Source organism: Bufo bufo, chromosome 3 (assembly GCF_905171765.1).
Source record: "Bufo bufo chromosome 3, aBufBuf1.1, whole genome shotgun sequence".
Classification (NCBI taxonomy): domain Eukaryota; kingdom Metazoa; phylum Chordata; class Amphibia; order Anura; family Bufonidae; genus Bufo; species Bufo bufo.
In genome coordinates, this window is record NC_053391.1 from 455,852,601 (window position 1) to 455,924,689 (window position 72,089).

Below are 72,089 nucleotides of genomic sequence, written 5' to 3' on the forward strand. Positions count from 1 at the left end.
TGATTTTAAAAACGTCGTTAACCCTTTAGGTGTTCCACAAGAGTTATTGGCAAATGGAGATGAAATTTCAGAATTTCTATTTCTGGTAGCCTTGCCTCATAAAAATGTTATATATATAAACCAAAAATCATATGTACCTTAAAAATAGTCCCAACAAAACTTCCACCTTATCCCGTAGTTTCCAAAATGGGGTCACTTTTATGGAATTTATACTCTAGGGGTGCATCAGGGGGGCTTCAAATGGGACATGGTGTAAATAAACCAGTCCAGAAAAATCTGCCTTCGAAAAACCATACGGCGCACCTTTCCCTCTACACCCTACTGTGTGCCCGTACGGTAGTTTACGGCCACATATGGGGTGTTTCTGCAAACTACAGATTTGGGGCAATAAATACAGCATTTTGTTTGGCTGTTAACCCTTGCGTTGTTACTGGAAAAAATAGATTAAAATAAAATTTGAGAATTTTAATTTTTTGCCAAATTTTCCATCTCCATTTTCCAATAACTCTTGTGCAACACCTAAAGGGTTAACAAAGTATGTAAAATCAGTTTTAAAGACCTTGAGGGGTGTAGTTTCTTAGATGGGGTCACTTTTATGGAGTTTCTACTCTAGGGGTGCATCAGGGGGGCTTCAAATGGGACATGGTGTAAATAAACCAGTCCAGCAAAATCTGCCTCCCAAAAGCCACACGGCGCACCTTTCCCTCTACGCCCTACTGTGTGCCCGTACAGTGGTTTACGGCCACATATGGGGTGTTTCTGCAAACTACAGAATCGGGGCATTAAATATTGCATTTTGTTAGGCTGTTAACCCTTGCTTTGTTACTGGAAAAAATGGATTAAAATGGAAAATTTGCCAAAAAATTAAAATTCTCAAATTTTATCCCCATTTGCCAATAACTCTTGTGCAACAACTAAAGGGTTAACAAAGTTCATAAAATCTGTTTTGAATACCTTGAGGGGTGTAGTTTCTTAGATGGGGTCACTTTTATGGAGTTTCTACTCTAGGGGTGCATCAGGGGGGCTTCAAATGGGACATGGTGTAAATAAACCAGTCCAGCAAAATCTGCCTTCCAAAAACCATATGGCGCACCTTTCCCTCTACGCCCTACTGTGTGCTCGTACAGTAGTTTTACGGCCACATATGGGGTGTTTCTGCAAACTACAGAATCGGGGCCATAAATATTGAGTTTTGTTTGGCTGTTAACTCTTGCTTTGTTACTGGAAAAAAAATGGATTAAAATGGAAAATTTGCCAAAAAATCTAAATTCTGAAATTTTATCTCCATTTGCCATTAACTCTTGTGGAAAACCTAAAGGGTTGACGACGTTTGCTAAATCAATTTTGAATAGCTTGAGGGGTGTAGTTTCTAGAATGGGGTCATTTTTGTGTGGTTTCTATTATGTAAGCCTCGCAAAGTGACTTCAGACCTGAACTGGTCCCTAAAAATTGGGTTTGCTTCTAAACTCTTAAAATAATATGATATAAAATATCATTCCCAAAATGATCCAAACATGAATGGCCTGGATAAGTCAAATCTCAAAATGGCCTGGATAAGTCAAATCTCAGAATGGCCTGGATAAGTCAAAGCGTTTTAAAGTTATCACCACTTAAAGTGACACTGGTCAGATTTGCAAAAAATGGCCAAGTCCTTAAAGGGACACTGACAGGCCCAAAAAGCATATTTAGGTATATATATGACTGCGCAGGTCTTATAAAGTCTATTAGAATCATCTAAGTATCCCCCTGTCCACCTTATAAATACAGTAAAATGAAGTTTTATAACCTGCTTGAATCGTGTTCAATCTGCCCAAGGGGCGGCGTTTCATCTCAACTTGCGCCCAGCCAGCCTCGCCCCAACTGTCATTTGAAGCGCCGCCCAGCTCATCAATATTCACTTCGCTGGGCGGCGCACTAATCATATCGCGCCTGCGCACTAATTAACCCCTTTTGAGATGTAACAGAGCAGCGCTCTGAAGCGCTGCTATGAACTGTGCCCGGCGCATGCGCATAAAGCAGAGGCTGCATCGGCCTCTGAGAATCCGACTGTGCGCAGGCGCAATGCGATCCCAGCCAGTGAGGGTGCCGGGCGCATGCGCTGAAGATGAGCCGGAGGCCGATGCCCATAGGATTTTATTGGGCATGCGCCGGATCTTGAGTCGGGGACACTAGTAGCCGCCCAGCGAAGTGAATATTGATGAGCTGGGCGGCGCTTCAAACGGCAGTTGTGGCGAGGCTGGCTGGGCGCATTTTGAGATGAAACGCCGCCCCTTGGGCAGATTGACACGATTCTACCAGGTTATAAAACTTCAGTTTACTGTATGTATAAGGTGGACAGGGGGGATACTTACATGATTCTTATACACTTTATAAGACCTGTACTGTCATATATATACCTAAATATGCTTTTTGGGCCTGTCAGTGTCCCTTTAAGGTGAAATAAGGCTGTGTCCTAAAGGGGTTAAGGACTATGTTTCACATTTACATTAAAACAGATGCAGCAGGCTGTTCCCAGGTTCCGTCTGGCCCCATTCAGTAAATCTGCCAGAACAGCCTGCTGGATCTGTTTTAATGCAAATGTGAAACAAAAAGCTTACAATCTCCTAGTTCGCAATTACTACCACATTTTCTGAGACATAAGGGGATGCTCTACAGTGAGCTCCTATAGCACAAGGGGCCCATACACTGCTATTTGATGTCTGCGTCCCTATAAGCAGCTGAAAAGAAGGATTTCAGCATGGCAGCCACCATACAGTAGTCACTGCAGTTATAATCTGTAACCTAGGAGACACATAGCTTTGTATAGGAGCTGCAGGCACAGGGCAATTGTAAAGTTGCTTCTTGTGCTACTACAGACGTATTGGAGCTAAGAAGCATTACTACTGAAGGGCACGTAGGCCATGTCTGCTCCTGTCCACTGGGGCAGCGCTCTCACCCACCCGACAGCTCATGTGCCTGTGGTTTTGATAAAGTTAGTTGAAAGAGCCTGTCACATGTCCTGTCACATGTCCTCACTAGACTGCTGCAGCAGTGGTGGCGGAAGCAGGAAGCTGGCGGAGTGACGTCAGGCCGGGACTGCGAGCTGCCAGCTGTGGACCCATGGAGAGAGCTGGAAGGCGAGTGACGGGCGGGATAGGAGCGGGGGGCAGGTAACGTGTGTCCTGGTGTCCGTACATAGCACACCTCTGTACACATACATAGTACTGTACCGTATACCGGTATACTCACCTCTGTACACATACATAGTACTGTATCATATACCGGTATACTGACCTCTGTACACATACATAGTACTGTACCGTATACCGGTATACTCACCTCTGTACACATACATAGTACTGTATCATATGCCGGTATACTCACCTCTGTACACATACATAGTACTGTATCATATACCGGTATACTGACCTCTGTACACATACATAGTACTGTACCGTATACCGGTATACTGACCTCTGTACACATACATAGTACTGTACCGTATACCGGTATACTGACCTCTGTACACATACATAGTACTGTACCGTATACCGGTATACTCACCTCTGTACACATACATAGTACTGTACCGTATACCGGTATACTCACCTCTGTACACATACATAGTACTGTACCGTATACCGGTATACTCACCTCTGTACACATACATAGTACTGTACCGTATACCGGTATACTCACCTCTGTACACATACATAGTACTGTACCGTATACCGGTATACTCACCTCTGTACACATACATAGTACTGTACCGTATACCGGTATACTCACCTCTGTACACATACATAGTACTGTACCGTATACCGGTATACTCACCTCTGTACACATACATAGTACTGTACCGTATACCGGTATACTCACCTCTGTACACATGCATAGTACTGTACCGTATACCGGTATACTCACCTCTGTACACATGCATAGTTCTGTATCGTATACCGGTATACTCACCTCTGTACACATACATAGTACTGTACCGTATACCGGTATACTGACCTCTGTACACATACATAGTACTGTACCGTATACCGGTATACTGACCTCTGTACACATACATAGTACTGTACCGTATACCGGTATACTGACCTCTGTACACATACATAGTACTGTACCGTATACCGGTATACTGACCTCTGTACACATACATAGTACTGTACCGTATACCGGTATACTGACCTCTGTACACATACATAGTACTGTACCGTATACCGGTATACTGACCTCTGTACACATACATAGTACTGTACCGTATACCGGTATACTGACCTCTGTACACATACATAGTACTGTACCGTATACCGGTATACTGACCTCTGTACACATACATAGTACTGTACCGTATACCGGTATACTGACCTCTGTACACATACATAGTACTGTACCGTATACCGGTATACTGACCTCTGTACACATACATAGTACTGTACCGTATACCGGTATACTGACCTCTGTACACATACATAGTACTGTACCGTATACCGGTATACTGACCTCTGTACACATACATAGTACTGTACCGTATACCGGTATACTCACCTCTGTACACATACATAATACTGTACTATATACCTGTATACACACACATACATAATACTGTACTATATACCTGTATACTCACATATATATAATACTGTACTATATACCTGTATACTCACATATACATAATACTGTACTATATACCTGTATACACACATATACATAATACTGTACTATATACCTGTATACTCACATATACATAATACTGTACTATATACCTGTATACTCACATATACATAATACTGTACTATTTACCTGTATACTCACATACATAATACTGTACTATATACCTGTATACTCACATATACATAATACTGTACTATATACCTGTATACTCACATATACATAATACTGTACTATTTACCTGTATACTCACATACATAATACTGTACTATATACCTGTATACTCACATATACATAATACTGTACTATATACCTGTATATACATAATACTGTACAATATACCTGTATACACACACATACATAATACTGTACAATATACCTGTATACTCAGATATACATAATACTGTACTATATACCTGTATACACACATATACATAATACTGTACTATATACCTGTATACTCACATGCATAGTACCGCAATATACTTCCGTATACTACACACGTACTTCTCTGTCTTTCACGTCACTGTGTGTATATGTGTATATATATATATATATATATTGTATGATGGGCGAACTTTATTGATGAGTGATCTCCAGCTGTTGGCAGTGGTCATGGCCGGAGGGTGGCAGCCATGTGGCTTATAATGACCCCTTGTAAGATGATCCAAATTACTGTTGGGTTGCACGCTGTTTCCTGGGAAGTGAGGTGCAAAGTGGAATGGACTCTTTCCAAATCTCATTTGCTAAAATACCACTGCGCTCTGCAAGGTATGATACAATTAAAAAGTTCAAGTTTTATTACAAAATAGATTCCAAGCTTAATCCAAAACGGAGTAAGGCCTCTTTCACACGGGCAAGATTTCCACGCGGGTGCAACGCGTGAGGTGAATGCATTGCACCCGCACTGAATCCGGACCCATTCATTTCTATAGGGGCTGTGTACATGAGTGGTGATTTTCACGCATCACTTGTGCGTTGCATGAAAATCGCAGCAAGCTCTATATTGTACGTTTTTCACGCAACGCAGGCCCCATAGAAGTGAATGGGGCTGTGTGTAAATCGCAAGCAAGTGCGGATGCGGTGGGATTTTCATGCACGGTTGCTAGGAGACGATCGGGATGGGGACCCGATCATTATTATTTTCCCTTATATCATGGTTATAAGAGAAAATAATAGCATTCTGAATACAGAATGCTTAGTACAATAGTGATGGAGGGGTTAAAAAATAAATACATTTTTTTTACTCGCCTCATCCACTTGTTCGCGCAGCGCGGCTTCTCTTCTGTCTTCTTCTTTGATGACCTGGGAGGAAAAGGACCTGTAGTGATGTCACTGCGCTCATCACATGGTCCATCACCATGGTGATGGCTCTTGTGATGGACCATGTGATGAGCGCAGTGACGTCACCACAGGTCCTTTTCCTCCCAGGTCATCAAAGAAGAAGACAGAAGAGAATCCGGTCTGCGCAAACAAGTGGATGAGATGAGTTCAATTTTTATTTTATTTTTTTAACCCCTCATCACTATTTTACTATGCATTCTGTATTAATAACCATGTTATAAGGGAAAATAATAAAATCTACACAACACCAAACCCAAACTTCTGTGAAGAAGTTCGGGTTTGGGTACCGAACATGTTGATTTTTCTCACGTGCGTGCAAACCGCAGTACAATGTTTTGCACTCGCGCTGAAAAATCGCTCATTTTCCCGCGACGCACCCGCATCCTATCCCGCCCAAATCCATGACGCCCGTGTGAAAGAGGCCTAATAGGAAACGATAGTAGTAATGTGACTAGATTCTGACGTTTTGGTCCTCTTGTCGGCCTTGGTCATAGAGTCACAGGGAGAAAAGTAGGTAGAGTGTGTGGAGTGCCTATGGGACAGCGGTATGGCGCCTGTAGCACTGGAGTGAGCTCCCTGCAGCTCCATTCTGCTATCGTGGAGATATTGGTGGAGTTTGTCATGGTGGACCCCTTTATTTCATGGATGCTAGCCATGTGAAGAGTCTGAAATAGGGCAAAATACTGATCATCCTCTGCTGGCCTAGATCAGGGCCGTGGAGTCGGAAATCAAAGGTTCTGACTCACTGTATGTTATTTCACTCCGACTCCTGCTCTGACTCCTTAAAAAGGACCTGTCACACCTCTCCTGACACGCCTGTTTTAATAGCTTCTTGCATTCCCCACATAATAACAATTCTGGAACATCTATTCTTATGTCTCTGTGTTGTGCCTTTCCTCTATTATTTCTACTAGAAGTTATGAATGAATTGCTAGCAGTCTGCAGTAAGGGTACAGAGGGGAGGTAACAAGATGGGGGGTGTACCTGCACAGTCTGACAATGGCAGCACTGATTGGATCGAGAGAGTCTGTGCAGGTACCCCCCTCCCCCCAACTGGTTACCTCCCCTCTGTACCCTTATTGCAGACTGCTAGTAAGGCTACTTTCACACCTGCGTTTAGGTCGGATCCGTCTGGTATGTGCCCAGACGGATCCGCACCTATAATGCAAACGCTTAGATCCGTTCAGAACGGATCCGTTTGCATTACCATGATAATGCAAACGGATCCGTTTTGATTTTACATTGAAAGTCAATGGGAGACGGATCCGTTTGAAAATTGAGCCATACTGTGTCAACTTCAAACGGATCCGTCCCCATTGACTTACATTGTAAGTCTGGACGGATCCGTTTGCCTCTGCACGGCCAGGCGGACAGCCGAACGCTGCAAGCTGCGTTCAGGTGTCCGCCTGCTGAGCGGAGCGGAGCGGAGGACAAACGGAGCCAGACTGATGCATTCTGAGCGGATCCGCATCCATTCAGAATGCATTAGGGCTGGACGGATCCGTTCGGGGCCGCTTGTGAGACCCTTCAAACGGAACTCACAAGCGGAGCCCCGAAGGCTACTTTCACACTAGCGTTCGGGGCTCCGCTTGTGAGACCCTTCAAACGGAACTCACAAGCGGAGCCCCGAACGCTAGTGTGAAAGTAGCCTAATTCATTTTTAACTTCTAGTAGAAATAATACAGGAACGGCACAACACAGAGACATAAGAATAGATGTTCCAGAATTGTTAGTACGTGGGGAATGCAAGAAGCTATTAAAACAGACGTGTCCGGAGGGGTGAAAGGTCCTCTTTAAAAAAAAAAAAAAGGCCAATAATTCACTAATAACAAATTCCCTGTAGTAAAGTGGTAACATTGGTAATCAGGATACTGATTAACCATGGTTGTTGGAATACAGTTACTAAAATTCCTGACATTTTCTACATTCCTACAGGTAAATATGTAATGCACTCTGCACTTAATAACTGGAGAACACTGTTGGCACATATTAATAATTGTAAGATATCTATGAAGTTAGAAAAGCTTTATATGTTTGTCCTAAACAATGCAGAGAATCATGTGCAAGTCTAAATGGGAATAAAAGAAACATGTAAGAAGTGAAGCTGCTATATTCAGTGCTCGTCACAAAAGGGTTGTCTGGGTATAAATGAGGCTGGGTTCACGTCACGTTTTTGTCATACGTTTAATGTAGACCAAACGTATACGTTAACGGACACCACAGAAAGATGCCATACTGTGGTCTCCGTCACATAGGGTTCCATTGTTTAAAAAAAATAATAATATATATATATATAGTACAGTTCTGTTTTGTTTTTTGAAGGAGTTTTGTGCATTCCGTATTTTGCGGAACGGAACAGCTGGCCCCTAATAGAAGAGTCCTATCCTTGTCTGTAATGCGGACAATAATAGGACATGTTCTATCATTTTGCGGAACGGACATACGGAATACACACAGAGTAACTTTTTTTGCGGACCCAATGAAATGAATGGTTCCACATACAGTCCGCAAAAAAAACTGAACAAACACGGAAATAAAATACGTTAGTGTGCATAAGCCCTAAGGGAGAGGGGAGAACACAGGAGAGATGAGAACTGATTTTCTATCTCCATTAGAACACCCTGCTTATGGCCCCTTTCAGATGAGCGAGTGTCACGCTCTGGACTCGCAGTGCAGCTCCCTTCCTGACCTCCCAGCGCTGCCGGGGTCGCATAGCATTATATTGATTTATGATGCTATGTAACCCTTAGGCCTCTTTCACACGGGCGTGTCCGGATTAAGTCCGGATGCATCCCGGTGCATTGCGGCAAACCTGCGCGAGTAGGAACGCAATTGCAGTCAGTTTTGACTGCGATTGCATTCCGATGTTCAGTTTTTATCGCGCGGGAGCAATGTGTTTTGCACGCGCGTGATGCAAAACCGACTGTGGTACCCAGACCCGAACTTCTTCACAGAAGTTCAGGTTTGGGTTAGTTGTAGTGTAGATTGTATTATTTCCCCTTATAACATGGTTATAAGGGAAAATAATAGCATTCTGAATACAGGATGCATAGTACAATAGGGCTGGAGGGGTTAAAAAAATAAATAAATAATTTAACTCACCTTAATCCACTTGTTCGCGCAGCCGGCATCTCTTCTGTCTTCATCTGTGAGCAATAGGACCTTTGATGACATCACTGCGTTCATCACATGGTCCATCAAAGATCCTATTGCTCACAGATAAAGACAGAAGAGATGCCGGCTGCGCGAACAAGTGGATTAAGGTGAGTTAAATTATTATTTTATTTTTTTTAACCCCTCCAGCCCTATTGTACTATGCATTCTGTATTCAGAATGCTATTATTTTCCCTTATAACCATGTTATAAGGGGAAATAATAATGATCGGGTCCCCATCCCGATCGTCACCTAGCAACCGTGCGTGAAAATCGCACCGCATCCGCACTTGCTTGCGGATGCTTGCGATTTTCACACAACCCCATTCATTTCTTTTTTTTTTTTTTCTTTATTTCTACTTTGTAAAAGTAACAAAATTATTGCATGTTGAATCACATACATTAGAAAATAATAGTCGGATCCATGCCGACTGACAATCATGGAGCACAATCCAACAATACACAACTTACCTCCTCATAGAAACTGATTAAATTAGTTTGGCATGACCGATCCCTCACGAAGCCATGCTGATATGGCGTTATCTGCTTATTTCCGTTAAGATGCTCTAATATAGCATCTCTCAGAAAACCTTCAAACAGTTTACCCACAACAGATGTTAAACTTACCGGCCTATAGTTTCCAGGCTCTGTTTTTGGACCCTTTTTGAATATTGGCACCACATATGCCATGCGCCAATCCTGTGGGACATTCCCTTTCAGTATAGAGTCTGCAAATATCAGAAATAAGGGTCTGGCTATGACATTACTTAATTCCTTTAGGATACGGGGGTGTATGCCATCCGGTCCTGGCGATATGTCTATTTTGATCTTTTTAAGTCGCTGTTGTACTTCTTCCTGGGTCAGACAGGACACTTTTAATGGCGAATTTATTTCAACATTCAGCATTTCATCTGACAGTTTATTTTCCTCAGTGAATACACTGGAGAAAAAAATATTTAACAGCTTTGCTTTCTCCTCGTCGCTCTCTGTGAATCCCCCCTCATTACTCTTTAAAGGGCCGACACCTTCAGATTTATACTTTTTAACATTTATATAATTGAAGAACATTTTAGGGTTAGTTATACTCTCTTTGGCAATTAATCTCTCGGTCTCTAGTTTGGCCGCTTTTATTTGTTTTTTACATGTTCTGTTTTTTTCCTTATAGTTTTTCAGTGCTTCCGTGCTACTCTCCTGTTTTAGTGATTTATATGCTTTCTTTTTGTCAATTATTGCTTTCTTTACAGTTCTGTTTATCCACATTGGTTTCTTTTTGTTCCTTAACCTTTTATTCCCATACGGTATGTACCTCTCACAATGAGATTTTAGGATGTTTTTAAAGATATTTCATTTTGTGGCTGTATTTTTATTTTTGAGGACTTTGTCCCAGTTAGTTAGGCCTATGGCCTCTCTTAGTTGGCTAAATTTAGCTTTTTTGAAGTTTGGTATTTTTGTTCCTCCGTGTAGAAACGCTCTTTTGAATGATAATTGGAAGGTTACTACTTTATGGTCACTATTTCCCAGGTGTCCCCCAACCTGCACGTCTGTTGTTCTGTCAGGTCTATTGGTTAATACTAAGTCCAGTATGGCCGTCCCTCTAGTCGGGTCCTGAACCAGTTGGGAGAGATAATTGTCTTTGGTCATTGCCAAGAATCTGGAATGTGGAATTATATACATAACAAACAAGTGTGAAACAACTGAAAATATGTCATATTCTAGGTTCTTCAAAGTAGCCACCTTTTGCTTTGATTACTGCTTTGCACACTCTTGGCATTCTCTTGATGAGCTTCAAGAGGTAGTCCCCTGAAATGGTTTTCACTTCACAGGTGTGCCCTGTCAGGTTTAATAAGTGGGATTTCTTGCCTTTATAAATGGGGTTGGGACCATCAGTGGCGTTGAGGAGAAGTCAGGTGGATACACAGCTGATAGTCCTACTGAATAGACTGTTAGAATTTGTATTATGGCAAGAAAAAAGCAGCTAAGTAAAGAAAAACGAGTTGCCATCATTACTTTAAGAAATGAAGGTTAGTCAGTCAGCCGAAAAATTGGGAAAACTTTGAAAGTAAGGGCTATTTGACCATGAAGGAGAGTGATGGGGTGCTGCGCCAGATGACCTGGCCTCCACAGTCACCGGACCTGAACCCAATCGAGATGGTTTGGGGTGAGCTGGACCGCAGAGTGAAGGCAAAAGGGCCAACAAGTGCTAAGCATCTCTGGGAACTCCTTCAAGACTGTTGGAAGACCATTTCAGGGGACTACCTCTTGAAGCTCATCAAGAGAATGCCAAGAGTGTGCAAAGCAGTAATCAAAGCAAAAGGTGGCTACTTTGAAGAACCTAGAATATGACATTTTCAGTTGTTTCACACTTGTTTGTTATGTATATAATTCCACATGTGTTAATTCATAGTTTTGATGCCTTCATAGTCATGAAAATAAAGAAAACTCTTTGAATGAGAAGGTGTGTTCAAACTTTTGGTCTGTACTGTATATAAACTTTTATAACTGCTCATAATGGTGAGGGGAGGTGGACTGTCGTGGGGTTGGTGGTCTGGGGCTGGCAATGGTAGCCTCCTGTCCTGTCGATTATCTGAGATGAAACTACGGGCCACAGGAAAGGATGCAGGGCGTAATTGTGGGGTGTGGAGAAAGGAAGGGTCTGAGGAGGAGGGGACCCAAGCATGTGCAGAGGTGGAGGGAGTTTGGAAAGAAGTTGAAGGAAAATACTGGGCAGGAGAAGAATAAAAGACAGAAGGGAACACATGCTCGGGAAGGGGGGTGTGAAGGGAAAGGTTGGCGGTACTGGTGTGGGGTGGGGGTTGGGGGCGGTGCATAATTTGCCATGACCCGTTCTCTAGCATGATCTTAAAAACGTCATTGAGTCCATCAAACTGATTATGCTTAGCCCATAATGGTAGTTTGGGCTGCGTTGAATCGCCGACTCCGCCCCCTCCCAGCGGCAAATCAAGTCAGCACTAAACTCCTTCTGATGTTCGGCAAAGCCTTCCAGAGCGTCTGAAACGACCTCTACAAGGTTCGCATAATCAGCTCGATTTGGCACACCGTATCTCTGCCCGCTCACCAGGGCTCTCAAATTTTGGCGAAAACCAAAGAGCCTCTGTTGAGCGGAGGGATCCGGTAGGGAACCCGGATTATCCTGAGCAGATGCATGAGGGACAGGAGGGCTGGCGCTGGCGATCTGTTTCGGTTCCGCATCAGGGGGTTGTTCAGGCTCCCGAGTGCTGCTGGCACTTATGTAGGAAAAAAAAAAAAGGAAAGTAAAGAATTGTCATTTAAATAAAACATCCATGTTCTATGCTATGTCTACCGTATACCATAGGGGGCTGGCCAAAACAGGGGAGCCAAACGCTCTGATGTCTCAGACAGCCCCTTACACTCAGACGGAGAGAACTGTTGTCCCTCTGACTGTAGGGGGCTGGCCAAAACAGTGGAGCCAAACGCTCCGCTGTCTCAGACAGCCCCTTACACTCAGATGGAGAGAACAGTTGTCCCTCTGACTGTAGGGGGCTGGCCAAAACAGGGGAGCCAAACGCTACCCTGTCTCAGACAGCCCCTTACACTCAGATGGAGAGAACTGTTGTCCCTCTGACTGTAGGGGGCTGGCCAAAACAAGGGAGCCAAACGCTACCCTGTCTCAGACAGCCCCTTTAAAAAAATTATTTTTACAGTCGTTAAAAATATTTACCTTTTTGGTGCCATTGTCTTTCGTAGGAACCCCAGGGCCACCGTATGAATGTATGTGGTCCCTGAGGTTCCTCCGGAGCCACTCAGGGCCTTGTTAAAATCCCTCCTGAAGCGGTCCCGGATAGATCGCCAACGTGTGGTAACCAGTTTGACTTGAGAAAAGAAAACATAAAAATTTAATTTTGCATGATGTAAGGAAAAGAACAATATTAATGTATTAAAATACATATTGTTGTACTTACCACATTTCTCCTGAGCCGCCGCATTTAGATCCCCCCCCAGGTCTCAAAAATTTGCAAACAGATGTCCCTCCAGAGCCGCTGGGTCAGATGATGATAAGCGTGGTGGTGGTTGGAGTGGTCCCATAATGATGGGCGTGCCTCCACCAGTTGGATGAGGAGCAGGTTATCTATGGTAGGAACCCCGAACTCCTCATCTTCCCTGGTGGACCCTCTGGAACCCTGAAAAAAAGGAAATACAAAATTAACTGTAAATCTTAATACAAAATGCAAATTAAAACTACTTAATCAAGACTTACATGTCTATGACCGCCACGCTCATTCCCGCGGAGACTCTGGAGGCGACTGGGGGATCCTCGCTGGCGGCTCTAGGTGCAGATTGCTGAAACATAAACAAAAAATGTTTTAACCAGATTCATAGAAAATCAATGCAGCACTCTTCTTTACGCAGTGTCTTTATTCACACACTTTACCCAGTGTCTTTACTCACATAGGCAACGTTTCAATCCCCTTCCGGGATCCTTCTCAAGCCAAGTGGGGATTGAAACGTTGCCTATTTTGTGTCACATGTGTGAGTAAAGACACTGGGCCAGATGTATCATTACTCTGACAGCTCACTCCACTTTAACATATGGCTAAAGTCAGTTTTAGCCAAGTCAGATTTATGATCGGCCCTTTAAGACTGTAATAAATGTGGTTTGACGGTAGCAGTTTATCCGTCAGTAAGCAGCTTTACAAAAGTCGCACGTTTTTATGAAAAAGTCGCATGTTCTATTAAAAAGTCTCATAAGATAAGCATGGTCCTCACTGGAGTGAAATTGGGACTTTTTTGCGACTTTTTTAAATAGTCCCAATAGTAAATCTGTCTAGAGATTCATTTACATAAGAAAACACGCCCACTTTCAGAAAACTGGCGAGCATAGTGCAGAGCAGAAAAAAGTCGCAAATTTGTGCGCAGTTTTAGCGTTTGGGACTTTTTTGGGACTTTTTCACTCCATTATTCTGACCTGAGCTAATGATAAATCTGGCCCACTGCGTTTTTTTACAAGAAGAGTGCTGCGTTGATTTTCTATGAATATACAAGCCTGTTGTCAAAGGCGAGACGCTTGCTTGGTCCACCTCCCCTGGACGCCGGCGAGTCCACCACTGGTGAGCGAGCCCAGGCAGGTGAGCCGGCCACATCCAGAGAGCCCTCCGCTGATGAAGATGACGAAATCTATAATAAGAGCACATACTGATTAATGCAACGAATCAACCATTACAAACTCCAAGCGTTGATTTTATACTTACCGGCCACTGAATACGACAGCGCCTTCTGGGTGGGTATCTCCAATCAATGGTTTGTTTCTTTGACATCTATACACGACAGAGTACCAGACAAAATGCAGATAACATTAAAGGAACTGGTTTAGAGCACTATTTCCACATATATCAACAAAATGTTTTTTTTTTTTTTTACTTTTTAAAAGATATATTGGTGCTTGCCCACCTAAGAACTTTCCAGAAGTTTTTTTTTTGAACGACCCTAATAATAAAATGATAAAACAAATTAATCCGACAGGAGCCATAATCCCCCCAAGTGCCATAATCACCCCCAGAGACATCAGCCCCCCACAGTGCCATCAGCCCCCCCAGTTCCAAACAACCTTCTCACAGTGTCCTCAGCCCCCCCAATGCCAGCAGCCCCCACAGTTCTAGCCACACACACCCCCGCAGTGCCAGCAGACCCCCAATTCCAACCACACACACCCCCTAGTGCCAGAAGCCCCCACAGTTCCAGCCACAAACACCCCCCGCAGTGCCAGCAGACCCCACAGTTCCAGCCACAAAAAACCCCTGCAGTTGCCAGAAGACCCCCCACAGTTTCAGCAACAAAAACCCCCGCAGTGCCAGCAGACCCCACAGTTCCAGCCACCCCCCCACCAGTGCCAGCAGACCCCCCAATTCCAGCCACACACACCCCCTAGTGCCAGAAGACCCCACAGTTCCAGCCACAAACACCCCCGCAGTGCCAGCAGACCCCACAGTTCCAGCCACCCCCCACCAGTGCCAGCAGACCCCCCAATTCCAGCCACACACACACCCCCTAGTGCCAGAATCCCCCACAGTTCCAGCCACCCCCCACCAGTGCCAGCAGCCCCCACTGTTCCAGACACACACACACACCCCTTCCCAAGTGCCAGCAGCCCCCCTCCCTCCAGAGAAAGATAGATAGATAGATAGATAGATAGATAGAAAAAAAGAAAGATAGACAAACAGACAAAACTTCATATACAGGAAATTACTGGGCATGCGCAGAGATGTGAACGGTTTCAAACCGATCCGTGTCAAAGCGGAGCCAGGACAAACGGATCCGTCCCCATTGACTTCAATAGTGAGTCCGGACGGATCCGTTTGGCTCTGCATCGTCAGGCGGACACCAAAACGCTGCAAGCAGCGTTTTGGTGTCTTCCTCAAAAGCGGAACGGAGACCAAACGCAGCCAAACTGATGCATTCTGAACGGATCCTTATCCATTCAGAATGCATTGAGGCTGAACTGATCCGTTTTGAACCGTTTGTGAGAGCCCTGAACGGATTTCACAAACTGAATTCAAAACGCAGGTGTGAAAGTAGCCTTAGTGGAAAACCACTGTAAAGGGATTCTGTCACCTCTTTTTACCCTATAGAGATGCGGACATGCACGGTTAGATCGCCGCTAGCATGTCCGCAATATACCTGTCCCATATCTGTGAGTGGTTTTATTGAGTGTAAAAAATGATTTTATATATATATATATATGTAAATCGGCCGGGTATGGAGCCCAAAGGGGCTGTACTAACCATTCTGGAGCCCAGCCCCGCCTGTATCCAGGAATCTCCTCCTTGCTCACAAAGTCAGATCGCCGTAATCGCACGGTGCGCAAGCTCGCGCATGTGCAGTTCCTTCCCTGAGGCTGATGCCAGCACAGGGAAGGAACTCTATGCCGGCACTGCGCATGCACGAGCTTGCGCACCGCGAGATTATGGCGATCTGACTTCGTGAGCAAGGAGGAGATTCCTGGTTACAGGCGGTGCTGGGCTCCTCCACAGTGGCGTGGCTGGGCTCCAGAATGGTTAGTACAGCCCCTTGGGCTCCTTACCGGGCTGATTTACATATATATATATATATATATATATATATATATATAATCATTTTTTACACTCAATAAAACCACTCACAGATATGGGACAGGTATATTGCGGACATGCTAGCGGCGATCTAACCGTGCATGTCCGCATCTCTATAGGGTAAAAAGAGGTGACAGAATCCCTTTAAAACTTGAGAGCGATCTTGGCTTCGGTTCCAACTAGTATCTCACACGCGAATTTGTGAATAATTTACTTCGGCTCATCGGAGCCCATTAATTCTAATACTGTACGGTATTATTCAGAAGCTTTGAAGGAAGCGACTTCAGATTAAGGCCTCCTGCACACGACGTGTGCACCCTGTGGCCATGCTGCGGCCTGAAAATTGCGGGCCGCCATGCACGAACACCGACCGTGGGGCAGTCGCAGCGGATCGTTGACCCATTCACTTTAATGGGTCAGCGATCTGCCCGTTCCGCAAAAAGATAGGACATGTTCTATCTTTTTGCGGAACGGAAGTATGGGACGAAACTCCACGGAAGCACTCCGTAGTGCTTCCGTAGGGTTCCGTTCCGTGCTTTCGTTCCGCATCTCCGGATTTGCAGACCCATTGAAGTGAATGGGTCCGCATCCGTGATGCAAAATGCCCACAGAACGGCGCCCGTGTATTGCGGACCGCATTTATGGCAACGGGCAGCGAGGCATAATAGTCCAAAGCTCGTTTTCACTAAACTCTAATCAATATGATGCTATGTGAAGTTCAGGACGGGAGCTGCGCTGCTAGTATAAGGGACAGGAGAGGCGAGAACTGATTTTATAACTCCACTAGAATATTAAAGGGAACCTGCCACCTGGATTTTGTGCATAGAGCTGGGGACATGAGCTGCTAGATGGCCACTAGCACATCTGCAAATACCCAGCCCCCATAGCTCTGTGTGCTTTTATTGTGTTAAAAAAACGTTTTGAGCATATGCAAATGAACCTGATATGTGTCCTGTATCCGGAGATGAGTCCAGCGGAAAGGAGCCCAGCACCGCCCCGCGTCCTCCGAATCTCCTCCTTGCTGGCAGACGTCACAGAGCTGGAGCGGGGTGGTGCTGGGCTCCTTTCCGCTGGACTCATCTCCGGATACAGGACTCATATCAGGTTCATTTGCATATTGATCAAAACGTTTTTTTAACACAATAAAAGCGCAGAGAGCTATGGGGACTGGGGATTGCGGATGTGCTAGCGGCCATCTAGCAGCCCATGTCCCCAGCTCTATACACTAAATCCTGGGGACAGGTTTCCTTTAATAGCAAATAATATCTTTTTTAACCTGGAGTTGTTACATTTCTACCGACTCCACAGCTTTAGGCCTCTTTCACACTACCGTATGGCTATTTCAGTGTTTTGCGGTCCGTTTTTTCACGGATCCGCTGTTCTGTTTTTTGTTTCCGTTGTGGTTCCGTTTTTCCGTATATACGGCATATACAGTATACAGTAATTACATAGAACAAATTTGGGCTGGGCATAACATTTTCAATAGATGGTTCCTCATGGAACGGATACGGGAGACATACGGATGCATTTCCGTGTGCATTCCATTTTTTTTTGCGGACCCATTGACTTTAATGAAGCCACGGAACGTGATTTGCGGCCAAATATAGGACATGTTCTATCTTTGCACGGAAACGGAATACATACGGAGTACATTCCTTTTTTTTTGCGGACCCATTGAAATGAATGGTTCCGTATACGGAACGCAAAAAAGGCCCGCAAAACGAAAAAAAAAAAAACGGTAGTGTGAAAGAGGCCTTAGTCGAGAGAGATCACGGGGCCAGATCCATTGCTCCTTCCTTGTAAAGATGCCTCAAGTCTTTCCACCTGATTCCTTTTGGTCAATCAATCTAAGATATACCTGGGTCATTATTAAATAGACCCTCCCAAAGAGCTTTGGGGGGCTCTTTAGCGGGTACAGTAGCAGCCCTTGGTTCACATTTATTAGGGGATATGGTAATTTAGAGAGGTTCTGTGCAATGACAAGTCTCTTTAAATCATCGATGCTCTGCTTGTCAGATTGCCAGGGATGAAAATATCTGCGCAGTGGCAACAAAAGCTCTGTATGGAGATCATCCATGGTCAGTCCTCGGTGTGTCCACCAATGTGATCTTCTGAGGCACCTCATGGTGTTGGATCAGACACGGGCTGGATTTCTCCTTTAACTGGACTAAGGTGTGGCTGACGAATGCTGTAGTATTGTTGGGGAGCTCATCCATGAGGTCCTCCATGTACAGAGATCTTAGCGCAGCCTGAAGCCCTTATATTAGAATCATTCGGATTATAAAGTTATTGTGTGATGTATGCCTGTCCACAAAGAGGTGGTAGCAGGGTATGAGTGCCATCCGCCATTAGTGGCGAACTCCATCAGAGTATACTCGCTGCTCTTCAGAGGGTTGTACACAGTGTCGTTCCTCATGTTTCAGAATAAACCGTTTCCATGAGTGTAATTACCGTACTGACTTATAAATGACGGGGAAAACAATTTAGTGGCGTCCACGCTGATTGTTACTTTGCCAGCCTGTGGTAATGGCTGTGCTGCCAGGGAGCGCTGTGTTAATTAGTCACCCGCCTTGTTGTGGCACTACCTAGAGATGAAGCTGCTCCTCCAGGATCTAGTTCCTCATAATTAGCTTGTGTCATAGGAGACATTCCTCCTTGTTTAGTCTTGTAGCACCTGGAGAACATATGGCGGTGGTTGTACTGAGGCGCTGTCTCTTTCCGCTCTGCGTAGGATCCCGATTACCGGACTGTCTACAGGCTTCAGGGTGGCTGTGTTTCTGGACCTCACTCCAGTTTGCCGTTCTACTCTTCGCTTGCCATCCGCCTGTAACAACCTCAACGGGTTTATCATGTTACTGACAGCAGGATCAGGTCATGGCTGCCGTGAGATCAATGGGATAATGTTTCTGTGATTGTACCTGGTTAATTCTATGAGGATTTTCCTGATCCTAATGGATACTAAAATGAGAATATCCATGGATGCTTCATTAAGGGGTTGTCTGAGATGAAAGGTTGTGCGGGCAAGCTGCCTTCTTGAGTCCTCTCTGAGCCAACGCCGCCACTGGCACCTCTCAGCCGGGCTGCAGCCATGGCATGTGGTTTTGCCTGCCGCAGTGATGACCTGCGTACAGCCAATCACTGGCCTCAACAGTGTTGTGCCCTACACCACTAAGGTCAGTGATTGGCTGCAGCGTTATATGGGATATCACAGCTGCAGCCTGCCTGAGAGTGCGTCATGGCAACAGGCCTCCGGAAGGTGAGCTTAAATTTTTCCAGTTTGCCCCCCAAAAACTTTGAGGGGGTGTCTTAGACTTTTACAAAAGAAACTAGTAGACTAAAACTAGAAATATTATAAAAATAATAAAAAATTAAAGACATTTTACTAATCAGCGTCCCTGACCGTCTTTGTCTGTTTTCCTGCATCGATGATGTGCTCTACATCTGTGTGACCACTGCAGAGCCAATCTGTGACCCTAATGACAGGGCACAGTGGTTGGCTGCAAGTGGTCGAGGTGGAGGGCTGTCACATTATTGATCCAGCAAAATAAACAAGGGACTAAATGGGGCTGAGCTGAGAGTACCAAGCACAGCAGCTATCAAGATGTACGGCGCTGTGGTTGGGTGAGCTGCGAGGAGGGCAGCGATGCTCACCGATCTCCAGTGAGTGCCGCGGCTTCCTCAAACGGCTGATCAGCGGAAGTGCCGAGAGTTTGCCCCCCGCTGATTTCATATTGATGACCTGTCCTCTAATTTACTCTAAGCATATTAAACACGCACGTCTGTTAATAATACACAATAGTGGAGGAACATATGGGTCATAAAAGGTAGACCACCTCAATCCTTATACAGCTGCAGAGGTCTTCCTATTTCTGCCAGGGCCAGTGATTTGTGCCAAAGCATGTCACTTGTATGATGGGCCAAACCATTGTAAGGGTCTGTGTCACACAGCCTGCCTAATAGGAAGTGTCTGTAGTCCCATTACTAGGACTGTGTGGAGGTCATTCACTTAAGTCCCTATTGCACAGGGATTATCATTAAAGGGGTTTTGCCATCTCAGACAATGGGGCATATCGCACCTTACAATGAGAACGGAGCGGGGAAATGAACCGCACTGCACATGCGCAGCCACCCTTCATTAGATTTCTATGGGGCTGCCGAAAATTAGCCGAGCGCTGGCTTGGCTATTTCCGGCAGCCCCATAGAAATGAACGGGAGCAGGGGCGGTGCGCTCCCATATACTTCTGTGGGAGCAACGCTTGGTGGTGGACGGACCCCGGGGGTCCTCCAGCCACAGCCTCCCCGCTCTGTTCTGCGCCATTGTATGTGATAGGAATACCCCTTTAAGATCATCGTAATTGGAATCTTTTAACATGTTTAAAAATCATCGTTTGCCAGCAGCAGATTGCGCTGTGTAATCCACGCTCTGCTGCCGACAAAGAATGATTCATTATAGGGATGATCAATGGCCTTAGCGATCTCTCCTCCCGATACTGTGGAGGAGATTGCTGGGAAGGTACGCTTCCCTCCCGACAATCACCTGTAGAATCTGTCTGTGTAATAGGACCTTTATATCTGCTGCTCAGTGTGAAACATGTCCTCTCCTGTAAATCGCCTGTCTTATCAGCTGTGCAGATACTTGAGCATATCTACTATTGATAGCAGACTCTCCATAAATCGAATTTATCATCCCTCCCGGGAGGCGCGTAGCCTAGGTGAGTGCACACAAGAGCCTGTGCTGCCAGGTACCATGGGAAAGTCATTGATTTTCTCTGCCTTAGTGCTTCAATCTTATCTTGTGTAAATGGATGATGTGTAACCCTTTCAAGACCAACGCCTTTGGATACCTGAAAGTCCAGAGCAAAATTTCAACTTTTGGAATGCCATATTCTAAGGTCGGCCAGTTGAATCCTTATCTTCCCTGACATCAGCCATCTGAGAAGCAGGAGGCGCCCTTCTTATTTGATGGTAGGCTGATCCATTTGAAATCAGTAGGTTTGGTCGATGCACATCTAATGAGTATTGCCAGTTTAAGGCCTCATGCACACGACCGTATGTATTTTGCGGTTCGCAAAAAATACGGATGACATTCGTGTGCCTTCCGTATTTTGTGGAACAGAGCAGCTGGCCCCTGATAGAACAGTACTATCCTTGTCCATAATGCGGACAATAATAGGACATGTTCTATTTTTTTTTTTTTGCGATACGGACATACGGAAACAGAATGCGCACGGAGTAACTTCCGTTTTTTTTCCGGACCCTTTGAAAAGAATGGTTCCGTATACGGTCCGCAAATAAACCAGAACGGACACGGAAAGAATATACGTTTGCGTGCATGAGCCCTAAGGCTGAATCTTTTTTGTCTTTGGGCGGCAAATCGTGCTGTGTGAACTGTGGTCTGCTGCCCTGAGTGTCCATCACTCATCCTCTTACAATGGAGGTGATCACTAAACGTAAATGCAGCTCTTTCTTCCACGGATGAGCAGATAATTGTCAGGAAGGAACGCAGGATGAATGCGCCTTAAAGGGGTTGTCCCATAAAATAAAAATATTCTAGTTTTCAAACCAGCTCTGGGATCTGAATACTTTTGTAATTGCTTTGAATTATTCAATGAAATCTATCTGTATAGCACCACCTGCTATTTTTCTAATTTTCTGTCCCGCTCACTGAGACGGAAGCACATGTCCAGTTCCATCCTTCCACTGCCACCAGCTGCAGCTGAAAGGACCCCCCCCCTTCCCCCCCCCCAAAAAAAAAAAATCTGACAGCTTGAAATAAATGGAGGAGGGGTACAGGGCTGGTTCTCGCTTTGTTAGAAAGAGGTTGGCATGTACTAGATTATGTATGAGTTTCATTTTTTACATTATTCATGGGATAACCCCTTTAAGAGCGGATAGAGACAGATGCAGAGGGACAAAAAACTAGTGACAGGTATTATGTGTGGTTAGAATTTTTTTAAATGTATTATTATTCATTTTACTTTTACAAAAAAAAAAAGCTATAAAACTATATCTGGATAGGCCATCAGGATGACTGGTCACTTGGTGGGCAGGCCATTCATGTAGGAATCTCTTATAAATGGCATTGTTCCATTTTTACAATGACTGCTGCAAAATTTCATTTTTATCTTAAGAGAAAGAAGTGGCTAGGATCTTCCACTGCGGTGACATAGTTATCACCCCGGCTTATCTCAGTGGAGGTTAAAGGTGCTGAACAGAGCGGTGTTCTGCCACGGGGGCAGTAGTGTCCTCTGCTCGCAGAGTATACAAGGTCATCAGCGGGATGGGTTACATATTGCTGCAGTCACGGGTTATGTGTATGGCTGCACCTGACGGGTCTCGCAGTTCCTCTGCGATATTGTCTTTTTATCCTTTTGTCCCTGTAAATTCACCTTTGATACTGCTCTCTTTTACAGATCTAATAGAAGATTTCCGACAAAGAGCTAATGCATGCAGAGATCCTTGTGTCCCAGATTGTAGCGCAGACACCGATGTGGGCAGACTAAGAGCGTTTTAAAGATGGGTCAAGACAAAGGAAAATTTGACTTTTATATTGGTCTCAGCCTGGCGATTAGCTCAAGTATATTTATCGGTGGCAGCTTCATCCTGAAGAAGAAAGGGCTGCTGCGGCTGGCAAGAAATGGCTCTATGAGAGCAGGTATATAATGGGTCTCGTACTTGGCACCACGCTGTATTGGGCAGTTTGCTAATTGTTGCCAAACCCTTCACCACATGGGAAGTTGAAGCAAATTGTCAGTTTAAATGGTGCAATAACTGCAGCAATGTTCAGTAAAATTGTGGCCTGATCCACTTATGTGCCTGAGGGTTTCAGATAACTAATGATCATGACAGCATTTTTCCAGAATTCCTCCCAGCAATCAATTAGTAAAACATTACCGTCCACCCCTCCTCATCGTGAAATGGATCAGGATCAATAGCTAGCTCTCCACTGCACAACCAGGGAGATAGCAGAAATATTAGGTGAATTGTCCCTTTAAGATCACAGTTGAGGACACTTGTATATATTGGGAATGCGTCATCAGAAAATGAACTAGTTTTTTATGTTCAATTTTTTTGTGATTTGGGTTATTTTCCATGTCACTATATTCAGGGCCGTCTTTAATATTGATTGGACCCTGGGCAAGAATTTACTTGGGCCCCCTGGATCCCGCCTTCCCACACCTTAAAAAAAAGAAAAAGAAAATCTTCTACTCACCTGTTTCCTTTCACTGGCGCTCACTAGCTGCTGGTACGGCGAGGGATGGTGCAACGCAGACGCGCACACCTCACCGCGTCCTGGCACAGGCGGGCGTGATGACATCATCACGCCTGCCTGCGCTGGGATTTCACTACCAAATAGACCTCAGGCCTGTAGTCTATGACAAGTCTTGTCGCCATCTGCAAATTTTAAGGCACATTGGCGACCATTTTGCTCGCCATCTAGAGCACTGTATTGCATCAGTGACATGAACACTCTCCACATATAATGTTATATTACATCAGTGACATCACCGCTCTCCACATATAAGTGATATATTACATCAGTGACATTACCGCTGTCCACATATAGGCGATATATTACATCAGTGACATCACCGCTCTCCACATATATGTGATGAGCGGTGATGTCACTGATGTAATATATTACTTACCGGTATATGTGGACAGCAGTGATGTCACTGATGTAATATATTACTTATGTGTGGAGAGTGGTGATGTCACTGATGTAATATATCACTTATAAGTAATATATTACATCAGTGACATCACCGCTGTCCATATATAGGTGATATATTACATCTGTGACATCACCGCTCTCCACATATAAGAGGCATATTACATCAGTGACGTCATCCCTTGGCGCTGGGGTGCGCAGCCAGGGCCGGCCTTAGGTGTTCAGGCGCCCTGTGCGAGCTAACCTTGTGGTAGTGTTACCTGCAGTCCTATGTAAAACCACAGATAACACTAGTGCTAAATAATGTAGTAGTGTTACCTGCAGTCCTATGTAAAACCACAGATAACACTAGTGTAGATCATGTGGTAGTGTTACCTGCAGTCCTATGTAAAACCACAGATAACACTAGTGTAGATCATGTGGAAGTGTTACCTTCGTTCTTAGTGTGCCTCCCTGTGTCTATCGCACAGACTCCATGCTGGCGCTGCCTCCTCTTCCATCTTCTTCCTCTTGTCCCGCACAGAACGTTCTGAAGCAGCTGCGTCAAGACATAGGAACACTGTGGGCATGGTGATACACACAGGGAGAGACACACACACACAAGGATGGACACACACACACACAAAGGGGACAGACACACACACAGGGACGGACACACACACACACACAGGGACGGACACCACACACACACAGGGACGGACACACACACTGCACACTCAACATCAGCAGCAAGGAGTTAAAGTCCAACCCTTAATGCCCCCAAGATCCCTGGGGGGGGGGTTGATGTAGTAGCAGGAAAGCACACACTGTCCCCCTGTCCTATATGAGCCCCCCCCCCCTGTCCTATATGAGCCCCCCCTGTCCTATATGAGCCCCCCCCCTGTCCTATATGAGCCCCCCCCCCTGTCCTATATGAGCCCCCCCTGTCCTATATGAGCCCCCCCTGTCCTATATGAGGCCCCCCTGTCCTATATGAGCCCCCCCCCCCCATGTCTACCACATACCTGTAAGTTCTGTTAGGTGCTTGGCTTTGGCTGGGGCTGCTGGCTGGGGCTCCGCCTCCTTCCTCTCTCTGCCTGTGCGGCAGCTGCATCATGCTCCAGCAGCCACTGGTCTGCTCTGTTAAAGAGACAGGCAGGCCAGGCAGCAGAGCAGAGCGGCCCCGGGCCCCGCCCCCTCCTCACTCTCTCTTTCTATAGTCCGGACCATGACTTTCTTATGTTACAGGGCCGGCGGGCGGCGGCGGCAACAAAATATAGGGGGCCCAAGTAAAATCCAAGTAAAATGCTGCTTGGGCCCCCCAGGAGCAACTGGGCCCGGGGCAGCTGCCCCTTTTGCCCTGCAGTAAAGACTGCCCTGACTATATTTTAGAAAATTACCTGAACTAATGCAGTTTCCGTTCTGGCCTCTAGCCCGAATAATATGTTGAGACTTTATGTTCTGCACAGGTAGCTTTTCAGTAGCCATCACATTATTATCGCAGGCAAATTTACGTTGACAAGTAACACCTCTGTGTAGATAACACAGGATCCATCATTTACAATAGCTCATCAGCTCCCTTCTGACCTCTTCACAGAGCATGCCTAGAAAGCTCTCCCCTAGAAGTCAATGTCCCCCCTGTCCATTTTGTCTATGGCCCAGGTGGTTGCTCTCAAAAGACAAGAATTAAGCCTAGTGGCCAGTTTGAAAACGGCATGATTTTAGGATTTTTAACATGTAGATCGGGACATGGAAAATAAATACAAGAAAATCAACAAAAATTGTAAAACAAATGTATAACATAAAAACTACTTAAACAATAGCCCATATTCTGATGACACATTTTCTTAAAAGTGATTACAGTAAAACTATTTCAGAAGGACACTTAAACATGGGGTCCTCTGATCTCTCCTACAATGCACTGTATTGCATTACATTGTATTACCTCTGTCAGTGTACCTGGAAGCCCTGGAGTTATTTTTTGGCCTTTGACTTCCATAGTAACCTATGGCAATGGAGGCTGATGGAGTGAGATGCCTCTCTCTCTAACCACTTAGATGCCAGGGTCAGCACTGACATTGGCATCTAAGGGTTTAAACCACAGGGATTGGAATTAACTCCAATGCTGGCTGTTAGAGCAAGAAGGCCAGCAGTACAATCTAGCTGGCACCTGCACTGCTCCTGTCTTGGTGCCATCACTGTGTCATAATTATATTGTGACTCACACTAACTACCTTAACGCATTTTATAGCTCCGGGTGAGTCGGATGTAGAAAGAACAAACATGTATAAAATATTTACAGTGCAATGCACTAATGCGTGAGCTGCCCGCCTTTAAAAGTCGCTGGTGATAAAGCAAAGTTGAGTTCTGGCTCGTAAAAGCCAAAGTGAATACAATACAGATAGTGGATTTTCCATTTGCTAATAAAATCGCCATTCAATGGAAGGGGGAAAGCCACTTTAATATTAATGTGATTTTTATGATTTTCTCTTTGTTGTAGGTCAAGGTGGTCATGCGTATCTGAAAGAATGGCTGTGGTGGGCAGGGCTCCTCTCAAGTAAGTATCAAAAGAAAAAGCTATGTGTGTACTCACACCTCAACTCCCTGTAGCCACTTATGCCTGTTGTAACCGTCATAGCAGTTTCAAGTGTGTTTTTCTATTCTTCTTTCAGTGGGAGCTGGTGAAGTTGCAAATTTTGCTGCATAGCCTTTGCACCGGCAACACTTGTGACCCCATTAGGAGCCTTAAGTGTATTAGTCAGGTAATCTGTTCATAAAGCGTTATTTTTACATAAATGTCATTGAATTACGATTTTTATATCAAATAGTTAGTTTTGTTTTACAAAAAACATAGTTATAAAGTTAATAAGGTTGAAAAAGACACAGGTTCATGAAGTGTAACCTGATAATACTACCGTATTGATCCTGAGGAAGACGAGAAGAAATCCTGTGAGGTGGTCACCAGTTGCCCCATATTAGGGTGATTGAATCAATTAATGTCCACTTCAATGAAGCGCAATTCAGAAATCAGTATTAAGCTAGGGCTACACGGCGACATCTGTCGCAGAATAGTCTCACAACATTTTTTGTAATAATAGTCAATGGTGTTATACTGTGACTGTTACGAGATTTTTGTGCGACTGTCGCATCACAGTCAGTATGTCGCAGTGCAGCACCATTGACTATCATTATAAAAAATGTTGCGCTACTTTCCTGCGATAAGAACACATGTCGACATGAAGCACTAGCCTTAGCCCAGTGATGGCTAACCTCCAGCACGCCAGCTGTGGTGAAACTACGACTTCCAGCATGCTCCATTCATTTCTGTGGAGTTCTGAGAACAGCCAAGCAAGTATGCATCTTGGGAGTTGTAGTTTTACCACAGCTGGTAGTGCCGGAGGTTAGCCATCACAGCCTTAGACTCACCATTAGGCCTCATTCACATTACTGTTTTGTTCTGCATCCGAGCCGCAAAAGATGCGGACAGCTGTCCGCATCCGTTGCTCCGTTCTGTGGCCCCTCAAAAAAAATATAGCATGTCCTATTCTTGTCCGTTTTGCGGACAAGAATAGGCATTTCTACAATAGGCAGCCTGTTCTGTTCCGCAAATTGCGGAAGGCACACGGGTGGCTTCCGTGTTTTGCGGATCCGCAATTTGCGTACCGCAAAAAAACGGAACGGTGCATGAGGCCTTACAGGCATGGCTAATATCTGACCACACAAACACCACAGGAGCCCAGCATTGAGTCAAGCCGATCTTCAGCAATTTAACCTTCTAGATGCCACTAGATATGATAGATGTGATATCAGTTGGTGTTGAGCAAAGCAAGCTTCGGATGCTTCGTCAGAAGTCGCTTTATTCAAAACTTCGGAATAATACTGTACGGAGATTCGTCTCCATACAGTATTAGAATGTATGGGCTTCAATGAGCTGAAGCAAATTATTTGTGAAGTCGTGCGTGACTTCATTGAATAACTTCGGTAGTTGATTTTTAAAGTAAAAAACATCTTTAAAACTTAAAACCGAACTCTACTTCGGTTCCGACTAGTACCTCGGAACAAAAGCCGAGTTCGGTCTCAAGTTTTAAAGTGGTTTCCACTTTAAAAATCAACTACCGAAGTTATTCAATGAAATCACGCACGACTTTGTGAATAACTAGCTTCGGCTCATCAGAGCCCATACATTCTAATAATGTACGGAGACTAATCTCCGTACAGTATTATTCTGAAGTTTTGAATGAAGCAACTTCGGATGAAGCATCTAAAGCTTGCTTCGCTCAGCACTAATATCAGTGTGTTTGTCACAATAAATGTTAAAAAAAAGATAACGTGACTTTTAAACAATGTATAAAATGCAAAACATAATGGAATTATTTTTCCCTCATTCCCCCTTCCCCCAAAAAAAACAAATGTTAAAAAGGACCTGTCACACCTCTCCTGACACGCCTGTTTTAATAGCTTCTTGCATTTCCCATGTAATAACAATTCTGGAACATCTATTCTTATGTCTCTATGTTGTGCCATTCCTTTATTATTTCTACTAGAAGTTATAAATGAATTACTAGCAGTCTGCAGTAAGGGTACAGAGGGGAGGTAACCAGTTGGGGCGGTGTACCTGCACAGTCTGACAATGGCAGCACTGATTGGATAGAGTCAGTCTGTGCAGGTACACACCCCAGCTGATTCCCACCCCTCTGTACCCTTACTGCAGACTGCTAGCAGTTCATTCATAACTTCTAATAGAAATAATAAAGGAATGGCACAACATAGAGCCTGAAGAATAGATGCTCCAGAATCGTTATTACATGGGGAATGCATGAAGCTATTAAAACAGACATGTCAGGAGGGGTGACAGGTCCTCTTTAAGTCTGATGTACCCCAAAATGAAACCAATGATAACTACATCTCATTCCACAAAAAAAGCAAGCCCCAATAAGGTCCATTATTCAAAAATGGTGTTCCGATGCATCAGTTTTGATCTCCCTACACAGGTGTGAGATGCACCTAATTTATTAAGAAGCAGGTGCCTTTGTACCCTTTCGTGTACCAGATACTGAAGTCTATGCCAGCTACAAGCTAGCGCAGACTTCAGCTATCATGTACGCCACTTTCTGCACTAAGGGGCAGAGCTGCTCTAATCCCCCTCCTTTCCAAGAAGCACCACTCCTTTATCTGCACTTCAGAAAATTGGCAAAAAAAATTCTTAACCACTAATGTACTACTTTGGCATTAAGTCATCCACAGGGGGAATACTGGGGATCCAATCCTAATGGAGTATCAGGTCGCGCATACGCCTTGCCTTTCCATTCATTCTCTATGAGACTAAAAATTTTAAAAAATTAAATTGACAATTGTCCTTAAGTACTCCGGGTGTGACAAGTTATCCCCGATTCACAGGATAAAGAGAAAACTCCCTATCGCTGGGACCCCCACTGATCACAAGAACGGAGACCCTGTACCCCTCAGGGACCCCTAAAAAGAATGGAGCGGCAGGTCGGACATGCGCAGTGCTGCTCTATTTATTTCTATGGAAGTTCTTTCTCCAGAACTCTGTAATTTATTATCACATGTGACCACCTATTAAAAAGGTTGATTTAAAATAAGATGTCTGAATTTTAGTGTTTTTTTTTTTAATAAGAAAGATCTATACATTTTAGCAGGCTTCAGACTAATTGACCAGATGAAAATCACAGAGATAAGATAATAATGCACTTAGTAAAGTAGATGCAAGCATTATATATGGACAAAGTCCTCACTCTGATATGATAATATCTGAGACACTTAGCCAATATATTTTGATCAAAACACATCTGAGCCCGTCTACCAAGCGCCAAGGTGGTCTCAGGTCAGGCGGGTCCTACACTAAACCTACCTAAGCCATTGGTCTTCTATGTTCAGGAGCGCAGACGCCGCACATATGGTGTGCTGCTCCTAGTCACCTCCATGTGCATCAAGCAACCGATGGGAGGATCATCAAGCAACCAATTGACCAGATGAACTATATAGAAAAACATATTCTAAAATGTGATGAGATGCCTTTAATTCCTCAGATTTAGGCCTCATGCACACGACCGTTCCGCAAAATGGGGTTCCGTGATCCATTTCCGTTTTTGTTTCCGTGTGTCTTCCTTTATTTTTGGAGGACCACCAGACATAAAGGAACGTAAAAAAAGGTCTAAGTCAAGTTTGCCATGCAAATGATAGGGAAAATACAGACGCGGATGACAATCTTGTGTGCCTCCACGTTTTTTAGCGCTCCCATTGACTTAAATGGGTCCGCGAACCGTTTTCCGTGAAAATAATAGGACAGGTTATATTTTTTTGACGGACTGGAACCACAGATCACGGACGCGGATGGCAAACGGTGCATTAGCTGAGTTTTCAACGGACCCATTGAAAGTCAATGGGTCCACAGAAAATCGCGAAAAACGGCACAACGGACACGGAATAAAACAACGGTCGTGTGCATGAGGCCATACCCAAGTTCACTCTCCTAGTAATTTTTCTTCCCTTTTACTAACGGAGGAAGGCCTTTTTTTCTTACTTGATACATTAGGAATGTGTTTTTACTTCATTTTCTTGTATGCCAAATATGTATGCAAAGATATTTACCTTAACGTTTCTCTTGCCTGAAATTCCTTAGCGTATGTGTCATGAATTGTAATCTGGACAAGCCAAGAACATGTCCCCCTGCCTGAGTCTAAATTTGCCAGTCATGGCTGTAAGGAGTGGAAGGATACTACAGTGCGGTCATATAATCCTGAGCCTGGAGACAAGGTTCCCTTATTGTGTAACTCTCCAGTCACTGCTGTTTATTGGTGCACATGGTACCTGTAGCTACCAGATTCTTGGGTATTACATGCAAAGTGCCGTCGAGCATTTTGTCTCCCCAGGGTTTAGAAAAATGTCGTCATTGCCAGTTTTTGTGTATGAGCTTTTAATAAGGTTGTCATCTCATCTTTTATATTTCAGCGCCATCCTGTCTTCATATTTCCTAAGTGAGAAACTAAACCTTCATGGAAAAATTGGATGTTTGCTGAGTATATTGGGATCAACAGTTATGGTCATCCATGCCCCTCAAGAAGAGGAGATTGAAAATTTAAATGAAATGTCCATCAAGTTAGCTGATCCAGGTAGTGTATTAGTGTGAGATGTCTGGGTAGTGTTATACGGTATATTCCATACATGTGTACCCTGTGTATCTACTACTGTACGTCAGCAGGTCACATTGAGTTGGTCTTCATTTGTGGCCGTGCGGTGGAATTTTCTGTTCATTGTAATAGAAGCTGCACAGAGTATCTCCTGTATTCGATATCAGACCCTTAAAGCTGCTGATAATATACAATGTCCACCATAATGAATGTTGGCAGGTGAAATTTAACAACGGACACCATCAGAAAGTGGGCCACGTTTGAATTGTTTGTCTCATAGTTGAACTAATGATGTTTCCTTGCAAAAATCTTCCCATGTAGATTGTTCGTTGCCTGGTTTCGTTTAATACATTTGGCCAATATGATCCATCAGCCTACTTCTGTATCATGGATTTGGCCACCTTAAGAGACAGAGCAAAGAATCTTGTCCATTTTTTCACTTCATGTAAAGCAGAGAACACAGACCATCCTATATTAGCAGGGGAAGGAAATTGCTTTAATATTATAGTGATATTATGAAATGACTGTTCAAAGTTAGCCCAACTCAGTGTGGCCACTACTTACTGCACATGGGCTGGAAACAGCACATAAAGGCAGGTACTGATCCACTGTTCGCCAATGTCCAATCCTTGCATATTATATTTTTTCTTACCTCCAGCCTGGCACTTCGGTCCCAAAATGGCCACACTGCAGGCCGATGGGGGGGATCAGGGCATGCACAGTCTGTCCACTGTTTTAGGGATCATGCACATGAGTGTGCCAGGCTTCCCCGTGCTGTGGACTGCAATTTGCACGGGCACAGACCGTCTGGCCACCGTCTGCTGCGGACACGCGGACCCATTCACTTGTATGGGGTCCTCAAGCCACATCTGGCGGTCTACTCTACACCACAAAAAAGTAGTGTGGAGGCACGGACAGAAAACCCGCAGAAGCAGTGTAGTGTATCTGTTCCTCACCGTATCTCGCGGATTGCGGACCCATTCAAGTGAATGAGTCCACATTTGTGATATGATGTGCATACGGCCGGTGCCCGTATATTGCAGGTTCGCTCTTTGCGGGCCTCAATACGGGCATGGCTGGGCAACGCCTGTGTGAATGAGGCTTAAGGGCTCATGCACACGTCAGTGTTTTGGTCAGTGATTTCCATCAGTGATTGGGAGCCAAAACCAGGATTGAAGCCTCCACAGACATAAGGTATAAGGGAAAGATCTGCACCTGTTCTGTGTATAGAGCCGAACCTGGTTTTGGCCCCAAATCACTGATGGAAATCATTGACCAAAACACTGACCTGTGCATGAGCCCTTAGTCAGTGGAAGCCACTGATGGATGGGATTGGTCACCCTCCATCAGCAGACATTTTGGGACTGCAGTGCCAGGCTGCAGGTAAGAGAGTGTGCCAACAAACAAGGATCAGCGCCAATGGTTTTACAGCCGTGAATCACCAGCTGCCTTTATGTGCTGTTCCCAGCCCATGTGCAGCAATAAACATGGCCAACCCCTGTAACTACTGATACGAGTACAGGAAGGACACTTAAGATACATCATGTTTGGTTCCCCTTTACCTGACCTCCTAACTACTGCACTAATGTAATTCTTGTGTTTGCCATGACCGTGCTAGCTGATTTCAGCTATGTTCACACTAGTGCCATGGCTTCCATTTGTTACACACCCATGACAGCAATGCTTGATACTTTTTCAGTCATATAGTGACAAATCGTGGTGAACTCCGTTGACAATGGGGTGCTTCTGGTATTTGTAATTGCTACATACTGCTTTATTCTTGCTGATGTAATGTCAAAGTGCACAGAGCCTAAAGGTGGCCATACACATTATATTAACATCTGCATTTCCTGGGTTTATGTGTGTTATTACTTTTGTTCACATGTAAAAAGAAAAAACTGATCTTAAAAAGATTTGATCAAAAAAAAAAAACATCTGCATTTCCTCTGGACTGGCCGACCATCTTAGGCTACTTGCACACTGGCGTTTCTGGGTCCGCTTGTGAGATCCATTCAGGGCTCTCACAAGCGGCCCAAAACGGATCAGTTCAGCGCCAACGCATTCTAAATGGAAAAGGATCTGTTCAGAAAGCATCAGTTTGGCTGCATTTGGTCTCTGTTCCGCGTTTTGGTGTCCGCCTGACGATGCGGAGCCAAACAGATCCGTCCTGACTTACAATGTAAGTCAATGGGGACGGATCCGTTTTCACTGACACAATATGGTGCAATTGAAAATGGATCCGTCCCCCATTTGACTTTCAATCTAAGTCAAGACGGATCCGTTTTGACTTAGACTTTTTTTTAAATAGAATAATGCAGACTGATCCGTTCTGAACGGATACCTGCGTTTGCATTATCGGTGGGGATCCGTCTGTGCAGATACAAGACGGATCCGCACCGAACGCAGGTGTGAAAGTAGCCTAATATGTATGGGGGTGTCCCATGTCTTCCGTGACAGTACCTGTCATTGGAAAGAAGGATCAGGCATGTTGCATTTCTGATCCTTTTGTTCTCTCAGAAGATATGCCACCACCAGAGGTGTCTGGTAGTTACTTATTGCTCTCGCCCTTCTGTGAACACAGTCGAGTGTTGCCAGGGTTGCACCACCAATTAGGAATAGATGTAGGTCATCTATTAAGTTGTATGGCACCTTAGCTCTTGTGGGTAATGGCATCCTGCCTTGTGACCACCAACCGTAGAAAAACACATTCACAGAACTAGAGCAGTTATGAGATCAGGAGAATACAAAACATGGGGTATATTATGTTCCATTATTATTAGATCCTGATCTATGGATCTAAAGAACTCCTTTTAACCAGAAGGGCAGTGCTTCCATTTCAGGAAGAGACTGAGGATTGCACATTATGAAGAGCGTTAAACTTCACTTTCTTGTTTGTTTTGTAGGTTTTCTGCTTTTTGCTACAGGGGTGGTAATTGTGTCCCTTATCCTAATCTTTGTTGTCGGACCAAGTCATGGCCAGTCCAATATATTGGTCTATATCTCCATATGCTCTGTGATTGGAGCGCTGTCGGTCTCGTGCGTTAAAGGACTGGGAATTGCTATTAAGGGACTATTTGCTGGAGAAGCCGTCCTGAAGAATCCCTTGTCCTGGATCCTACTGATCAGCCTTATTGTGTGTGTGAGCACTCAGATTAACTACTTAAACAGAGCTCTGGACATATTTAACACCTCACTAGTGACGCCTATTTACTATGTGTTCTTCACCACCTCAGTGCTTACCTGCTCTGCAATTCTATTCAAGGAGTGGCAGCACATGACTGCCAATGACATGATTGGCACCTTCAGTGGTTTTATGACTATCATCATTGGCATCTTTTTACTGCATGCCTTCAAAGATGTCTCTCTTACCCTATCCAACCTGCCAGTTTCTCTCCGAAAGGATGAGCGGCTCCTGAATGGGAACCTTTCTAACATCATTTATGAACATTTGAACGGTGACGAGGAGAGCCACCATTGTGACATTGACCAGCAGATAAATGAGAACACTGCTTCCCGGCGCAATGGAAGTCTTGCAACATTTTAAGGACCAAAAATATCTTCTTCACTGCCAGCAAAACCACACGATCTTAAACTGTTCTGATGGGGTAGTGGGTGAATATTTCTTATTTTAATTGCTTCTGACAATTTGCTCAATTACTTTAAATAATGTATTGCCCTCTGGGTATATGTGGCACCATTCTGCTGTTCCTTTTGTTCCGGACCAGCAGGTAGCGGGCAGTGTGCCTAACAAATGTACAGAAATCATCCTTTTAAAATTCCTAAGCCAAAATATGTTCATATTCTGCAGCTATGCCACTCAAAGTATTTATATTTAAAGGGGAACTTAACTATTTCCGCAGGTGAATTGAACCTCAGGTCTCCATTTTCTGGTTCTGAACAGGGCAGCACTGCCACATCACTGGTTTATTTCTTATGCAGGTCTGCACATATTTGTATAGGATTTGCCAAGCAGCTACCCAGAGGACACACCCCAAAGTCTTCAGTGAAATGAAGATTTCTAAGTGGACATTGGTCATCCTATCAGAAATTGCTTTCTTGTTGTGCAGTAGACTTTACCAACCTGAATGGTCATTCGGTGGCAGAGCATGCTGTGACTTGTAGTTATCCAGCCTCTGCAGGAGATCCATATCTGTACAAGGAGGCACAGTATGTTGATGTTCACAGTGGAAATTTGCTTTGAGATGAGCCTTCTGTGATTACTGGGTTGTCCCATCTGGACAAGTATGGCATGTCTACAGGATAAGCCATAAATAGGTGAGGGTCCCACCTCTGGGACCCGTTCCTATCTTAAGAACAGGGCCCCATCCATGCCAGGAATGGAGAGAAAGCCAAGCATGCACGCTTTTTCATTCACTGTTTTGGGACTTCTGAAAATAGCTGAGCGTACCGATTGGACATTTGACATATCCTGTAGATATGCATGCCATAAATATCCAGATGGGACAACCCCTTTAAAAGGTTTGTCTCACAATCAACACTTGCAACATTTTTACGTTTCTTTTACACATTTTTGTTTTATGTGTATTTTTTTTTTCTGGAAAAACAAAACATTCAATCTCCAGACATTAACTGAAAGTCTGTAGCACACGTGTTTTTTTTTGCTTGTTCCGTTTTTTTTTAAGCAACACATTGAAGCAATGGCCTTTTTCATCCCCTTCTTTATAGGGGAAAAAACACCATTCAGTTGTTGACAAAAGAAAATGCCACTAAAAAAGTGCATAATTGCACTTCGACACGCCTTGTTTTCTGTCATGGCACAGCTCATACGCTTCTTGTGATTTCCTCACTATAGACAGTTAAATACGAGTCCCCTGACTGAGAGGGTAATGTTTTCAGGACGAACCTGGATGTGTATACAGGACCAGTATTTTTGTGGTGGCCCATGACCAGGACATGACAGATATGAGGCCAAACCAGCTCTCTTTCTGCAGCGATCTCTTGTAAACTTTTCTTTTATTCCGAGAGCTGGTATGAATTTAAAGGTGAACTATGTGAATAACTGTGTCTTCAATGCTTTTACTGATTCCGCCCCTCACAAGCTGTGCAGACAATCATTTTAACATAGATTTTTGGTCAGACCAATTTGTGTGCAGTTTTATTTTGCCGTATGCTTGTTATTAAATTGAGAATGGAGATGTGTACATAATTTATAATGGAATTACAAAAAAATAATAATTCTCACCGGCTTGCCTCATGTGGACATTTATGGCTTATCGACAAGAACAGGGTTTTGTTGTGTGCAGGTCACCCCTGCTATGCTATGGGACTACTGAAAATAGCCAGGCCAGGGCCACCTATTTACAGAAATAGTGTATGGACAAAGCCATGCATGTACGGTTTACTCTCCGGAGGGGGGACCTGCGTCTATCGACATTATTTAGTTATTTTCAATAGTCCTATAGCAGAGAATTGAGAGAACACCCCTCCATTTATCGCTATAGCACTTCTGAAAAATTGATCCGTTCCTATCAGACATTTATGGCATTTTTTACATGTCCACATGGGAGTAAACCCCTTCAAGTTTTGTTTTAGAATATGTTGCACTGAAATTTTAACTGTATATAAAAATGTGGGTACGTTTTGGCTCTGGCTGCATAATGCTGTAGATATTTCATCCTCTTTACGTTAGATTTGCTGCATTTGTATGAAAGGGGAGTGAGTAAGTACAATTAAATTGTAAAAATATAACTTATTTTGAAATAAAATATTTCAGAATTTAGTAGAGAGAAAGCATTTTTACTTCTAGTAAAACTGCAGGTCAGTGATAACTGCTAGCATATTACCAGCCATGTTGTGTAATCGGGCCTGGGCGTGCAAGGTTTTGGTTCCTAGTACAGCAGTATTTCTTAATGTATTATTATCATATGGATGTTCTAGTAGTTTTCATTAGTTTCTAAAAAGCCAGTCCTAGATTTGAGTATGACTCTGAACAGCAAGAGGCCTCTCATGCTCGCAAAGGTGTCAGCATGGCAGGGTTTCCAGTGCAGAAGTTAGAGACAAAACTAGGAGTGGACCCAAAAACAACAAAAAAAAAAAAGCAGTGTAAGGGTCCATTCATACGTCCGTAAGTGTTTTGCGGATCCGCAAAACACAGACACCTGCAATGTGCGATCCGCAATTTGTGGACCGCACATCACAGACACTATAATAGAAACTGCCTTTTCTGGTCCGCAATTGCGGACAAGAATAGGACCTGTTCTGTTTTTTTTTTCAGTAACGAAATTGCGGATCCCGAAAATGCGGATTTGCATCTGTGCCAGCCCTATTGAAAGTGAATGGGTCCACAACTTGCGAATGAATGCGGACCCAAATTACGAACGTGTGAATGGACCCTTAGTATCTGACTTTTATACCTTCCTTTTATGATTATCCTACTGAAAAATGCAGGTTGGAAGTCCTGTTACAAGAGGCAACACATGTGGCTGCAGGATGTCCAGCACATGTTGCTGAACTTTTAATGTACCTGGTGCCACTACTAGGGTTGACCAACTGTTATATGCGATGGCTCCAGATGGCGACCAAAATGGTTGCAAACGCGACCTAGAATTGCTAAATGGCGACAAGACTTTGTAGTCCCTCCCCCCAGTACTGCCGCTGCCACCAATGGGCTGATAGCAGGGAGGAGGAGGGGAGGGGCTGTGGCCACTGCGCCACCAATGAATATCGTTTATGCTTAATACAAACGCAGGCTGCGTGCACCGGACACATCCCATACCCAGCACCCGGCCTCTATGACTGCACTGCGCGCTGCGATCCGCCGCTATTAAACCCCCCAGGTGCGGCATCTGAGGGGTTAATAGCGGCGGATTGCAGCGCGCAGTCATAGAGGCTGGGTGCCGGGTATGGGATATGTCTGGCACCCGCATGGCAGCCTGCGTTTGTATTAAGCATAAACGATATGCAGTGCACCGAACCCCAACCCCCGTATTATAAAAGGAGATTTTTGTGAAACTCACCTGTAAAATCTTTTTCTCGTCTTTTCCATTGGGGGACACAGACCATGGGTATAGCTTAGAGATATTACTAGGAGGGACACTATGCAAAAAAAGAAGCTCCTCCTCCTCGGGCTATACCCCCAGGCACCTCCAGGAGAACTTCAGTCGTTGCAAAAGCAGTAGGAGAAGGAGAACGGAAATAAAACACAATGGAAACCATCACACCGCACACCATAAGGCGAAAACCATAAAAAAAAGGGGCGGGAGCTGTGTCCCCCAATGGAAAAGACGAGAAAAAGATTTTACAGGCGAGTTTCACAAAAATCTCCTTTTCTCGTTCATTCCATTGGGGGACACAGACCATGGGACGTCCCAAAGCAGTCCATGGCGTGGGAACAAGAAACAAACCCAACACCGCCTGGAATAAACGTCCCGCAGTTAAACAGGAACAACAGCCTGCAATACCCTGCGCCCAAAAACAGCATCAGTCGAGGCCAGAGAGTGTAGCTGATAAAACTTTGTGAAAGTATGTAAGGACGACCAAGTGGCCGCCTTACACAACTGGGAAACGGATGCGCGATTGCGTCTAGCCCAGGAAGCTCCCACTGCCCTTGTGGAGTGAGCAGTAATCCGTGACGGCGGAACCTGTCCACGAGCGCGATAGGCCGCAGCAATAGCGGAACGGATCCACCGCGCCACGGTGACCTTGGAAGCCGCCAGGCCCTTACGAGACCCTTCAGGAATCACAAAGAGAGAGTCTGAACGCCGGAAGGAGGCAGTAGCCCCCAGGTACACCTTCAGAGCCCTGACGACGTCAAGAGAGTGGAGAGCGCATTCCTTGGGGTTCGACGGGGAAGGACAAAAAGAGGGCAGGACAAGATCTTCGTTAAGGTGGAAGGGAGAAACCACCTTGGGCAAAAAAGAAGGCACCGGTCTGAGCACCACCTTATCCTGGTGAAAGACCAGAAAAGGTTCTCGGCAGGAAAGGGCGGCCAGCTCCGAAACTCGCCTGATGGAGGTTATGGCCACCAGAAAAACTACCTTCCAGGTGAGTAAAACCAGAGAGATCTCCCTCAGAGGCTCAAAAGGCGCCGACTGAAGGGCGCGCAGAACCAAGTTGAGATCCCAGGGGGGCAAGGGAGGCACATACGGGGGAACAGAATGCGCCACCCCCTGCAGGAAGGTTTTCACAGGTCTCAAAAAGGCAATGGACTTCTGAAAAAAGATAGCCAAAGCAGAAACCTGACCCTTCAAAGAACTGAGCGACAGACCTATGTCAAGGCCGGATTGGAGAAAGGACAGCACCACTGGGACAGAGAAACGTAGGGGCGGGTAGCCCGACTTCTCACAGAAAACCAGGAAGGCCTTCCAGGTGCGATAATAGATCCGTGAAGAAGCCGGCTTCCGAGCCCTGATCATGGTTCTCACCACCGCATCAGAGAAGCCTCTCTTCCTTAGGATGGAGGTCTCAACAGCCACGCCGTTAAACGCAGCTGCCGTGAATTCTGGTGGAAGAGTGGCCCCTGAGACAGGAGATCCTCTCTGTCGGGTAGCGGCCACGGAACGTCGACCAACATACGAGCGACGCTGGAGAACCAGGCGCGGCGAGGCCAATCCGGGGCGACGAGAATGGTTGATATCCCCTCCGCCTCTATCATGCGCAGCACCTTCGGCAACAGAGGAATCGGAGGGAAGACGTAAAGGAGGCTGAACCCCTGCCATGGAGCTCCCAGCGCGTCTACCCCGTCCGCCCGCGGGTCTCGAGCGCGGGGTAGATACACCGGCACCTTGTGGTTGAGCCGGGAAGCCATCAAATCTACGTCCGGACGGCCCCATCGGTTGCAGATGTCCTCGAAAACCTCCGGATGGAGAGACCATTCTCCCGGATCCACCCTGGTGCGACTCAGAAAATCCGCCGTCCAATTGTCGACTCCCGGGATATACACTGCCGACAATACTGGAACATGCGACTCCGCCCATAAGAGGATCCTCGCTACTTCCTGCATTACTGCCCGACTGCGGGTCCCGCCCTGATGGTTGACATAAGCCACAGCCGTGGCATTGTCCGACTGAACACGCACCGGGCGAGTTGCAAGGAGAGGAGTCCAGTGGGAGAGGGAGTGGAAAATCGCCCTTAGTTCCAAGACGTTTATCGGGAGACGGGACTCCTCCGTCGACCAGACACCCTGAACTGTGAGGTTCCGGAGAACACCTCCCCAACCGATGAGGCTGGCGTCGGTGGTGACTACCGTCCAGGAGAACGGAAGGAAGGACCTTCCTGACGATAGGTTGAGGGAAGACTGCCACCAAGGGAGAGAAACTCGAACTTGCCGGGACAGAAGAACAGGAGTGTCTAGACCCCGAGGGCTCTTGTTCCAGAGGGCAAGGATCATTTGTTGTAGCGGACGAGTGTGAAATTGGGCGTACGGAATCGCCTCGAAAGAGGAGACCATAAGGCCCAGCACCCGCATGCACTCCCGAATGGTGGGACGTGGAGAGCGTACAAGAAACACCACTGCCAGTCGAATCTGGGAAACCTTGGAATCCTGGAAGAAACACCCGAGAAATCGAGGTGTCCAAGATCATCCCCAGGAACGAGAGTCTCTGGGAGGGGAGAAGAGAGGATTTGGGAAGATTGATCAGCCACCCGAACCGTTCCAGGGATTGAACGGTGATTCGGACGCTGTCCTCGGCCTGTGGAAGAGACGGAGCTTTTATCAAGATGTCGTCTAGGTATGGTAACAAAGAGATGCCCCTGGTGCGAAGAAGCGCCATGAGAGGCGCCAGAATCTTCGTAAAAACCCGAGGGGCGGTCGCCAACCCAAAAGGTAGGGCGACGAACTGGTAATGACGCCCCCCCTATGGCAAAGCGCAGAAAACGATGGTGGGACTCTGCAATAGGGACGTGCAAGTAGGCGTCTTGAATGTCCACAGACGCGAGGAATTCTCCTGGACTCAGAGAAGCAATAACGGAGCGAAGGGACTCCATGCGAAACTTCCGCACCCGTAGAAACTTGTTGAGAAGTTTTAGATCCAAGATCGGACGCACTGACCCCTCCTTCTTTGGAACAACGAACAGGTTTGAGTAAAAACCTGTCCCTTGCTCTTCTGGGGGAACGGGGGAAATGACACCACGGTCCAGAAGAGAGGAGACCGCAAAAAAGAGATCCGAGGCCTTGGCCGGATCCCCCGGAAACGCGAGAAGGGAAAAAACGTTCCGGCGGACTGGACGCGAACTCCAACTTGTAACCGGACGTCACCACTTCCAGAGCCCAGGCGTCCAGAACGTGAGCCCTCCAAACTTGTTGAAAGGAGAGCAGACGTCCCCCCACCACGAGGGGTGGGGGCACCCCTTCATGCGGAGGGTTGCTTGGGAGCAGGAGGACGGGCTGACTGCGCCCGAGGCCGCCAAGAAGGCTGGGGCTTGAAGAAAGGCTTCTTGCGGGAGTCCTGGGACCCCCCTGCCGATGAGGACGACGGCGTCCTGGCAGTGGAGAAGCGACGAAAGGACTGGCCCCGGAAACCTGAAGGCCGAGACCGAAAGGGACGCTTGGTCCTGGGCTGAGGTAGATGAGTGCTCTTGCCCCCAGTTGCGGCCGAAATAAATTCATCTAGTTGAGCCCCAAAGAGCCTGGACCCTTCAAAGGGAAGGTTAGCGAGTGAACGCTTAGATGAGGCATCAGCATCCCACACCTTTAGCCAGACCTCCCTGCGCTGAATGACAGAGAGGGCCGAAATACGGGCAAAGAGGGAGCCGATGTCCATTGAAGCCTCACAGAGATATTTGGAAGATTGATACATCTGAATGATAAAATCCAGAGTATCTGCAGAGGCGTCCTGCTCTGACAGATCCTGGTGGTGGCGCTGCAACCACATTGTAAGGGCTCTGGCGACCCAAGCTGACGCGAAGGCCGGTCGCAGGGAAGCGCCCGCCAGGGAGAAGATAGACTTGGAAAGTGAATCCAAACGTCTGTCCACCGCATCCTGCAGAGAGGAACCGTCTAGGACGGGAAGGGCCGTGTTCTTGGCTAACCTGGCCACCGGAGGATCTACCTTAGGGGAAGAAGTCCACTTTTCCACTGTGTCAGCTGGAAAAGGATACAGTGTATCCATACGCTTGGTGGCCGAAAACTTTTGATTAGGACGATCCCAAGCTTTTAATATGACCGCAGTGAATTCCTCATGAATAGGGAACACAGCGGACTCCTGCTTCTTAGGTGGAAAAAGGGAGAACTCCCGACTAGTGGAGGGAGGAGAATCCCCTTGTATATTAAAAGTGTCACGGACGGCTGCCACCAACTCGGTTACCATGGTGGAAAGCTTAGGCAGGGTTTCCCGCTCCGTGACTTCGTCCGATCCGGACAATTCTTCTTCGGATTTGCGCTCCCTGCGGGGGGGAGAGTCAACCGGGCATGCCTCAAGGCGAGGGGGAGAAGCGGAGTCATCCGAGGAGGAATGCTGCCGCTCACGCTGCCTTTTAGAAGTCAGACGCCCTCTGTGAGAGTCACTGAGAGGAGATGGAGTGGTGGCTGCCACAGGGGTAGTAGCCGCCATGCGCTCCATGAAGGACATGGCTGCCTTGGCAACTAAGGCCAGATCAGCTGCCGCATTAGACATGGCGGAGGCCCAGGCGGATACCGCTGGTTCCGCAGGGGCAGAGGGAGGACCGGGCTGAGCAAGAGAAGGAGGCTGATCCTGTATAGGAGCAGGGCATGAGTCACAAGAACCAGTGACAGAAAAAGGCCTAAGGAATATCTTACATGACTCCAGTGGAGCCTGAGAGGGAGCCTTGGAAGGCTTAGGGGCCCCAGGTTTAGGCATGATGGATTCCAATGTAAATCAGATTTCCTACCAGGTTGCTGCAATTCCTACCACCCAGGCAAACAGCAGAAGTCTCCGGTCACTGAGGAGCTGCACGGCCACAATCCAGCAGAGTCTCCGGAGTAAGGAGAAAACAGGCCGGACGCCGAAGCTCCGCCCCCTTGAGCGCGTCATTGCGGCGCGAAAAAAGCGCGCGCGATTCAAACTACACCCCATAGCCGTACGGCGCGGCGGGGGTTAATGAATGACGGAGCGGTCCGGCGGGGAGCTGCAGAGAGCGCAGCGGCCGCAGTCTAAAGGAACAGAAATAATCATATGCAGAGTCTCTGCCGATCTTAAGCTGCCGTTTGAGCTGTAGGCAGGTAGGAAAAATGAAGATAGGGAATCATCAGCCCTACCCGGAAGGCCCCCTCCCCCAGGAAAAAATGCCCCCAGCAGGTCCTTTTCCAGCTCACCCAGGCGGCCTCAGAGTGCCAGACAAACGACATGAAGATAGGGGGGAGGGAAGGGAGATTGAAGCAGGCAATACTTATCTGCTCAGCATGCTCCCTCGATGTCCAGACCAGCAGGGAGTCACCTCTTCAGACATCTGACTCCAAGGGAGGGCAGTGCTCTGGGGAGGGTAGGCAGCAGGTGTCCCAGCAGCTGGTGGGATGCCAGAGCTTACATGTCGAGCCTGGATCCACTTATCTTCTGTGGGGGAATGGGAGGTAGCCAGGAACCTTCAGAAGACCGTGGCAGACACTCCACAGGGGCCAGGAAAGCGTAATGCTGACCTGCGTCCCCATCTGAAAACAGAAAATAACAAACAGGAGAAGAATAAGAGTCAACCTCCTTGGACGGACACTAAGCAAAGACTGAAGTTCTCCTGGAGGTGCCTGGGGGTATAGCCCGAGGAGGAGGAGCTTCTTTTTTTGCATAGTGTCCCTCCTAGTAATATCTCTAAGCTATACCCATGGTCTGTAGGGCTGCGCATCTTCACTCGTCTCACGATTCGATGCGATTACGATTATCAAGTCCACGATTCGATTCGGCGATGCATCAAGATTATTACCCAAGTCCCCTTGTTTTTCAATTTTACATCAAAAAATTAATTCAATCAGTCAGAAATTGCACAAAAATATTTATTTGTATCTGCTATTTAAACAAATCATACCAAGTTCCCTGCATATCATATAGCAAAGTCTGAATGAACAAAACAGTGCAGCAGACAACAGTATTTATTTAAAACAGTACTGTCAGTGTCTCTGTAACATTAAACTGTTGTGCTGGCCTGGCTGGTGCAGTTAGTTTATAAGTTTTACAATAGTTTTACCATATAATATATATTATATAATATTAAACAGTACCTACAAAAAAAGGAGCACTTCAGTTCCTGACTGTAAAACATCACAGTGAGTCAGTGAACCTATAACACAGTCAGTGACTGTGTTATAGGTTCACTCACTGTGATGTTTGCCAGTCAGGAACTGTCTGTCACACAGTGTGTTCAAGTTGTCTGTGTTGCAGAACTTCCTGGTTCACTGTGATTGTTTTGGCAGCAGGAGCAGCACCACCACCACCACCACCAGCACCAGATGGGTAGTACGTCTAGATCAGTGCTATAAGCTCTCAGAGTTGTCACTTTACAGAAAACGTTACCTGCACTGAGCACTCAGCAAGCACTCTACCACGATACATCAACTGAAGCCAAGCCATGCCACCATTAGAGGAAGCTGGAAAATCCTTGACAGAATACATTTTCAACTGAATCTGAAAACCTTGGACAAATCTTTATGGGATCACAAACACACACCACAGAATACCAGAAAAAAAATAAACACACATCCTCCTCACTGAATCATAATGGTAAAGGGCAGGCCACAGGACGGGCAATGTGGCACAGCCACCATAGTCAGACATGATGTCAGAAGGTCGGTGTGTGTTTTTTTGGTTTGTGTGAATGTGTATTTGTGTGATCCAATAAAGATTTACTCCAGGTTTTAAGTTTCAATTTATTCTTTCAATGATTTGCCTTCCTCTGGTGGCTTGGCGGGCGTCAGTTGTCTTTAATCAAATAAATACACTTTTAGAATATTTGGCTGAGGTTTTAAGTTGAGCCCCCCTAAAAATTGACATTCAAAAGATAGACAGTACATCAAGTTAGAAAATTCAATGGAATGGACACATTTTTGAAGATTGTGTCCGACACAATCTTAAAAAATAATACCATTCTCCCCAGTGCTAGAAATTGAAAAGCTTGTCGTCACACAGTGACTTAACAGAAAATTTTACCTGCACTCTACCACGCATAGTCGCATACACCAACTGAAGCCAAGCCACGCCACCATTAGAGGAAGCTGGAAAATCCTTGACCGAAAAAATTGGCAACTGAATCTGAAAACCTTGGACAAATCTTTATGGGATCACAAACAGTCACCACAGAATACCAAAAAAAAAAGAAAACACACACATGACACTGGATAATGGTTGGTAAAGGGCAGGCCACAGCAGGTCAGACAGACAAGCGGGCAATGTGGCACAGCCACAGACAACATGAGGTCAGGTAGGTGTGTTTTTTTTTTTTTTTTTTTTTGGTTCGTGTGATCCAATAAAGATTTACACAGGGGGAGGGGGGTGTCACTGTCGTCACGTCAGCGGGAGGCGGAAAAGAAGGCGCCAAAAAACTTTTTTTTCCGACTCGGCTCTGCACGACGCTGACGTCATCAACATGCATCGATTATTTAAAGCAACCGCATCGATGCAGAATCGCCGGGGGTCGAATCGCGATGCATCGCTGCATCGATTATATTCGACAGCCCTAATGGTCTGTGTCCCCCAATGGAATGAACGAGAAAGTAAAATCATTGGTGGTGCAGTGCGCCCCCAACCCCCCAAGTATTATCATTGGTGGCAGTGGCAGCTTCCGATCGGAGCCTCAGCAGTGGGTCCATTCACACGTCCGTGTGTGTTTTGCGGATCCGTAAAACACGGACATCAGCGATGTGCGTTCCGCATTTTGCGGACCGCACATCGCCAGCATTCTCATAGAAAATGCCTTTTCTTGTCCGCAATTGCGGACAAGAATATGGACATGTTCTATTTTTTTCGGGATCGGAATTGCGGACCCGGAAGTGCGGATCCGCAACTCCAGATCCAGGCAGCACATCGTGCTGCCCCATAGAAATGAATGGGTCCGCAATTCCGTTCCGCAAAATGCGGAACGAAATTGCGGACGTGTGAATAGCCCCTATAATCCTGGGGCTCCGATCGGTTACCATGGCAGCCAGAACGCTACTGAAGCCCAGGCTGCCATAGTCAGCTCCATGCTGCTCTGTGCACAGAGCAGCAGGGAGAGTGGTAAAGTCCTATTCACACTGATAGAGCTCTATCAGGGTGAATAGGACAAGGGATGAAAGATCCCAGGTTCTAGCCTCTAAGGGGGTAAATAGGTATTAAAAAGGAAGTAAAAAAAAAAGGTAAAAAATATTAAGTTTATATCACCTCCTTGCCCAATTTTATATATAAAATATCGCCACGCCTGAAAAAGTGTCTACTATTAAAATATAAAAAAATGTCTCCTATGCGGTGAACGCCGTAACAAAAAAAAAAAACAAACGTGCAATTTGCCATTATTTAGTCACCTTGTCCCAACAAAAATTAGGATCGGACTGTTCTATTATGGTCCAGACGTTCCATAAAATCTGGAATGGACGTGGCTTTTTTGGCGTTTTTTTTTTTTTTTTTCATGTGGTATCGAGTATCACAATACTTTTTTATGGTATCATGACAACCCTAGGTAAGACGTGTTTTTTTATTATACCATAATTATATATATTTTAAGTTTGGCGACTAAAAATTTTAGTTTGGCTCCAAAATTTTTCAGGTTAGGAGCCAATGGCTCCTTGATATTTATATTTTTAGTCTGGAGCCCTGTCCCCAGTTCATCACATCAGCAGTTAGAGCAGTGTGTCCCTCCACAGCAAAGGCAGGATTGATGTGCTCGAACCCAAGCATCATCGGCTGGCAAACAGAACCTGAATTTGTCACTAACCACAATATGATTCCAGTCTGTAGCAGTTCAGGTTTCTCGTTCATAACACCACTGCAAACAAAGGTGATGGTGGCTGTCAAAGGCAGGACACGTATTAAGCGTGATAACACCAAATTTCCTTCTAAGCACCTGGAAACGGACCAAGCAGTGGTGTGTAATGAAGGTGCCACTTGTGTCGGGATGGTGAACAATGAAACTATGGGAGCTGCTTTTGCTCATCGGCGGATCAAGCAATCCTGTCTACGGCTGATTTGATTGGTCTGGTCGGAGCCTGTTTGCAGTGTGTACCCCCTCAAGTAACTACTGTTCACAACAGCTCCTAACAGCCAGGTCAAAATGGCAGGCAATTCATTGAAATGACCATCCTGCTTCTCTCAGTACAATGATGTGCCACCTCTCAAAGTCTGTCAACTGGGCAAAATGTCTGCAAGTGTGTTGTAGACGCATATCTAGCAGTCAGCACTTTCTCACCAAGTAGTTAACTACCCAAAAGTATCCTCTGAGAGTCTTATAGGGCAGTGGTGGAAGCGATTTTGAAACAACTGCATACAGTTGTTTTTTTTTATTATCAATGAGTGTATGACTCATTGCAGGAGTAGTATATTTAGAGCTAAAACAGATCAGGTTATGCAACGTTAAATTAATTTTATCATAGATATGTAAAAATAGTCTACAGTTTACAATTTTTTTTTTTTTTTTTAGGGAGGACTAACGGTATTTCAGGTGTTTTTCAACCACCATAAAGATTGTGCCAGAAACACAATGCAAAAATGCCTTGTAGCAATAAGACTTGACAGAATCGACCTTCGGATCATAGATCTGAAGTAGATTCGTTCAAAAACCTCGATGTTAATGCTGTTTCGTACAGCATTAAAATGTATTGGCTCTGTGTAGCCAAACTTCCTCTCGCAAGACTTTGGTGAATTACTACTGTATTCATAGGTATGTAAAAACGATTTAAAATAGAAATCCAAAGTGGGCTTTGGTACAGAGGTTTGAAATTGTTTTTCAGTACGCAGATATGAATACAGTAGGAATTCACCAAGGTCTTGCGTGACTTCGGGTGAGCCGAAGTTTGGCTTTACGGAACCAATACATTTTAATGCTGTACTGATCCTAAGGTTGATTCGCTCAAGCCTAGTAGTGATTTTCATAATTCACTATAAACTTTAACCCCTTCCTGCTCAGCACTATACTATAAAGTCACTGAGTGTAGCAAATTAATACTCAGTACCATAAGACTACCTGCACATGTTGTAGATTCAGTGCCGTTTTTCTTGAAGAAAACTACAGTGTAATACGTTACCAGCAAAATGAATGAGAATGGCCAAATCTCATATACGCATTGCGTATTTTTATGCAAAGAAATAGCATGTTGTTTGTGTGATTCCGCACCTTACATATAGTGGTTTTCCCCCCCATAGACATCATTGAGGTTGTCAAAATGAATCAAAAATCCCCAACTAAAACAATGATAATTAGTGCAGATTTGTGTGTGGATTTTCTCATACAAATTTGCAGTGTGCAGGTAGCTTGATTAGTATGCCGCAGGCTCTGGAGTTTTTCACGGGGTCAGCTGCATTATACAACTGCTCTCACTGCCTGGATCAGAGCCAATCCTGAACCTACAAGTTTAAAGCCTCATGCACACATCCGTGAAACATGGACCGTGTGATACCGGCCTGGATTTCTTCTGAGTGCAGGAGCGCACGGCGTCATTGGTTGCTATGACGCCGTGCGCTTCCTGCTGCCGCCGCAGTACAGTAGCACACTGGTATAGATCAGGGGTCTCCAAACCCCGGCCCGCGGGCCAGAACCGGCCCGCTTGTGCGTTCGATCCGGCCCGCCCGCAGCTGGCAGGAACCAAATCCGCACAACCGCCCATGCTGTCACGCTTGTGTTGTGTGTTCGATTCCGCGCCCGCCCGCAGCTGACAGGTTGCAGGAACGAAAGCCGCACAACCGCCCATGCTGTCACGCTGTGCTTTTTGATTGGCTGCTGGGACCGCCGATGTCCCGGCAACCAGTGACGTCACAGGTGCGGCACCTCCCCTCTTCCCGCCCGCTGTTTGAAATAACAAATCCACGTGTGTAGCAGCGGGCGGGAGTCGGGACTCAGGAGTCCAAGAAGAAAAAAAAAAGAAGAGGAGCAGAAGCCGGCTACAGCGGAGGCAAGTGTTGCACAACGCTGATGGGGACACAATGGGGAACGCTGACATTGCTGTGCTGCGCTGATGGGGACACAAGCTGCTGAGGACACATACTGATGGGGATATTGCTGTGCTGCTGGGGACACTGCTGATGGGGACTTTGCTGTGCTGATGGGGACATTGCTGTTCTGATGGGGACACCGTTGATGAGGACACGGGTGTCCCCATCAATGGTGTCCCCATCAGCACAGCAATGTCCCCATCAGAGGTGTCCCCATCAGCGATGATGGGCACACTGCTGATGGGGATAATTCTGTTCTGATGGGGACATTGCTGGGGACACCGCTGTTTGGCACACTGCTGATGGGGACATGGGTGTCCACATCAATGGTGTCCCCATCAGGATAGCAATGTCCCCATCAGCGGTAACCCCATAATCGATGTCCCCATCAGCACAGCAATGTCCCCATCAGAGGTGTCCCCATCAGCGGTGATGGGGACACATGCTGCTGGGGACACCGCTGACAGGGACATTGCTGTGCTGATGGGGATGTTGCGGTGGACACTGCTGATGGGGACCCCATCAGCGGTGACCCATCATCGGTTTCCACATCAGCACAGCGGCGTCCCCATCAGCAATGATGGGGACGCTGCTAATGTGGAAACTGCTGATGTGGACATTGCTGTGCTGATGGGGACATTGCTGTGCTGATGGGGACATTGCTGTGCTGATGGGGACATTGCTGTGCTGATGGGGACATTGCTGTGCTGATGGGGACACCGCTGATAGGGACACGGGTGTCTTTGCGTTGTTTTGCTAAAGTTTTTTCTCTTTTGTTCTCAGTCATATCATGCTGATTACAAAAACGATCCATGTAAAATATATACATTTAATTTAATACATAACTGATTTTTTTTTCCGGCCCCCGAATACTTGTAAAATCTTCAATGTGGCCCTCCTGTTGAAAAGTTTGGAGACCCCTGGTATAGATCATAGTAACCAATGACGCCGTGCGCTCCTGCACTCAGAAGAAATCCAGGCCGGTATCACACGGTCCGTGTTTCACGGACGTGTGCATGAGGCTTAAAGAGGACCTTTCACCGATTATTACACTATGAATTAACTATACAGACATGTAGAGCGGCGCCCGGGGATCTCACTGCACTTACTATTATCCCCGGGCTCTGCTCCGTTCTCTTGCTATGCCCTCCGGTATCTCCGTTCTCTAAGTTATGGTAGGTGGAGTCTACCCTTGTTCTTTTGTAGCGCTGGCCAATCGCATTGCAGAGCTCACAGCCTGGGAGAAAATAACCTCCCAGGCTGTGAGCTCTGCGCTGCGATTGGCCAGCGCTAGAGCAGAACAAGGGCAGACTCCGCCTACCATAACTTAGTGACTGGAATCTCCGCCTACTATAACTTAGTGAGCAGAGATATCGGAGGGCATAGCGGCAGAACGGAGCAGCGCCCAGGGATAATAGTATGTGCAGTGAGATCCCCGGGCGCCGCTCTACATGTCTGTATAGTTAGTTCATAGTGTAATAATCGGTGAAAGGTCCTCTTTAAGGCCTATTTCACACGAACGATACAGATTGGCTCAGGGTGCGTTGAGGAAAACTTGCACCATTTTGCAAGCAAGTTCAGATAGTTTTGTCTGCAATTGCATTCAGTTTTTTCCATGCGGGTGCAATGCATTTTGATGCGTTTTTCACATGCGTGATAACATCTCTTGGCAACCATCAGTGAAAAACGCAGAAAATAGAAAAGGAAGGGTCCCGGAGACAAATAATATCCTCTTTCAGCTCTTCTTTATTGGTTATGGACATCAACAGACATGACCATCAGTTGCACGGCACAATTGACGCGTTTCGGGTAAGTACCCTTAGTCGTAACAAATTGCTAACTGTGGCCCCTCAATATAAAGGGGTTGAAAGCACTCCTCCTCAAATGGGGAGGAACCGGTTTCAAGCAACATCCGTTGCACCACACCTAGACACACCTTTTTTGTTTCAGCTTGCATCAATCAGTTTATAATTAGTAGCACACTGTGCGAACCTTTCCCTGACATCTTAACCTTGCCCTGTGATTATTTTCAACAGAAGTCGCACAGTGTGAATACTTCAGTACATAGAAAACATAAATTGTATGTAAAAAAACACATTTGATACCAACATTAACATACTAAAACAAATATAAATACAATGGTCCTATGTGTTCGGGCAGGTTCATGTTAGCATCCTGGTACTGACACTTTTATAGCAGACTTATCAAAAAATATATATAATGACAAAAATACATTGTTATATGTCAGTAGGGCTGCAATACCACTATTACCCAGTAAAACCGGACGTTTTGAATATAATTGCAAGATAGATCAGATCACAGAAGGAATATAATAAGAAAAATTTTTTCTACACTCTTGTGCAAATTCGTTGGAAATCTTTTCTTGCAACATCCAAAACAAACCAAGACAAGAAAATAACCGCATTGTATAATGTTGGCATTATAGTGCCAGTGACGAACAGAGATGCACAGTCCCTATAGTAATATGGACTCTCACATATACAATATTATTTTTGTGGTCATGTATATCTCATTAATACCCCCAAAATGGCAATAAAGACATCAGAGATGTGTGTCCGCCTAAATGTAAATATGCCTAACATAAATGTTAATAGTGACACATATCAAAATTCTGCTGCTTATGTAAGATATTTTATTGGTATATATAAATGAGTTCTTTCTTGAGGTTGAGACCCCTTGGCACCCTAGTACCCAGTCTAAAAATCCAGTAAGCCTCACGTAACAGGATTTTCTTGCGATAATCTCCACCCCTTTGCGGAGCTAATACACGTTCAATGGCATACGCCTGAAAGAATGATACTTGGCGGGCATGAACGTGTATAAAGTGTTTAGCTATATTTGAAATATTAAGAATATTGGGGTTGGCGATATAGTTGAGATGTTCTAACACTCTATTTTTAAACTTGCGGACGGTGCTACCCACATACATAAGATCACATTTGGTGCATCGGATTGCGTAGACAACGCCTTCCGTATTGCAATTTATGTACACACGGATTGGGAATTTGTCTACATGGTCTGCACTGTCAAATGTTTTTGTGGGTAGGACATATTCGCAGGTCTTGCAACGGGCACTGCCGCATTTTGCAAATCCTTTATATATAAGCCAACTAGGTCTAGACTGTGTGCCACTGGCAGTATAGAGAGACGGGGACAGCGAGCTGGACAGGGTGGGAGCCCTTCTAGAGACAATTCTACAACCTGATTTGAGTGCTTCATAAAGGATGGCATCGTCATACAAAATAGGTAGGCACTTCTTGATTGCGGAACTGATTATGCTAAACTCATTACTGTATGTTAGGGAAAGAGTGGGGACCCTGTCCAGATCGCCGTCCACCCGTGTCTCCACACTACCAGCAGAAGTCAGCACACTAGATTTACATTTGCGCTTCCCAAATAATATATCTCTTCTATTTTTCTGGAGGGCTATCTCCCTTCCTCTATTGATCATCCACATTGGGTAATTCCTGTCCCTCAACCTTTTCTCAACTCTGTCAAATTCATCATCTAATCTCTCTGCTACACTACAATTCCTGACCGTACGGATAAATTCACCCACGGGAATTGCTCTGACGGTATGTACTGGATGGTGGCTTTTAGCATTGAGTATAGTGTTGCCCGCCACCTCTTTTCTATAGGTCATGGTGTGCACTATTTCTCCAGCAATTCCGCAGAGTGTCAGATCTAAAAAATTAATATGGGTTTCGTGTGCCAAGCAAGTGAACCTCAAATTATAGTTGTTGTTGTTTAAGTATGCCTGGAGGTCTGGGACAGCAGATATACCGCCCGCCCATACCATGAGCAGGTCATCGATATACCTGCCGTACCAGACCAAACCAGGCATAAATGGGTTCTCCAGATTATAGATGTACTTCTCCTCCCAAAATGACATGGTCAAATTAGCTAGGGATGGAGAAAATCTGGCTCCCATTGAAACTCCGCGGATCTGGAGATAGTGGACACCATCAAATGCAAAATAGTTGTGGGTTAGCAGGTATGCTGTGATCTCACACACAAAGTCAATATGATTAGTGTTTAATCCAGTGTAGCGATGGAGATGATATTCCATCGCCATCAGAGCAATCCCGTGGGGAATGGACGGGTAGAGGGATACTACATCAGCTGTAATCCAATTGAAATTGGCTTCCCACCTGAAATCATACATAGCTCGCAAGACATCGCCCGTATCTTCCGGATGTAATGCGTTTTTCACTGAAGCCCAATTCACTTCTGTGGGGCCAGGGCTGCGTGAAAAACACTGACTATAGAACATGCTGCGTTTTTCACGCAACGCAGAACTGATGCGTGAAAATAGGTCAGGATTCAGTGTGAGTGTTATGCGTTCACGTCACCCATTGCACCCGCGTGGAAAACTCGATGGTGTGAAAGAGGCCTTACTCCTTAGGGCTCATGCACACAAACGTATTTTCTTTTCTTTTGAGGACCATATGCGGAACCATTCACTTTAATGGGTCCGCAAAAAAAAACTAAGTTACTCCGTATGGATTCCGTTTCCGTATATCCGTTCCACACAAAAAAAATAGAACATGTCCTATTATTGTCCGCATTACGGACAAGGATAGTACTGTTCTGAAGGGCCAACTGTTCTGTTCCGCAAAATACGGAATGCACACGGATGCGGATCCGTTTTTTGCAGACCACAAAATACATATGGTCGTGTGCATGAGCCCTTAGATGCCACTGTCTGTGCTGAGGGGGCTCACCACCCCAAAGGTTGCCATGGCCCCTAGGCATACTGTGCACAAAGTATTATGTGTTTTAGATGAGCACATGTTCAAGACCCCTAGTGGGACATCGAAAAAAAAAAAAAAAGAAGTGTTTTCGCTTGCATTTACTTTTATCTGTTCATTCCAAACATGAAATAAAACGGATTTAAAAATAATTCCACTAAATAAAAAATATCTCCCACAAAAAACAACCCCTCACGCGGCTCAGTTGGCTGGAAAAATGCTATGGATCTATAAATGCAGCGACAAAGAAAATATAACTCAAGAGTTTTTATTGTGCAAGAGTAAAAAAATAAAATAAAACTATTTGTGTAATCATACAACCCACATAGTATGGTTACGTCCCTTTATACCTGCCATAAAAAAGGAGATTTTTGTAAAACTTACCAGTAAAATCTCTTTTTCGCTCTTCATTGGGGGACAAAGGAACCGTGGTATAGCTATGTCCTCTAGGAGGCGTTGACACTAGGTAGAAGCTATTAGCCCCTCCCCTGGCAGCTATACCCCCTCCAATCTGGAGAGAGAGCTTCATTTTGTGCACAAGCTGTAGAAGAAGCAAGCCAACCAACAAAAAAAACATGGAACACCAACCATGCCAAGGACCCAACGGGGTTCTAACCAGCAACCGCCACAACTGTGGCCGAACAACAATACTGGGTGGGTACTGTGTCCCCCAATGAAGAACGAGAAAGATTTTACTGGTAAGCTTTACAAAAATCTCCTTTTCTCGCCCATATTCATTGGAGGACACAGGAACCATGGGACGTCCAAAAGCAGTCCACGGGGAGAAAAACAAACAAACACAGATGCCTGCAGGGATGCTTGCTTCCATGGGTCTAAGAAACTGCCGCCTGCAAGACCATGCGGCCCAAGGCAGCGTCCGCCGATGCATAAGTATGCACCTGGTAAAATTTTGTAAATGTGTGTAAGGAGGACCAGGTAGCCGCCTTACACAACTGTGCAGCCGAAACGCGATTCCTCTGAGCCCAAGATGCGCCCACCATTCTGGTAGCGTGAGCCGTGACCCCTAAGGGCGGAACCCTTCCCCGGGAGCGGTATGCCTCCGCAATTGAAGCCCAAATCAAACGTGCGATTGCCACCTTGGAGGCCGCCAATCCCTTGCGAGGACCCTCCGGAATCACAAAAAGGGAGTCCGTAAGCCGGAAGGGACCGGAGGCTGCTAAATAAATCTTCAGAGCCCTGACAACATCCAAATGGTGTAACTCCCTTTCCTTAGGGTGTGCAGGAGAGGGAAGGACAATTTCCTCGTTGATATGGAAGTCAGTGACCACCTTCGGGAGAAAGGAAGGAACGGGCCGGAGAATCGCTTTATCCTTATGAAGAACCAGGAAGGGTTCTCTGCAAGAGAGCGCCACCAACTCGGACACCCATCTGATGGATGTGATAGCTACAAGGAAAACTACCTTCCAGGACAGGAGTTGTAGAGAAATCTCCCACAAGGGCTCAAAGGGGGAAGCCTGGAGCGCCGAGAGGACTAAATTCAGATCCCAAGACGGTAAATGAGGACGGTACGGAGGAACCGTATGTGCCACTCCCTGAAGGAGGGTTTTTACGGGCCAGAGGGTGCTGGAAAAAGATAGAAAGCGCAGACACCTGACCCTTCAAAGAACTAAGGGCCAGACCAAGGTCCAACCCCGATTGTAAAAAGGAAAAGACCGTGGGGAGAGAAAAACGAAGTGGGGGAAGTTTCCGGTTTTCACAGAAACCCAGGAAGGACCTCCAGGTCCTGTAATAGATCCTGGACGAAGCAGGCTTCCTGGCCTGAATCATAGTGCGGATGACATTCGCCGAAAACCCTCTTCGCGTCAGAATGGCGGTTTTAATAGCCACGCCGTCAAACAAAGAGACCTTAAATGCTGATGGAAGACCGGTCCCTGCGAAAGAAGGTCGTCTCTGAGTGGCAGTGACCAAGGAACGTCTCCTAGAAGGAGAACGAGGTCGGCGTACCACGCACGACGGGGCCATTGTCGGAATGCCCTTCATCCTGATTTTCCGTAGACAAGCTTCCGGATCTCTTTCTCGGGAGAGGAAGGTGGGAAATTTCCGATTGAGTCTTGAGGCCATCAAGTCTACGTCCGGGTGACCCCAACGAAGACAGATCGCCTCGAATACCTCCAGGTGGAGGGACCACTCGCTCGGATGGATTGTCGTCCTGCTGAGGAAGTCCGCAGTCCAGTTCTCCACACCCGGGATGTAGATTGCTGAAATTGCCGGTACGTGAGCCTCCGCCCACCGTAAGATTTTGGCAGATTCCTGCATCACCGCGAAGCTGCGTGTTCCCCCCTGGTGGTTGATATACGCCACCGCCGTGGCGTTGTCCGACTGGACTCTGACCGGGCGACCCTTCAGGAGATGGGTCCAGTGCCATAGGGATAGAAGAATCGCCCTGAGCTCCAGGACATTGATCGGAAGCTTGGACTCCAACCGAGACCATGTGCCTTGGACTGTCCTGGGAGGGAACACTCATCCCCAACCTTGCAGACTGGCATCGGTGGTAACAACCGTCCAGGATATTGGAAGGAAGGACCTTCCCAGAACTGGAACCGACAGCCACCAACAGAGGGACAACCTCACTTGAGGAGAGAGGCGGATGGGATAGTCCAGACTCTTGGATGATTTGTCCCAGGAGGACAGGATCCCCCTCTGGAACGCGCGAGAGTGGAACTGGGCAAAGGGAATCACCTCGAAACAGGCGACCATCTTTCCCAACGTTTTCATGCAAAGGCGAATGGACGGAAGCCTGCAGTTGAGAAGAACCCTCACAGAGCGGTGTAAGGCCAGTCGCTTGTCCGGAGGAAGGCGAACTTGTGCCACTTTAGTGTCCAGAAGTATACCCAGAAAGACCAGTTGTCTGGAGGGAGTGAGATATGACTTCTGAAGATTGACCAGCCACCTGAAACGTGCAAGGGCTTCCAGCGTGATCTTTACGCTGCTCGACGCCTGAGGATGATGATGTCGTCCAGATAATGCATAAGGAAGATGCCTCTGGAACCGAGGGCGAGAAGAGGGGCCAGAATTTTTGTGAAGACCCGAGGCGCAGTCGCCAGCCCGAACGGGAGGGCGACAAACTGGTAATGATAGTCTCCAACTGCAAACCTCAGGAAGCGCTGGTGACTCCGCGCGATGGGGACGTGAAGGTATGCGTCCTGGATATCTACCGCCGAATAGGAATTTCCCCCGTTCTAGAGAAGCAATTACGGAACGAAGGGATTATATCCGAAACCGCTGGAGACGGAGGAACCTGTTCAGCAGTGTGAGGTCCAGGAATGGGCGCACAGAGCCCTCCTTTTTGGGGACCACAAAAAAGTTAGAGTAGAACCCCTTGAACATCTCTGCTGGGGGAACAGGAGAGATGACTCCTCGGTCCAGGAGGGACTAAATGGCCTGGGAGAAGGCAACTGCCAGCTCGGGGTCCTGTGGAGGATGGGATTTAAAAAAACCTGTCTGGGAGGCGAGGGACGAGAACTCGATCGCGTATCCTGAGGAAACAATCTTGAGTGCCCAAGCGTCGGAGACGTGGGTCTGCCAGACGTCCTGGAAGATGAGGCGGCGCACCTTTAGGCTGAGGATTGCTTAGCCGTGGAAGATCGAGCGGCCTGAGTCCTGGTACGCCAGGATGGCTGTGCCCGAAAGGACGGCTTTTTGCGCCGATCCTGGGAAGTAAACCCGCCCCCCCTGCGGAAGAGCTCGCTGCGGGGTGGGAACTAGCGAATCGACGAAAGGGCCTACCACGTGAGGAACCTGGCCTAGCGTGAGAGGCACGCTTCGCTCTAGGTTGTGGGAGATGGGTGCTCTTGCCTCCCGTGGCCTTGGAAATAATTTCGTCCAGCCGGGTACCAAAGAGACGGGCCCTGGCGAAGGGAAGTCCGGTTAGAGAACGCTTGGAAGTCGCGTCCGCTGCCCACACCTTCAGCCAGAGCTCGTGGCGTAAGGTGACTGCAAGCGCTGAAGAGCGCGCAATGAGGGCGCCTGCGTCCAAGGATGCTTCACAGAGGAACTTCCCCGCCTAGGTGATCAGCAGTGCGAAGGATCGAAGATCCTGAGCAGGGACCTCAGATACAAAGTCCTGGTCATGCTGGCTGCCCCACTCAGAGATTGCCTTTGCCACCCACGCGGAGGCAAACCTAAGGGCTGACCCTGTGGCTGCAAAGAGGGACTTCCTCAAGGATTCCATCCCACGGTCTTCAGGGGTCTGAAGGGTGGATCCATCGGCTACAGGAATAGCCGTATCACCTTGGGAGGGGATGCCCACATGGACACAATCCGCTGGGAATGGATATAGAACATCCAGCTTTTTAGGGGTGGAAAAACGCATGTCTGGGTGATCCCAAGCCTTAGAAACCACCGCCGAAAAATTATTATGGCGAGGAAACACCTTTGAGGCCTGTTTTGGACGGAAAAAGGATACCCCTTGTTGGTCAGTGGGGGGAGGATCATCCTGCACCAGGTGTCACGGGTGGCAGCAATGAGGCTATCTACAGTGCAGGCCAACTTGGAAGTTCATGTCCAAATCAGAATTCTCTACCTCTCCTTCAGAGGGCACGTCCCCAGGGGAAGAAAAACCTGAGTGAGATCTTACACGGGGTGGAGAGGGAGATGCATCTGAGGAAGAAACGTGTTCTACTCTGGGACGCTTTTGTGGTTGCAGTGTGCTGATGTATTCACCAGAGGGAAGTGACCTAGGGGGGTCACCCGAGCAAGAAGCTCTGGAGGGTGCATCCGAGGGAGGTGCAGCCTGCGCTGGTGGCGGATTCTCAACCAAGCGACCCACTATATATAGGGTGGATTGGGAGGTTTTCTACCGCCTGAGAGAGGGTTCTGGCCAAATCCGGCAACTCAGATGTTAGAGGGGAAGGCAGCAGTACGGGCTGAAGGGGGGGGGGGCCCTGCCTGGGCACCTGACAAGCAGTGCAGACCGAATCTGGTTGCCCACAAGGTAATATTGCCTGACACATGGAGCAGGCATAATGGACAGCTTTGGGCAGCTTAGGATGAGCACCCGTGGGATCAGACATGGTGGTTACCCAGGGAAGGACACACCTGAGGCTGGAGAGGGTACAGTGACCTGAGTAGAAGAGACAACAGTTCCTACCAGAGTCCAGGAGCGAGCGCCACCGCAGGAGGATGTCCCCGGAGAAGAGCTTCCTGAGCGTTGTGGCGGGAAAAGGTCTCGCCCCCTCAGGTCCCGAGATCTCCCACTCCACCTCTGCCGCGACAGTGCACGCCGCCGATCATTAACCCCCACAGCGCCGCCCATACTGTAACCCCCATAGCGCCTGAGGGAGCCAATGTGGAGCGCCGCCCGTCCTGTAAGCGGGAGAGGTATGCGTCCTGTGGCGGATTCAGTCCAATTCTCCCCAAGACCGGAGTGCCCGAGACAGGTCCCACCCCCTCCCAACCCGAATCACTCCTCCTGTTTACCGCTGTAGAAGGCTCAAAGATCTCTAATCTCCCCCGCCGGAGAGTGCCGCTTCTGGGGGGGACGAAGAAGGCCGGGAGCAGGCATCACTTGTTTGTCCTGCTGCCATCTTCACCCTTCCTCTTCTCCAGCAGGGTCACCCCTTCAGTTACTGGCACCATAGTGGCAGGACACTGGAAGAGGGACTTGGATGGGTGACCCTTCCGCTGGCGGGATGCAGGGGAGCGAGGCTGCCCTGGTCCACCTTGTCTTCTTGTAGGGGAAGGAGGCAGTGTGGCGACCACCGTTTCCCACCTGAAAAAGAAGGAAAAAAATAGGTCTTGCCTCCTATTGACACTAGAAAAAACTGAAGCTCTCTCTCCAGGCTGGAGGGGGTATAGCTGCCAGAGGAGGAGCTAACAGCTTTTACTAGTGTCAACGCCTCCTAGAGGACATAGCTATACGGTTCCTGTGTCCCCCAATGAATATGGGCTAGAAACAAAAGTACAGTACAACAGACTTGTGGTCAGTGATTTACAATGCAGTGAGTTTGGGTCAGAGGAGTCACCGTTAGTCCGGTACATATGTTCAATACACAGTCTGTGTTTTCCGGACCCAGCATGGTAGTGTGTGAGCTCTTAGGCCATTGCTACATGTTTAGTTTTTTTCATGCAATTTTTGAAACTTGAACATAGTAAGAACAGATACTACTTAAAAAAACAAACAAAAAAAAACAAACAAACACAACACTCCTGGTTTGAAACCACATTAAAAAAAATTAACATAGTGGCTATATCTTTAGGCCAATTTCACACAAGCTTATTCAGTCTGTGAAATACGCTCCATGTGACAGCAGTGTTTTCCAGACTGAACACTTCTCCTGTGACATGAATTCATGACATTACAATAATTAATAATGCTGTGTGTTCTTGCCCGACCCAAGCTGTACTGAATTGTACTGACGGTATTATGCGAGTACACTTCAGTACAAATGCTGTGCGGCATAAATGTTTTCAGATGTGCCTTCCTAATAAAAAAAAAAAAAGCCATATGTTAATATAACCTTTTATTGAAAATGATGAGGAATTTCTTGATTATTGGAGATTACATTTTTACAAATCATAGAGATACATTGCTATTAGAAAGTACATTAAGAACACAATAATTACAGAAAGGTATGAATCTTTATCCCAGAATGTGAAAACGATTTCTATAAAGAATTAAGGGTGGGCTGGTAGTGTTATACAGCAGTGAATATATTATTGGAAAATAATTTAAATAGCAGACAATGCAGAACTCTGCTAAGAGTACCCCTTGTATAGCATCCCTTGTCCTACCTCCGCAGAGGAAACCCTTTACTGCGCGTCTATACGTTCTCATTCATTATGGCTGCCTTCTCCACCAGTGAATACAGTAGAATAATGAGTCATTATACAGTGGTAATGCCAAGTATATATTACACTTAGGAAAAGCCTAGTTGCTGGCCAGTGACTGGTGAATGGGAGGCTGAAAGCATCGCACATGTTCTACTGATGTATTTTCTCCATCACCAGCCTTCAGGTACTTGTCCAAAATGGAGAATATCTCATCATTGAGGATCTGGAACTTGCGAATACGTTCAACCATTTTCTTCAGCGGCTGCAGAAATATAAGCAAGATAGTTCATTAAATGGGTTGTCTGGGATCAGAATATTTGTGGCCTATCCTGTAGATAGGCAGGCTATCAATATCAGATCGGTGGTGGTCTTGCTCAAATTTTTTAAATCCGCAGCATGTCCGTTTATGCAGTGAATTTTTCATCTCAGATTTCACCCTTTGCAGTGCATAGGGGGGGAGGAAACCGCAGCAAAATCTGCACCAGATATTCCGCTTCATGTGGCCATACCCTAGGGTGGGTACGCACACAGCGTTTTGTAGCCTTTTTTTAATGGTCTATCATCAGTTTATTAGTTAAAAACACTGCAGTCAGATGTTATTATAGAGACTACAACAAATTACTGAGAAGTCAATATCCTGGGCATTTTTGGTGTTCTGATGGCGGATTATGCAAAACAGCATCTCCTCTGGGTATGATTTCTCTCTAAGGTGTGAGACGTGTCAGAGAAACATACGGTACATGCAGGTTTTTTTGACATACAGAATTGTGTTCAACAGTAATGGCAAATGTAAAGGAGGGACTTCTACTTCCTTCTGGATCCACTTCTGGCCTAACTGCAAACTCCAAATAAATGTAACACAAAAACATTACCAAAATGCTTCTAAAAAGCACTATGAAAATACTTGAAACTCGTGGCACGTGAAAAAAAATTGTTTGACGGAGGCCTTAAAAGCATATTCCAATTAAAATTAAGGGCTCATACACACAGCTGTAGTTTCTGTCCGCCTCAATCTGCATTTTTTGCGGGTCGGATGCGGTCCCACTCATTTCAACATAGCCACAAAAGATGTGGACAGCTTATCGTGTGCATCCGCACATCTGTGCCCCGGCCCCGCAAAAAAAAAAAAATAGAACATGTTCTATCCTTGTATGTTTTGCGGACAAGGATAGGACATTTCTACAGTTAAAAAATAAATGGTGGCATACACTCGGCTGGAATCCGCCTTTTGCGGCCATGTGCATGAGGCCACACAGTGATTAAGACTGCAACACCTGTCAAGCAACCAAAGACTGCTGTGTAGCACTGCAGCCATTGAGCTGAATGGGGTGGCAGCACGACTCGTATGATACAGAGACCCCAGAATTGCAAAATATCCAGCAGTGTGGGCTCATGGCAATTTGCAAGGCCTGCTGGACCACAGTCAGTTCAATGAATGATGATAAGCTATCTTTTTTCAGTTGCAGCCAGGATCGCAGTAAATCCCCAGCCTTATCGATCCATGAGATAGCTACTAAAAGCTCCAAAAGATGAGGCTCTGTTACTGGGACTTCAAATCACCAGCATGGCATGGAGAAGCCCAATCCCCTGGGGAGAGCTGTATGGAATGGTGGCCAAGCATACTGTCTGTCGCTTCTAAAAAGCACTAAGCGAAGCACAGAAACAGCTGAGCGCTCACATTTCTATCTAACATGAGCAACTTCCATGGTGGTGGTTGTCAGGGAACTAATTACTATTAGTCATCCTTGAGCCTCATTTTTCCGAAAGTCATAGTGCGGCCCAATATGAATACCAGTGCACGTGTGCCATTAAACAATAGGCCTGCAGAATCACAACCTCATAGTAGCTAATAGAAGAGGCAGGGAAATATTTGCAGCAAATGTTTTACATTACAGATTAGTATAACAGATTACAAAATGAATGTGCGTAATGTAAGGTTTTAAAGGAAAAGCTATAAAATGTTTGTCGGGGGGGTGGGGGAGGTACACTTCCAGTTATATACATACCACATTCTTAATGATTTCATCCTTGGTATCATGTTTCTGCACCTTCAGCAAGTGGTAGCAGAAGTCCATGACATCAAATCGTCTCTCTTGTCCCAGGAGAACAATGATCATGCAGCCAGCCCAGTGAAGTCCGTCACCAAAGCACTGCCTGTAACACCAAGAACAAGTGTCAGTCACAATCCATAATGAGCACAAGGCAATGCTGTAACTACTGGCCCACAAACTAATGTGTGATGGATCCCTGGGACCATCACTGATCACAAGAATGGTGGGGGTCCCCAAGTCCTGTGTGAATAAAACAGAAATGCACATGCATGAACATTGCTCCATTCACACAGGGGACTCGAGGACCCCTGTTCTTGTGAGCTGTGGGGGTGGTGATGGTTAGACCACTAAAGATTATACATTTATCACATATCCATCTAGTTGTCATTATCACTTATGCAATCAGTGGCAGACAGTGCAGGGGCACATCCCCAACTGGTAACACCTAGATGGACCTTTATTACAGACTGCTGGCAAGTAATTTATAAACTCCTAGTAGGAATAATTGAGAGATGGCACAAGAGAGATATACAATGATGGTCCACAATTGGTATTACTAGTGCTGAACGAGGCGAACTTTGCATGTGACATCCAAAGTCGCTTCGTTCAAAACTTCGGATTAATACTGTACGGAGATCAATCTCCATACAGTATTAGAATGTGTGGGCTCTGATGAGCCAAAATTATTTATTCACGAAGTCGTGTGAAAAACTTCGGTAGTTGATTTTTAAAGTGTAAAACAACTTCAAAACTTGAAACTGAACTCTGCTTTGGGTCCGAGGTACCAGTCAGACCTTAAGCAGAGTTCGGTTTCATGTTTTGAGTTGGTTTTCCACTTTAAAAATCAACTACCGAAGTTATTCAACAAAGTCACGCCTGACTTCGCAAATAACTAACTTCTGCTCATCGAGGCCCATACATTTCATTACTGTGTGGAGACGGATCTCCGTACAGTATTAATCCGAAGTTTTGCACAAAGTGACTTCGGATGTAACATCTGAAGCTCGTTTCGCTAAACACTAGGTATTTCATGGGAAACGTAAGTATTTACTAAAACAGACAAGTCAGGAGAGGTGACATTTCATTGCAGAGGTTCTGCAGGACAGCGGGTTTGGGGTGCTGCCGCACATCATTCTTTAGTGTGCGTGTTTTGTGTAATAAAAAAATAATAATAATGCAACCGAAAACACGACTTCTGCTGTGCTTTTCTAGGCATTTATTAAGCCCTTTTATGTAGTTTTTTTTGCCTTAGTGTGTTGGAACATAAGCATTATTATTGATTTGAATTTTATTTTTTCTTTAAACTCATTTTATTGCATTTTTATTTTTATATAGAAAAGTATGCATCTCCTGTAAGATCACTTCTTCTAAATCTATCGCAAAAAAAAAAAGATTCAAAAAGTATTCAAATAAGTATGCCGTCAATGTTTTTCAATGTTATGTAGGAATCAGAGGCATATGGAAGCACTGATATGTGTGTTCCGATGCCCATCTACAGATGTCTTATTACAGCTCCGTAATACGCCCATGAGAACTCAAGTTTCACAAATAAGGCAAACTAAAAGAGTTGGTCCTGATCTTTTCTGTGACACTCTAAAAGTCTCATCTAAAATCTGAAGCATCTTACTTCACTTTTTAGCATATAGATACAGTACAGACCAAAAGTTTGGACACACCTTCTCATTCAAAGAGTTTTCTTTATGAAAATTGTAGATTCACACTGAAGGCATCAAAACTATGAATTAACACATGTGGAATTATATACATAACAAAGAAGTGTGAAACAACTGAAAATATGTCATATTCTAGGTTCTTCAAAGTAGCCACCTTTTGCTTTGATTACTGCTTTGCACACTCTTGGCATTCTCTTGATGAGCTTCAAGAGGTAGTCCTCTGAAATGGTTTTCACTTCACAGGTGTGCCCTGTCAGGTTTAATAAGTGGGATTTCTTGCCTTATAAATGGGGTTGGGACCATCAGTTGCGTTGAGGAGAAGTCAGGTGGATACACAGCTGATAGTCCTACTGGATAGACTGTTAGAATTTGTATTATGGCAAGAAAAAAGCAGATAAGTAAAGAAAAACGAGTGGCCATCATTACTTTAAGAAATTAAGGTCAGTCAGTCAGCCGAAAAATTGGGGAAAACTTTGAAAGTAAGGGCTATTTGACCATGAAGGAGAGTGATGGGGTGCTGCGCCAGATGACCTGGCCTCCACAGTCACCGGACCTGAACCCAATCGAGATGGTCTGGGGTGAGCTGGACCGCAGAGTGAAGGCAAAAGGGCCAACAAGTGCTAAGCATCTCTTGGAACTCCTTCAAGACTGTTGGAAGACCATTTCAGTGGACTACCTCTTGAAGCTCATCAAGAGAATGCCAAGAGTGTGCAAAGAAGTAATCAAAGCAAAAGGTGGCTACTTTGAAGAACCTAGAATAATGACATATTTTCAGTTGTTTCACACTTGTTTGTTATGTATATAATTCCACATGTGTTAATTCATAGTTTTGATGCCATTATAGTCATGAAAATAAAGAAAACTCTTTGAACGAGAAGGTTGTCCAAACTTTTTGGTCTGTACTGTACATATTATATGGTGTTATTCAGAATATTGCTGGTTATTATCAAGATAGGCCATCAATATTAGATCAGTGTGGATCCGACTCTCAACACCCCCGATCATCTGTATGTTTGCAGCCTCTTCATTGTTTACGTGGAGCTGCCTACTTTGCAACGACTGTGAATGTATTGCAGCGCCATCCTATTCAAGTGAAGAGGGCAATGCTACTATGCCCTCCACCGCTACTACTAAGTACACAGAGTGCAAGCAGATGAAGCAAAGTAAACGAAGGACAACATATCTGGAACTCGAAAAATACTATTTAACGTACACAGTGTATACACTACACTCATGTTCTGGATAGGAGTGCTACTTACTCTACAGTGAATTCATGTGTGCCTACTGGGGGATCAGTAGACAAACTGCATTGCACTCCAGAGCCGATGGAATTCTACACACTCATCCACATGCATCACACCGTTGCTGGGTAGGGGTCCACGCCAGATGGGATCATCAAGGAAGGTGCGCACTCTGGCAAGAATGACTTGAAACATTGACAAACCGCAGCAAAGACGCTCTTTGGTCAGCAAATCTCCTTCTCTTGCTATGGCAATTTGCTGTAAAAATATAATAAAACATTAAATGCCATGTCCATGTTCCTCTTCAAACTCCCCACTTTGAGCAGTTCAGTTGTAGAGGACAGTGCAGAAGCCAGAGACCACCCTTTGATTTATTTAACGTCTAGTGCTGTATAGGTTTCATATACACATCACAAATGAGTTTAAGCCCCCTAGGTAGAATTGCACAGAGACAAGTTAATAAGCAGTAATGATCAATTAACCAATCATCATGGCCACTATAAAGCGGCGCAGGAGGAAGGAGCCAGTGTATTTTATTTCTCTCTAGGTCATGATGGAGGTCTTACTGCATTGTGCATTTTTCAGACACGTCCCCAGCACTCTCAAAGCCTTTCTGGGCTCCCTGTCTGTTTACCACCTCCCTTCTCAGAGTTAGGTGTGGTCCTGCCCGGCTGTGAGGGGGGCTGGATGGGTGGTGCATCCCCACAGAGTGTCTACTTGTTACCGGACTCCAGGTCAGTGCACTCCTTAAAAAGGTCTACTGTTTACTCTGAATAGCTAAGCCATTACAGCATCTGACTTTGTTCTGAGGATCAGATTCCTGTAGGGTTCACTCATGCCTGTGTGCTACCTGTGATTTGACTTCTTAGTTCAGTATGCTGCATACTCCCAGCCAATGACGCCCTCTACTTGCCCTAGGTAAGTATGACGGTCTTTGTCAGTACATTTATCACAGCTGTATGCTTCTGGCACACTATCACTACAGTTCTTTGTGAGATGAGTCTGGCTATGTAGGGTTCCCCCAGGGTCCTCACACTGTGTATGTTCTCTTCTTAAGGCCTCATGCACACCGACCGTATGTATTTTGCGGTCCGCAAAAAATGGATCTGCAAAAATTAGGATGACATCCGCGTGCATTCCATATTTTGCGGAACGGAACAGCTGGCCCTTCATAGAACAGTACTATCCTTGTGCGTAAATGCGGACATACGCAAACTGAATACACATGGAGTGAAGTGAATGGTTTACAAATACGGAAAGAAAATACGTTCATGTGCATGAAGACTCAAGAAAAAGTATAGAAAATCCAGACAGGGAATGCCAGCAGTCTTTACCAGAGAACTTTGCTTCTGGTGCCTTCACCACCTGTTCATCACATAGACTGCATTCTCTGCAAAGTCCAGGAATGTTTTGTCTTAGGGCTCTTTCACACTTGCGTGTTTTGTTCCGGCATAGAGTTTCCGTCGTCGGGGCTCTATGCCGGAAGAATCCTGATCAGGATTATCCCCAGCATTCTGAATGGAGAGAAAATCGTTCAGGATGCATCAGGATGTCTTCAGTTCCGGACTGGAAAGTTTTTTGGCCAGAGAAAATACCGCAGCATGCTGCGCTCTTTGCTCCGGCCAAAAATCCTGAACACTTCAGCCTTAAGCTAAACGTCGTTTCGGCGCATTACCGGATCCGACGTTTAGCTTTTTCTGAATGGTTACCATGGCTGCCAGGACGCTAAAGTCCTGTTTGCCATGGTAAAGTGTAGTGGGGAGCAGTATACTTACCGTCCGGGGCGCTTCAGAGTGACGTCAGGGCGCCCCACGCGCATGGATGACGTGATCGCATGGATCACATCATCCATGCGCATTGGGGCCGCCTCCTGACGTCATTCTGGAGCGCCCCGGGAGCCGCTACTACTATGGCAACCAGGACTTTAATAGCATCCTGGTTGCTTTTCCATTCACTTGCGGTGTTACGGATCCGGCGGGCACCTCTGGCAAATGGAGTACACGACTGATCCGGACAACGCAAATGTGAAAGAGGCCTTAGCGTTGAGAGAGTTTACTTCTGCCTCTGCAGCCTCGCAATCCTGAAAAGGTCCAGCTCTACCTTATGTTGGAAGCAGAGTAGGGTTTTAGTCTGGATGGGATACCACCTATGAAGCTATTCAGGTGCTTTCCTAATGAAGGGACATTTCCAGCACTTCTGATATGTTATGGGTGAAGACAGGATTTATTAAAGTCTGTTAAAGATGCTGAAGAAAAAGACTAAAAAACGTATTTGGCAGTTGCTTTGTTTTCCCTCAGAGTAGTTCACAATCTGAAGGGATCAATGGACAGGAAAGCAAATTTGTTATATTACAAGTCTTAACACATCACCTTCAGTGGCCTGTAAAACGTCCCTAAATGTATTTCTAGGACAATGGTTACTGCGAATCTGGCTGAGCCAATTGTGTTAAGCTGTGTAAGAGGGTCGTCTAGGGGAGCGATCCTACAGAACCGACCCTTGTTGAAGTCCGCTCTGAAGTTCCTCTGTGATGCTCCTATGGTTATTAAGAAATTCCTTTGCATTCTTGGCAGAGAAGGTATTATGGGCAAAACAACGGCCTGCCGTTTGTATATCCACTGCGATGTCATCGAATAATTATTAGATTTTAACAAAAGATGTATTTTATAGAAGAGCATACGATGGGGTATTTAACTCAGCTACGTGATAAGTACATTCTCATGTTAAAAGGTGCTGTGTCCCTTAAAATGTTGCAGATAGCGAAGGCAGCATGCTGCTCTAAAACGCTCGTGAAGTGTGTGGTTTGACAATCCATATGGTCTTCCCAGCCATTCTACCAATGTCAGGTCTCTTTTACTATGGAGTATGGTGAATGTATGTTTCACACTTCCTATAAATAAGGGAGGGAGGATACACATTCTGTGTGAACACAGCTGATTGATGGACTTGCCGTTGTACAGTATCATCCAAGACCCATTTCTGTAAACCTGCTGCGACACCCAGATTCAGAGAATTCCTTCGAGATGACTTTCCCCCAAAACAAAATCAAGAATCCAGTTCTTCAACTACTCCAGGGATTGATAGAAAAAGCAGTATTAGAAGTGACTTCTTCAGAAACAGAATAAATCCTCAAAAACGAGATTTTTGTATAACTTACCAGTAAAATCTCTTTCTCGCTCTTTCCTTGGGGGACACAGAAGACCTTGGGTATAGCTCATCTCCCTAGGAGGCGTGACACTAAGTGAAGACTGTTAAGCCCCTCCTCCACAGCTATACCCTCAGCCTGGAGAGAGAGACTGCCAGTTGCGTGTCCAAGTAGTGAGAAAAGGCAAAGTCCAAAAATTGGAACCAACAAGCCAACTACCCAAAGGGTAAACAAACTCGGAAACAGTCAGAGAAGAACAAAGAATGGGTGGGTGCTGTGTCCCCCAAGGAAAGAGCGAGAAAGAGATTTTACTGGTAAGTTATACAAAAATCTCGTTTTCTCGCCCAGTTTCCTTGGGGGACACAGAAGACCTTGGGACGTTCAAAAGCAGTCCAAAGGGGGAGGGACCACAGCACCAAGGCGAAGCACCCGAAGGCATCAAAAAACCCGCCGCCTGCAGACCAGGCGGCCCGAAACAGCATACGCCGAAGCCCGAGTATGCACCCTGTAGAACTCGGTAAGGTGTGCAAGGAAGACCAGTGACCGCCTTGCACAAATGCATGGCCGAAGCCTAATGCCTCCGGCCCAGGAAAAAACCGACAACTCTGGCCAAATGAATGGTGACACCAAAAGCAGAACCCTGCCCTTGGTGCGGCAACCACAACAAGAGCCACTCTGAGAAAGCGGAGGAAAGCCACCCTGGAGGCCGTCAACCCTTTGCACGGACCTCCTGGAAACACAAGAGACCGAATGTCGACAAGAGTCGGAGATCTCCAACGTTCCCTGGGGTGGGAAGGGGAGGACGACTGCCTCAATGAAATGAAAGACAAACACCATCTTCAGAAGGAAGGAAGAGACGGAATGGAGAACAGCCCTGTCCTGGGGGAAGACAGAAGGCTCGGAACAAGAAGGGCCGCCACTCAGGCACCCATCAGAGACACGATGGCTACAGAAAACCCAACTGTTAGTAGAGGGAACTTCTGTATCGGCTCCAAGGAAAAATTGGAGCGCCAAGAGCCTAGTATGTAGTTCCCAGGACGGTACCGGAGGACAGTACAAAGGAACCAAGAGCCGCCTCCATGGAAGAAGTTCCTGACAGGCCCAGAGGGCCTGGGAACGCTGAAAGAGGAAGGACAGGAATGACACTTGATACTTCAAGCAACCAGAGTCCCAGCCCCAGGTCCAGGCCGACTGGAGAAAAGACAGAACCTTGGAGAAAGGCAGAGTGGGGAACGCCCAGCTTCCCACAGAACCCCAGGTAAAAACCCTTAAGTCCTACCACAGATCCTGGACGAAAAACTCGGCTAGAAGCGAAACACTAGCGAGCCCACTAGAGTTGCCTGGGCAAAGCGGTGTGAAAAACCAATGATCAGGCGCCAGACCGTAACACGGGTAGAACAGTCGGTAGAACTGGTCCCGTCGGGCCCCCGAGCAAGTTGTCCCGTGATCCCCCCAGAGTGGGGAAGCAGAAGGACAAACGGACAGGAACCGAAGGTCCGCCCCAGCAACCGCCAGGACAAGACAGGCTAAAGCCGAAGCCAATGTAGCCACCACAGGAAGACGGACTACAGTTCCGGTTGTGGGAGATTTAAAAGACATCCTGACCAAATGGTAGTCCTCCCAAGTTACCGAGAAGGTGAATCCAAAGCAGAACATTGCCTAAAATGGAAAAAAAACGCATCTGCACCCAGCTGGAGGACAGAAAACGGTAGACCCGGTAACTAGCACACAGCTAGTACAGCCAGTGTGGACAAGGGAGACTCAAAAGGAACACCCAGAACCATCCACATGAACAACCATGCTTTCCCCAGAGGAAAGGGCAGTGAAGAACAGCCTCTGAAGCGTGGCCGGAACAGACGCCACATCGGAATGATCTGTACCGAGTGGGAGCCAAACAGAGCCGGCGAGAAAAGGCAGGCGAGACAGAGGCCGGTATAACACCCTCCAACCGAAAGGGGAGTGGGCAACAGAGAGGCCATAGGACAGCTCAAAAGCAGAACACCGCTACACAGAGACGCCCGGTTCACCGCCTCGCAGAAGGCGAATACCCTGAAGAACCCAAGGGTGGAGGTCCCCCAGACCTGTATAAGCGAGCACCCAAGAGAAGTTGGGTGACCTTCCCAAGAATAGCGGCCCGAACCTGGTAGCAGATCAGACTGAAGCACCGAGGGCGCCAATCCGGAAAGAATCATACCACACTGCACCCGAAGAGAGGAAATGGTATTAGGCGAGGGGACCGTAGTCCCGCCAGAGCCAACATAAAATGCGAAGGGCGCTGCAGACAGCGCTCTCGACCATGTGACCACTAGCACAGGGAAACAATGCCGCGGAAGGACAAATGGGCCAACGAAATGAATGAGGTACCCACCCAGCTCTGTGCAGTAGCGAACAGTAGAGCCCGTCTACTTAAATAAAGGTATTCATTTGTTGTTTATTGGACAACACCTTAGGCTTACACAGATGGACAGAATGATCTCCTTAGAGAATAGTGCAAGGCTTGCGGCAATCATCGTATCCCAAGAGAAAAAGTATGTCGCAGGAGGAAAGGAGGCCATACGTACGAGTAGCCCCGTAAGCAGTGAGAAGGCCAACCCACCTACGGGACGAGAAGGAAACAACGCACAAGAAACGTCCGCTCACTGCAAAAATATATCACTCAGCGAAGAGGGCCAGCCACAGAGTGCCACAGTATCTACGGGAGTGCAAACTGAAAGGAGTTATGCACAAGACTAGTATGGTATGCGATGGAACGCAAACTGACCGCCCCCGAAAAGAGGGGGAAATGTACCTGGCAAACTGCAGTGGGCAAGAATGCAAAGGCCTGCCCCAAAAAGGGGGTGATGCCCAAGGCCGTACCTACGTCAGAGAAGTAGGCATACCATACTTCGCCCAGAAAGGCCGCCATGCACATGGCCACACAGTATCCCAGCAGGAACGCAGGAGGTCCACCTAGTGAAAAAGGGGGGCATGCACAGGCTATCTTAGCATTAAGTGAGTGTGCAACAATTCACCCCACCCGAAATTTCGTGAGAGTGTAACTACTCCGCCAATGAAGGGGAACATGTGCAAGTCCAGTACAGCACATACAAGGACAGCCTTGAATCTTGTGAGCGTGCAAAAATTCCACCCCATGGAATGAGGGGTGGTCACGCACAAGGCCAGCACCGTATCCAATGGAAGCGCAAGCGTTCCACCCATGTTAGAGGCCATGCTCAAGGCCAGCAACGTATCTGGTGAGAGTGTAGTATGCCGCCCAGAAAAGGAAGGGGGGGGGGGGGGGTCATGCAATGTCCAGCATCGCATCCAGGGAGAATGCGAGCAGTCGGTGAGAAAGTGTGTATGCCACCGAAGGAGGCAT

At 46.2% G+C, this 72,089-nt stretch overlaps 2 protein-coding genes across 2 annotated transcripts in view; one reads left to right on the forward strand and one right to left on the reverse strand.

The window, feature by feature from the left end:
- Window positions 1-3,044: 3,044 nt before the first annotated feature.
- NIPA2 (NIPA magnesium transporter 2) lies at window positions 3,045-35,593 on the forward strand. Its single transcript, XM_040425139.1, is given in 7 exon segments — window positions 3,045-3,149; window positions 22,652-22,893; window positions 26,390-26,446; window positions 26,562-26,591; window positions 26,594-26,651; window positions 30,862-31,022; window positions 33,944-35,593. Coding segments are annotated over 6 exon segments (1,086 nt in total). The 5' UTR covers window positions 3,045-3,149; window positions 22,652-22,754; the 3' UTR covers window positions 34,585-35,593.
- A 24,704-nt stretch (window positions 35,594-60,297) lies between these two features.
- CYFIP1 (cytoplasmic FMR1 interacting protein 1) overlaps window positions 60,298-72,089 on the reverse strand; it is a 142,303-nt gene continuing 130,511 nt past the window's right edge. Inside the window, 4 exon segments of the mRNA XM_040425141.1 lie at window positions 60,298-60,886; window positions 62,631-62,778; window positions 65,608-65,642; window positions 65,644-65,847. Of these exon segments, the coding sequence (XP_040281075.1) occupies window positions 60,722-60,886; window positions 62,631-62,778; window positions 65,608-65,642; window positions 65,644-65,847 (552 nt within the window). The 3' untranslated portion in view covers window positions 60,298-60,721.